Source organism: Mustelus asterias, chromosome 21 (assembly GCF_964213995.1).
Source record: "Mustelus asterias chromosome 21, sMusAst1.hap1.1, whole genome shotgun sequence".
Taxonomy (NCBI): Eukaryota; Metazoa; Chordata; class Chondrichthyes; order Carcharhiniformes; family Triakidae; genus Mustelus; species Mustelus asterias.
The window spans coordinates 39,859,172-39,931,260 of NC_135821.1; positions in this window are offsets into that span (position 1 = coordinate 39,859,172).

The window sequence follows — 72,089 nt, forward strand, 5'->3', positions numbered from 1 at the left end:
CATTCATCCAGACACCGTGAAACGGTGCGGTCTCCGAGTACAGACTGTCAGACAGACAATTTCTATGACGCGAGGTCCCAATCTGTTACCGTTCTTGGGAGCTGCGTGGTAAACCTAACGGTGCGGGGCACAGTTTATGAGAACTTCAGGCTCCTCGTGTTACCGCACCTTTGCGCTCCGGTACTCCTGGGGCTAGACTTTATAGTCCACCTGAGGAGTGTGACCCTGCAGTACGATGGGCCACTCCCTCCACTTTCAGTGGGAGAACAGCAGCCTCCAAATTGCCCAGCGCGCTCTACGTGCAGTCTCTCGACACTCAGAATCACCTCGCCGTCTTTATTTGAAAATCTCGTGCCAGGCTGCAAGCCCATCGCAACTAAGAGCAGGCGTTACAGCGCTGAGGATCGGATTGTTATTTGATCTGAGGTTCAGCGGCTCCTCAGGGAAGGGATCATTCAACCTAGCACTAGCCCATGGAGAGCACAAGTCGTGGTGGTTAAGACTGGAGACAAGCCCCGGATGGTCATAGACTATAGTCAGACCATTAATAGGTACACGCAGCTGGATGCGTACCCTCTCCCGCGCATATCTGACATGGTCAATCAGATTGCGCAGTACCGGGTGTTCTCCACCATCGACTTGAAGTCAGCCTATCACCAGCTCCCCATTCGCCCAGAGGACCGAAAATATACGGCCTTTGAGGCGGATGGTCATCTCTACCACTTCTTAAGGGTCCCCTTTGGCGTCACTAATGGGGTCTCGGTCTTCCAGCGTGCAATGGACCGAATGGTGGACCAAAACGGGCTACGGGCTACCTTCCTGTACCTGGACAACGTCACTATCTGCGGCCATGACCAGCAGGACCACGATGCCAACCTCCTAAAGTTTTTCTGCACTGCGTCTCACCTGAATCTGACCTATAACAGGGAGAAGTGTGTATTCAGCAAGCGCCGCCTAGCAATTCTCGGATACGTGGTGGAAGACGGGGTCCTCGGCCCTGATCCAGACCGTATGCGTCCCCTCCTTGAACTTCCCCTACCCACTAGCGTCAAAGCACTGAGAAGATGCTTAGGCTTCTTTTCGTATTACGCACAGTGGGTTCCCAATTATGCGGACAAAGCCCGTCCGCTCATAAAGTCTACCTCTTTTCCCCTGGCAGCAGAGGCTCGCTTAGCCTTTGATGGGATAAAAGCTGACATCGCGAAAGCCATGATGCATGCTGTCGATGAGTCCATCCCCTTCCAAGTGGAGAGTGATGCATCTGATTTCGCCCTGACGGCCACACTTAACCAGGCGGGCAGGCCCGTCGCCTTTTTCTCTCGCACATCCAAGGCCCTGAAATTCGGCACTCCGCTGTGGAAAAATGGCTCAGGCCATTGTGGAGGCTGTACGGCATTGGCGCCATTACTTGGCTGGAAAACGATTTACCCTGCTCACGGACCAGCGGTCCGTGGCATTCATGTTCAACAACACGTTAAGGGGTAAGATCAAAAATGATAAAATCTTGAGGTGGAGAATCAAACTCTCCACCTACAACTATGATATCATGTACCGTCCGGGGAAGCTCAATGAGCCCTCAGATGCCCTGTCGCGTGGAACATGTGCCAGTGTGCAGGAGGACTGGCTACAGGCCCTCCACAATGATCTCTGCCATCCGGGGATCACTCGGCTCTTCCATGTTGTAAAGGCCCGGAATCTGCCCTACTCCATAGAGGATGTCAGGTCGATAACTCGAAGCTGCCAGGTATGTGCTGAATGCAAGCCGCACTTCTACCGACCTGACAGGGCACACCTCATTAAGGCCACTCGCCCTTTTGAATGACTGAGTGTTGATTTCAAGAGCCCCCTTCCTTCGACAGATCGGAATGTGTACTTCCTCAACGTGGTTGACGAGTACTCCCGATTCCCTTTTGCCATTCCCTGTTCGGACATGTCTGCTGCCACGGTTATCAAAGCCTTGCGGGATCTTTTCACCCTGTTCGGTTACCCCAGTTATATCCACAGTGGTAGGGGTTCGTCGTTTATGAGCAACGACTTGAGGCAATTCCTACTCTCTAAAGGGATTGCCTCAAGTAGGACTACGAGTTACAACCCCAGGGGTAACGGGCAGGTCGAAAGGGAAAACGCTACAGTCTGGAAGGCTGTCTTACTGGCGTTGAGGTCTAGGGGTCTTCCAGTCTCCCGTTGGCAAGAGGTACTTTCTGATGCGCTCCATTCAATCCGGTCCCTCCTGTGTACGGCAACCAACGCTACCCCACATGAGCGGATGTTTACCTTCCCTAGGAAGTCTTCCTCTGGGACCTCACTGCCATCTTGGTTGACGTACTCAGGACCTGTCCTCCTGTGGCGGCATGTTAGGACCGGCAAGTCCGACCCTTTGGTTGAACAGGTCCATCTCCTCCACGCCAACCCTCAATATGCCTATGTATCATATCCTGACGGGCGAGAGGACACGGTCTCTATCCGAGGTCTGGTGCCTTCAGGGGACCTGGAAACCCCCGTCGCTCCTGCACCCCTGGTTAGGGACCCCTTGCCCTTTATCTCCCCTCCTGACACGGCGCGGGCAGTATCGGGACCACCACTTAATCCTCTTACTCCCGTGTACAGCTTGCCTGAGTCCAGGAGATTGTCGCCACCTCGGGGCTTGCCTGAGTCCAGGAGATTGTCGCCACCTCGAGGTCCACCCGTCCGTGAGGAACTGGAGGAGTCACTGGACACCGCCTTGGAGAGAGGGTCATCACGGTCACCAGAACCGGCGCTACCGCCAGTGTTGAGGTCGCAGAGACGGTGCGGCCCTCCGATACAACTGAACTTGTGAATATATGGACAGTTCGTACACTTTTTTTGCCCCACCGGCCTTTGTTTTTAAAGGAGGGGTGAATGTGGTGAACCATAGATGGTTACCACTATGGGTACTGAACCATAGATGGTTATCACTATGGGTACTTGTACATATGTTACTCTCGTCACTGTTGGGGTTAGGGTTGGGGTGTTCCACCTGTTGGTATTGTTCTGTGGTACACTCCGGTTGGCTCCGCCTTCCTATAGGAGTATAAAGGTCACTGCACTGCCTAGTGACCCTTTAGTCTGGGATTGTATTGTTAAGCAGTATGCTCCATTCTTATTGCTAATAAAAGCCTTTATTTCCCGGGTACGATCCAGCCTCCCGAGTGAATTAATCGCGCATCACAATTGCATTAATTGGTCAGTGGAAGTAAGACACTCCTGAGGACAGATGCTCCAATAGGTGACGAGGGGGGGAGGCTGGTGGCTGGTTAGGAGGGGTGTGACAGCAGTGATGTTAAGATGTCTACGTGGTTCTAATGAAAACAAATGACCTGCTTAAAATATACCCTATGATCAATATTCTGTTTCATAATTCTAGTTTTTCAGAGCCTGGGATTCAAACCACTGGGTCAAAACTAATTTTCTTTTTTGCACAGTTCAGGCAACAGAGTGAAACAAATCAGATAAGCAAGACCATTTTTTTGTTGCTGTGAATACTTGTCTTCAGGTAAACATGATGCAGCTTCACTAATGAAGTTGTGCTTGACTGTGTGGAAGCTAGAATCCGAGATTGAGAATAATAAGTTATAATACTCGGTTTCTCAAACTGTAAGCAGCAACGTGGCAGTTGGCTAAATTCCCTACGGATTCTTTTCAATCCTGGTTTCTATCCCTTGCCACTACTTTACGCCATCAGCATTCAGCAGGCAACCTGCCGAGATTTAATTTAAGTTTATTTATTAGTGTCACAAGTAGGCTTACATTAACACTGCAATGAAGGGGGATTGGCCATGCTAAATTGCCCCTTAGCGTCAGGGAGACTAGCTAGGGTGAATGCATGAGGTTGTGGGGATGGGGCCTGGGTGGGATTGTTGTCGGTGCAGACTCGATGGACTGAATGGCCTCCTTCTGCACTGTAGGATTCTGTGATTCTCCTGTGAAAATCCCCTAATCGCCACACTCCGGCGCTTGTTCGAGGACAAATTTAGCATGGCCAATGCATGTAACCATGTCTTTCAGACTGTGGGAGGAAACCAGAGCACCCGGAGGAAACCCACGCAGACACGGGGAGAACATGCAGACTCCACACAGACAGTGACCCAAGCCGGGAATCGAACCTGGGTCCCTGGCGCTGAGAGGCAGCAGTGCTAACCACTGTGCCGTCACGCCACCCTGCTGCCAGTGTCAGGCCTTTGAAAAAGCAATTGAATTAGTCCTGTTCCTCTGCTCTTTCTTCAGAACCCTGAATGTCACTCTTTTTCAAGTGTACATCCAGTTCCCTTTTGAAAATCATGGCTGAAGATGCATGCCTTCCTGTTTCAGGCAGTGCATTCAAGATTGTGGAGTTAATGGTTATGTTAATCAAACAATGGAGTAAATAAGGATGTGAGCGTGACATCAGAGGAAGACCAAGAGACTCCAAGAGAGCAAGACGCGGGAAAGTCTGTGCCCAGAGAACAATGCAATTTACCATGAGGTTTTGAATGAGTTCTAAATAAATAATTTCAAGAAAAACAAACTGCTGACTATCTCCAAATCACTCATAGGCCTGAATGTTACCACCATTAACGCCAACGGGATTTTTCCATCCCGCTGCACTGAATGGAGACTTGGCTGGGCACCAAACCCTCCAACCTCGCTGCAGTGGGAGTGAGGCGTGAACAGCCAGTAAGACCACTCGCGTAGATTAACTCAAACCTCATCAAATCATAACAGCTCGCTACTTAGAACATTTCTCATCTGCTCTCTGGTTCATTTGTCTATAATTTTGTCTTCTGGTGTTGACTCTCCTGCTCCTGGCAGCCATTTCTCCTGGTTTACTTTATCAAAACCCTTCACGATTTGGAACACATCTCTTAATCTTCTCTGCTTTAAAGAGAATAATCCGGGTTTCTCTCAGCCCTGGTACCATTTCAGTAAATCTCTGCTCCTTCTCCAAGGCCCGGAACTCCTTATTGCAATGTGCTGACCGCTCCAAGTCAGGCCTAATTTGGGAAGGTTTAGTTTAATGTCCTTGTTTTCTGCTCCACTGAGTATAGAAGATGAAGAGCTGATCTCATTGCTGATGGGCAGATAGAGTGAAATTATTTCTTCTGATGTGAGCCATAAATTTATGATTGGAGCCATCTTGATGTCAGGAAGCACTTCTTAACACAAAGGGGTAATAGAAATCTGGAAGTCTTGCCCCAAAGCTATTGAAGTCATGTCAATTGAAAATTTCAGAATTGGGTTTAATAGGCTTTTGTTCAACAATTCAGGTGTCAGAGATCCTTGGGTACCAGCAACCTTAAGCACACTTAGTCGACTCTTAATCCAAACAGCGCTGGACACCATGCATCCAATGCAAGGCCTTTAATTACTTGTGCACAAGGAGAACTCCCTTCCCTCTATAAAAATGGCCAGAGTGGTTCTGGCGTTACAGAGAAACAACTCAGCAGTTATAGTCAATTATAGCAAATCAGGAACAAGAGATTTTTCACATCTTTCACTGACATATTTGCCAGTTAAATCCTGGCTTTTCACCCTTTCCCATTTGATGAAAAATTGACTTCTGCTAATCATTCATTTGCATAGCGCATCCCCATATCTCGCCTTTGGTATTTGTTGCGGGAAAAAATCTGATCTTGTTCACCCTCTGGTTAAGATCAAAAAGCAGAATGTTATGTGGCCTAGTCTGAAGCAGACAGGCTCCCTTGAAGGTCCACAACTGATAACATTCTCATAAACTGTTACAGAGAAGACATCATTTTTTAAAAATCTGAGCATTTAACTTCCACAAGGGGACCAGGACAGATAGATGGAGTTAGGGTATAGATAGATCATCAGTAATCAAATTGAATGGTGAAATAGGCTTGAGAGGCTGAATGGACCACTCCTGGTTCTGTATTCCTTTACTTTGCCTTCATTTATAAAGCCAAGGACCCCCATATGCATTTTTTTCATTACAGCCACTTCAACAAGTTCCATTATCTCCAGAGATTTGTGTATCAAACTCCACAGTCTCTCTCTGTCTCTTCACTTCCTTGGCAGAGTGTTTCGAATTTTTATCCACGTTTATGAAAAATAAATTGCAGCCTAGACAGTGAAAACTGCTGTTTCTGTCCTTAATTGATGTGGAAGTGAAATTTTGTGTTAGTCAAAGTGAGGAATATTTGAGCTGGGGTGTTGAGTGAACCAGATGGCAAGAAACTCACAACACGTTAGTTTGCTGCAGTTTAACTTGTCCAGAGTCCACCTGAATATATGTTGGATGTTAATCCTGTGCCGCCTACTCTTTTACATATTACATGAGATTACATATACACATCAGGCAGGGCATCTCGACTGGATCAAGAAGGCAGTCCATCACCATCTTCTGCAGGGCAACTAGAATGGGCAATGACCTCTCCAGCGATGCCCACATCCCATCAAATGAACTTTAAAAATATATCATGGAATCCCTACAGTGCAGAAAGAGGCCATTCAGCCCATCGAGCCTGCAATGACAACAGTCCCACCCAGGCCCTATCCCCGTAACCCCACCTCTTTACCTTGCTAATCTCTCCTGACACTAAGGGGCAATTTAGCAGGCCAATCAACCTAACCCGCACATCTTTGGAGTGTGGGAGGAAACCGGAGCACCCGGAGGAAACTCATGCAGACACAGAGAGAATGTGAAAACTTCACATAGTCACCCAAGATCTGAATTGAACCAGTTCCCTGGCCCTGTGAGGCAGCGGTGCTAACCACTGGGCCCTATTCTCTTGAAGTAATCCACACCCTCCTCTATGTAATTAATTAATTGACCATATGAACAGTTGTTAACTTTTTCAGCCAATTATGGTACTCCAATGTCCTGTCAGGCATGTTGGCCCTCCACCAATGTCAGTAATGCAGACTATCTAGTTATTTATAGATTGGCTCTTTATGGGGCCTTGCAGTGTGCAAATAAGCTGCTGCGTTTGCCGGCATTACATCACATGACTCTGTCAGATTTACTGCCAAGCACTCTGAGACATCTGAAGGATGTAAAAGGAGATATTTAAATGTAATTTGATTCTTTCATGCACATGAAACTTTATTCAGATGCCAGAGGTTACCTAGGGGAATATTTCCTCAAATCATTCATGGAATTATGACACTATTCTTTCAGAATGCTTCTCCTATGTTGTTAAAAATAATAACTAAAGGAATGCCTTCTACTTGGGCCATTGAGTTTCATAGAATCATGGAATCCCTTCAGTGCAGAAGGAGGCCATTCAGCCCAATGAGTCTGCACTGACTCAGAGAATGCACCAACAGAGTATTTTACCCACATCAATTCCCCTGCCCTATTCCCGTAACCCCACATATTTACCATGGTTAATTATTCTAATCTCACATCTTGGAACACCAAGAGGCAATTTAGCATGGCCAACCTTTGGAGTGCGGGAGGAAACCGGAGCACCCGAAGGAAACCCATGCAGGCAAGGGGAGAACGTGCCAACTCCACACACAGTGACCCTAGGCTGGAATTGAACCCGGGACGCTGGCGTTGAGAGGCAACAGTGCCACGCTTTCCCTTGCTATTATCCGGAAACTAATAATCCAGTACAGCCAGATGTAAATGAGAAGTGACCTTTTAGTCATTCGAGCTATTATCAAAATTGAAGTGATAGCGTGCGTTTATGTATGTACAGAAAAGTAGCAGCAGTTTCTGAATCTCCCACTCCAGAGCCTCTTCCCCTTCACCCTGTCACCAGGAAGAAGTGCCGGAACAGCAAATGTAGGATTTGGAGGCTGTGATCCAGAATTGTGGCTGTCACCGGGTGGGTCAGAAGCCTCACCTCCCTCCCCATCCTGATCCCCGAAAACTGGGAGGCCGTGCCCAGGCAGCCCGACTCAGAAACTGCATGAACGGCTTCAGAATCCGCATAAGTTCCAATCAGCACTGTAAATGATGTCAGTGGTTTTCTGCGCGTGCATAGATAGGTATCTGTGGCCATCTTCCATGGCAGCCTTGAGTTGGCAGGAGACACTGTACCACTTTCTGCCTTCCTACAGTCTGAAAAACAACCATTCACCTCTGTGCTCTGGCAGGAACTTGGCCGCCATATCTTTTCAGATTGGTGGTTAGGAGCGTAGTGTTTGTGTTGAATCTTAAATCGTGTTCAGTTCGCAATACAATTGCACGGTATTTCTTGGTTTTGGCATTGTTCTGATTTGTTTCCTGGGCAACAAGTGATGTCTGAGAAAGTTTCTCTGCTTAATGGTAATTCATGGCATTGTTTTCACAGTACATATTAGCTTCAAACTGTGCTGCACAGCCTGTTGACTGATGATCTGTGTTGAAGAGTTCGGTTGTCTTCTCCGAGCATTAGCACAGGGTTTCCAGTGGTGCTGCTTGTGGTCTGTGGTCCTTGTCAAGACCTTGACGGTATCTTGGATGTTGGCCATGGATACTTCTTGCGATCACTGGACCTGTGGTGTGCACAATATAAAATATCTGGGGTAACCAGTGTTGTTGTGACACTTGAGAGGTTTGCAAAAGAGGAAGTGAAACTACTTCTACTCTCTTTAAAAAGATTCCGGATAGCCCTCATGCCCACCGGGAATCCCAATTTTCTGCCCATTCAGCGGGGCATCAGGATTGCCGCTGCCATTTGGTGAGACTGAAGAATTCCGCCCTTCATTTTGACCTAGCTGACTGTTTCCAAAATCTTTCCCACCACCGAGGTTAAACAGACTGGCCTGTAGTTGCTGAGTTTATCTTTACACCATATTACAGTCAATGATTTACTCTTGAAGTGGAGTCATTGTTGTAATGTAGGAAATGTCACAGGCATTAGTGGAAAGCAAGATCCCACAAACAGCAATGACAGAATGAGAAGATGATTTGTTTTGTTGGTTGAGGGATAAATGTTGGCCTGGACACTGGAGAAAACACCTATGCTCTTCTTAGAATAGTGCCATGTGATCTTTGATGTTGGAGGTCTTGTGGTGCAGTGGGTAGAGTCCCTGCCTCTGAGCCAGAAACACTGGGTCTGAGTTCCACACCAAGGTTTGATTACTTCAAAACGCGGACAAAGAAGTTGAGTGTGTCAACCTGCAAAATCCTTCCCAATACACCAATGGCTGGCAGTAAGCATGGGAGAGACTCCTGATCAGCCACGTTTTTTTTAAAGAAGATATAGAAGCAGAATTAGGCTATTTGGCCCATCAAGTCTGCTCTGCCATTCGATCATGGCTGATATGCTCCTCATCCCCATTTTCCTGCCTTCTCCCCATAACCCTCCAAACCATTACCAATTAAAAACCTGTCTAACTCCTCCTTAAATTTACTCACTGTCCCAGCATCCACCGCACTTTGGGGTAGCGAATTCTACAGATTCACAACCCTTTGGGAAAAGTAGTTTCTCCTCAACCCTGTTTTAAATTTGCTACCCCTTATCCTAAGGCTATTACCTCTCATCTTACAATGCCCCACAAGAGGAAGCATCCGCTCCACGTGTACTTTATCTGTACCTTTGTCATTTGTATACCTCAATTTGATCTCCCCTCATTCTTCTAAATTTCAGAGTATTGGCCTAAACTGTTCAATCTCTCTTCATACGACAAACCCCTCTGAACTGCCTCCAATGCCACTGCATCTTCCCTCAAATAAGGGGACCAAAACTGTGCACAATACTCTAGGTACGGCCTCACCAATGCCTTGTATAGTTGCAACAATACTTCTTTACCTTTATATTCTATTCCTTTAGCTGTACTTGATGTGGAATGGCACCCTTCAAGCTATAAGCACCTGGCGACAGACTAGTGACCTGTTCCAGGAATTACTAGCTATGGAAACAGATGAAAGTCTGCCTTAGTGTGCCACCAGGTGCGGAAGAAGAATTGGAATGTATCTTTTATATCTATCTGTGGAGGCAAACACCACTAGGTTTAATGGCTCATCCAAAAGATAGCCCTCAATGTCAGTTTAGGGGCGGGATTTTCCAGCCACGTGCGCCCCAGACCGGAAATTCCCGCTCAAAAGCCAACAGACCTTTAAATGTTCTGCCAAATTTTCTGTCCAACCTACTACAATTCTTGTGGTGGGCAGGACGGGAAAGATACCCGCCCTAGATATTATGATGAAGAAACTGAAGTGGAAGTTGAACCTACAATATTACTGCTCAGGTGAAAGGCAAGAAAATAAAAATCGTATTAGATTTGTGCATTTCTATCTACTTAACATCTTATAAGAAATCACACATATTTTTTCATATTGTGGTGGGTAGGAGGGTTCCAAGCTGCTAAAACTGGACAAAGGCAACATGGTTTTGCACTCAATCTAACTCATTTCTTCCAAAGTGAACATCGAGTGGCCTGCATGAGCCTTGTTATTATTCGTTGCAACATTCACCAACACTTGAATAAGTAGGATCCATCTTACTTCATCAGTCGGTCATTTTCATTTTTTAAGCCAGTTGCAAGAGGAAGATGTGATTGAAATGATAACAGGTCGACAGACCACTTCTGTAAGCTCATTATAACTAATGTAGATAATTATCTTTTAAACAGAAATGCTAAGGCGATAGCAGGCACTTCAGTAAGATGCATCGACTCACTGAGCAGTTGGAAGAATCAATGCAACACAGTTGAATGGCCTTTGAGAGTCAAAGGTAATGGAATACAGGAGGATCTATTGAACAAGGTGCATTTTTGCATTCCAATACCTGAGGGTGACAATCTCAGGGTTCCCTTGTTTCAGACACTGCAGAGCACTTTTTAATTACCCATCGTCATTTTGTAAACAGAACAATCTTTAAATTCTGAGTGGGAACCATCTGTCCTCCTAAGTTTAAGGTTAGCTTTGTGAACTTTCAGGCGTATTTGCTGCTGGCGGTAGATGAAGCAGTTCTATATTTATGCCATAAACAGTGAGCCTTGCATCAATATGCATGTTGTGCGAAGTCTCACAACTGCTCGCTATCCTCAGTGTCAACAGAGTCAGGCGAGCAGATGGGATGCGCGTGTGTCTTCCGAAGATGTAAGTCACTAAGCTGCTTCCGTGGCTGATGCATATCTTCAGCCTCTTGTTCCAATTAGGACACATCCGTGTGGGATAGCAGTGTTAGTCAGTCATGCTGGTGCACCAGGGACGTATGTGCTTAGACGCATTTAATTACAGACCCATTTCATTTACACCCATTCCCTCAAACAGAAGGAAGAAGTGGAAAGACTGAATAGTTACAAGATAAGGTTCCAACTGCATTTTAAGTAGGTGGTAGTTTGTCTCAGTTATGTGTCAGTAATGGAAGGTGTTCTGTGGTATGAGATATTTTATGTTGCATTGGAAACTAAAATACATGACCGTTACATGCCTAATTTATTTTTAATTTAAATAACCTCTCTATGTATTTAATTATCTCTCCCAATAGTTCATTGAATATATGTGACTCGATATACATATATCTTGCACATTCCCGACTTCCATCGTTCGACTGTTAGTGGCCATGTCCTCCGCTGTGAAATAAGATATTTCCTCCCTAAACCCCTCCTGCTCTCTCTCCTTTAAGTCGCTCCCTAAAACCAACTCTTTGACCAAGGTCACTTAGCATCATAGAATCCCTACAGTGCAGAAGGAAGCCATTCGGCCCATTGAGTCTACACTGACTCTCCACCAGAGCATCTTACCCAGGTTCACCTCCACCCTATCTCTCCAACCCCACATATTTACCTCACTAATCTCCCTAACCTACACATCTTGGGACACTAAGGGGCAATTTAGCATGGCCAACCCTCCTAACCTGCTCATCTTTAGATTGTAGGAGGAAACCCACGCAGACATGGGGGGAATGTGCAGATTCCACACGGACAGTCACCCAAGGCCGGAATTGAACCTGGGTTCCTGGCACTGAGAGTCAGCAGTGCCACTGGGGCTCACTGGTAGGTCTTTTTGGGGCTTATATTGTGTTAAATTTAGTCTGATAATGCTCTTGTGAAGTATGTTGAGGTATCTTATTGAATTTAAGCAAGTTATTTATGTTGCTGTTGGTTCTGAGGCATATGAACAAGAAACATCTCGTGTTCCATTGTGTGCTAAATTACTGCATTATCAAGGACCCCTGCTTTCCTAGGATAAGGAAGGGGCATATCCGCCAGGCTTCTTGCTCCAATGGCAGCACGGTGGCACAGTGGGGGCAGCATGGTGTCACAGGTGGTTAGCACTGCTGCCTCACAGCACCAGGGACCTGGATTCGATTCTCGGCTTGGGTCACTGTCTGTGTGGAGTTTGCACGTTCTCCCCGTGTCTGTGTGCGTTTCCTCCGGGTGCTCCGGTTTCCTCCCACAGTCCAAAGATGTGAGGGTTAGGTGGATTGGCCATGCTAAATTGCCCCTTAGTGTCAGGGGGACTAGCTAGGGTAAATGCATGGGGTTATGGGGATAGGGCCTGGGTGGGATTGTGGTCAGTGCAGACTCGATGGGCCAAATGGCCTCCTTCTGCACTGTAGGATTCTATGATTCTATGATTTCACAAAGCTTTATTAGACTCTGCAATGATAAAGCATCTACTTTATTGGGGCTGGATTTTACCAGTGGCCTGGAGATGGGCTAGGAAACAGGAGGCCTTGTAAAATGGTGGTGGAAGGCTTCATGAGTGCCAACTGTTGATGGGTGGAAATTTAAATCCCTGCAATGGCTGGATTGTTGATTGAGGAGCGATTGGGTCGGCTGGGCCTGTATTCACTGGAATTCAGGAGAATGAGAGGGGATCTCATTGAAATGTACAAAATTCTGACAGGGCTGGACAGACCAGATGCAGGGATGTTGTTTCCTCTGGCTGGGAGGTCTAGAACAATAGGTCACAGTCTCAGGATACAGAGTAGGCTATTTAGGATCGAGATGAAGAGAAGCTTTCTCACACAAGGGCTGGTGAACTTTTGCAATTCTCTACCACAGAAAGCTATGGAGGCCAAGTCACTGAATATATTTAAGAAGGAAATAGATTTCTAGACTCTAAAGGTGTCAAGGGGTAATGAGAGAACACGTGATTATAGTGTTGAGATAAAGGATCAGCCATGATCAAACTGAATGGCGGAGCTGTCTCAAAGGGCCAAATGGTCTACTCCTGCTTCTATTTTCTATGTTTTCTATGTGATTATATGTCCAATTATTGGCCATTTCTCCCCCTGTTGGCATTTTACTAGCATCAGGATGGGCCCCTACTGTGTGGGTGCGAGGCTGCCAAGTAAACAGTGGTATAATGTTTTGGATGCAGTCCAGAGACCCAGGATAATGCGGAGGACCTGGGTTCAAATCCCACCACGGCAGATGGTGAAATTTGAAATCAATAAAAATCTGAAAGTCTACTGATGACCATGAAACCATTGTTGATTATTGTAAAAATGCATCTGGTTCACTAATGTGCTTTAGGAAAGGAAATCTGCCGCCCTTCCCTGGTCTGGCCTACATGTGACTCCAGAGCCACAGCGATGTAGTTGACTTTCAAATGTCCTCTGAAATGGCCTAGCAAGCCATTCAGTTCAAGAGCAATTAGGGATGGGCAATAAATGTTGGCCAATGACACCAAAATCCCATGTAAGAATTTAAAGAAACAATAGCTGCCTGCCATGGGATGGGGACATTGAGGAGGCCTTCCTAATGGCTGATCCATGGTCAACAGAAGGGGAAACCATTTGCCTCCTGGCTCCAACACTGGCGAGGTGCTACCTGTCTGGCCCTAGCGCAGTAAAATGAAACTTACTGGCATACTAGGGCAGCTTAACATGGAGGCACCTTCTTTCCCCCGCTGGAACCCTCAGCTGTGACAACCTCTGCTGGTGGTGCTAATGAGGTTGCCAAGCTGCCAGCCCTCTGATTGGGCAGGAGCTGTGATAGGCGGGCCATCGCCCGTAGTTAAAATCTATCCGTCTATCCATAAGGTCTATCCGTGTTTTTAGTTCCAGCAGTCGGGCTTCCGAGTTCTGGTAAAACTCCAGCCATAATCTCAATGTCTAAGGCAAGGTAACATTTAAAGTGATATTGGTGGGTATAAATTTACATCATGCTCAAAAGACATTTCACTGTGCACTCACTGAAAAAGTGTGAAGAAAGTTGGGTGGGTTGGCCATATTAAATTGTCCCTTAGTGTCCCAAGATGGCTCAGTGGTTAGCCCTGCTGCCTCACAGCACCAGGGTCCCAGGTTTGATTCCTTGGGTCACAACCTATGCAGAGTCTGCACGTTCTCTTTGTGTCTGCATTGGTTTCCTCTGGGTGCCATGGTTTCCTCCCACAGTCCGAAAGACGTGCTGGTTAGGTGCATTGGCCATTTTAAATTCTCCCTCAGTGTACCCGAACAAGCACTGGAGTGTGGTGACTAGGGGATTTTCACAGTAACTTCATTGCAGTGTTAATGTAAGCCTCCTTGTGACTTTAAGATTAACTTTAAGATATGTAGGTTAGAGGGATTTGCAGAGTTAATGCGTGGCGTTGCAGAGATAGGGCCTGGGCATGATGCTCTGTTGGAGAGTGGGTGCAAACTTGATGGGCCAAATGGCCTCCTTCTGCACTGTAGGGATTCTGTGAGTCTTTATGTACCTAATATAAATGGTAATGACTGCCTGAAAATAATGGGTGAATGAATGTTTTAATCGATGGTCTGCTAATATCATCAAGAGTCACTTGAAGGTCCTACAACTTCTGCATTTTTTAAATCGCCCCTTCTGCCTTAGTTAGATGAAGTCGGGTGGGAAGAGGCTCACATAAACATCCGTTGGGCCGAAGGGCCTGTTTCTGTGCTGTAAATCTCAAATAAATCTATGGGCAGGATTTTTCACGTCTCTCCCACATGTTTCGCAGTGGTGGGGGCACTCTGCTGTTGGCCAATGGCAGGAGCTCCTGGTCCCACCACAGTCACCAGAGTTTCCTGTTTTATGCACCCCCCACCACCGGGAAATCTGGGGCGGAGGTCCGCCAGCGGGAACAGCTGGAAAACTCTGGCCTATGTCTTTCCTTAAGTGTTCTAAACCAAAAATAGAAGAAACTTTTCTTCCATTGACAATTTTCTTGCCTTGTTCTCCAACTCTTCGTTTTCCAAACAGTTGCTTTCGTGTTCATTTGGAAGAATTCTGTTTGTTCTGGTGTGAGGTTAAATGTGAAGCATCTCTCAGGTGATCTCTGGCACAGTAACCATGAAAATCTGTCACTAATTGAGTGTACAACCCTGGTAATTTGCTGTGTCAGCTGAAGACATCCTTTGGGGAATAGAGGATTCCAACTGCGCATTGTCCAACTATACAGTCGGAGACTGTTTAATCTGGCGACAGTCTTATTACATAAAGACAAGTGGGGTTTACTTATTTGAAGCTTAAATAGAACACGTTTTGCTGGGGAATGACAATGTCATGATTTCACAAAAGGAATGGGCACAGAGACGGACTTGAAATGAAAAACATCGTGTCTTGGTACAGGGCCTAGACCAATGTGGGGGACCCATACTGGCCGGTGACTTTGGGGCACCAATCAGAGCCTGAGAGCTCTGAATTTGCTGATAGGCTCAAGAAAAAGAAATGAACCTATCAGTAACCATGCAGAGCAACATTGGACTCTGATTGGTGGAGACCCCAAGGAGTCTAGGGAGGCCAGAGCAGCCTGAGCCAACAGCGAGTTTGCCTCAAGTGCAAGGGCTGAGGAGGAGGCGCTAATGGTCATTGAGGGGAGTACTGAGGCAACTCGACCAGGCCAGCAGAAGGCTGAGGGGGCTAGTGGGCAATGAACTGAGGGCAAAGGCAAGGCGAGGCGAGGTAAGGCCAGGCAGCAAGTGAGGCAACCAGTGAGTGAGCGAGCACATTTCCCGAGCTCGTCATTGAGCAGAGAAGTGTGAGGACCGAGAAGTTGTTGAGGGGAGCAGCGAGGCCACTCGACCAGGCCAGCAGCATAGTGGCACAATGGTTAGCACTGCTGTCTCACAGCGCCAGGGACCTGGGTTCGATTCCCGGCTTGGGTCACTGTCTGTGTGGAGTTTGCACGTTCTCCTCGTGTCTGCGTAGGTTTCCTCTGGGTGCTCCGGTTTCCTCCCACAGTCCAAAGACGTGAGGCTTAGGTGGATTGGCCATGCTAAATTGTCCCTTAGTGTCCAAAGATGTGTAGTTTAGATAGATTAGCCACAGGAAATGTGTGGAGTTACAGGGATTTGGATTGAGGAGAAGGCCTGGATAATATAATCTGTCAGAGAGTCAGTGCAGTGCACACTCGATGGACGGAATGATCACTTCTGCACTGTAGGGATTCTATTCTATGAAGACTAAGAGGGCTGGTGGGCAATAAACTGAGGGCAAAGGCAAGGCGAGGTGAGGTCAGACAGCAGGCAAGGGCAGCCATTGAGTGAGCCAGCACATTTCCCAAGGTTCTTGTCAAACAGAGGGCCAAGTTTAGCCAAAAGGCATTTGACAAAGTGCCACATAAGAGGCTGGTGCATAAAGTAAAAGCCCATGGAATTGGAAGAAGTGTGTTCGCATGGATTGAAAACTGACTGTCACATAGAAAACAGAGAGTTGGAATAAATGGGTCTTTTCCAGAGTGGAAATATAACTAGTGGCATTGCGCAGGGATCAGTTCTTGACCTGCAATTGTTCACTATTTACATTAATGACCTGGAGGAAGATTAACAGAATGTAAAGTTTCCAAATTTGCCGATGATCCGAAGATAGGTGGAAGGGCAGATTATGATGAGGATTTGGGATCCTGCAATGGGATATAGATAGATTGGGTGACTGGGTGAAAACCTGGCAAATGGAATTTAATGTGGGGAAGTGTGAGGTCGGCTGGGAGGAATCAAAAGGAAGATTATTAGCTAAATGAAGAGAGATTGCAGGTGAGTGAAGTACAGAGGGATCTAGGTGTTCTAGTGCACGAATCACAAAAAGCTAGCAGGTAGGTTCAACAAGTAGTCAAGAAGGCTAAGGGTCTTTTAGCCTTTATTGCAAAGGGTTGGAGTTTAAAAATAGGGAGTTTTTGTTGCAATTGTACAGGGTTTTGGTGAGACCTCAGGTGAAATGCTGCATACAGCTGTGATCCCCTTACCTTAAAAAGGATATAGTAACATCCGGGGAGAGGCAATGGCTTAGTGATATTATCGCTAGACTATTAATCCAGAAACTCAGCTAATGTTCTGGGAATACGGGTTTGAATCCCGCCACAGCAGACGGTGGAATTTGAATTCAATAAGAAAAAAATCTGGAATATAGAATCTGCTGATGACCGTGAAGCCATTGCCAATTGTCAGAAAAATACCCATCTGGTTCACTAATGCCCTTTAGGGAAGGAAATCTGCTGTCCTTACCTGGTCTGGCCTACATGTGACTCCAGAGCCACAGCAATGTGATGGGCAATAAATGCTGGCCAGCCAGCGACACCCATGTCCCACAAATGAATATAAAAAAAACATTGGAGGCAGTGCAAAGGAGATTCACCAGGCTAATTCCTGGGATGAAAGTGTTGTCCAATCAAGAAAGATTAAATAGTCTGGATCTGTATTCCTTGGAGTTTAGAAGAGTGTCCTTATTCAAGCATATAAGATCCTGATGGGGCTCGACAAGGTAGATGGTGAGATGTTTCACTAGTGGGAGAGTCTCGAACAAGGGGACATAGCCACAAGATGAGGTTCATGGAAATTTATTCTTACAGAAGATGGTGAATCTCTGGATTTCTCTGCCCAAAGGGTGGTGGAGGCTGGATCATTAAAAGTATTCAAAGTGGGGGTGGATAAATATTTGGTAGATTGACGAATAGAGGGTTATGGGGAAATGGCACAGAAAAGGAGTTGAGGCTGGTGTAGATCAGCCATGATCTTACTGAATGGTGGGGAAGGCTTGAAGGGCCTGGCAACCAACTCCTGCTTCTATTTCTTCTGTTCTTCTGTGTTCCTGTGAGGAGGCGCGGTGGTCATCCAGGGGAGCAGATAGGTGACTCGATGAAGCCAGCAGGGCAGAGCAGAGCTGGTCAATGGGCAGAGGGAGAGGTGAGGAGGCCAGATAGCCAGACAGGCTCATTGCTTATCAGCCAGTTCCATGTTTATTCATCTCAAGATGCATAGATCGCAATACTGACCATCTCTACTGTCACGCTGACAACATATAGGCTTGGATTTCAATTGATCAATTACAGGCTTGTTTTCATGAGTTAAAAAGCTCTGAAGCAGTGATTTGTGTATTTTTTTGTGTTTTTGCAGCTTGGCATCGTGGAATTGAATTAATCAGTTACAGACTTGTTTTCATCAGTTGCAAAGCAGTGAGTAATGATTTGTGTACCTACACCTTTTTGGGTTCCTATGGTTTGCATTATGGAATTGAATTTATCAATTGAATCATCCCAGCATCATATCATGGGGGGGCCCGGCACAAAGGCAGATCGCGAGGCCCCCAAAATTATAAGTCCATCCCTGAATGGGCACAATATTTAACAGGGTAATTAATATGGCAGGGATTATTTTGGGTAGTAAATTGTTAACATGATGTAACAAAAGTCAAGCTGTATAGCCTTCTAATGGCACAAGTTGTTATCTGGTGGGAATGTTTAAAGGTCCATAGAATCCCTACAGTGCAGAAGGAGGCCATTTGGACCATCGAGTCGGCACAAACCACAATCCCACCCAGGCCCTATTCCCGTAAACTCATATATTTACCCTACTGATCCCCTAACACTAAGGGGCAATTTAGCATGGCCAATCAATCTAACCCACACATCTTTGGATTGTGGGAGGAAACCAGAGCACCTGGAGGAAACCCATGCAGATACAGGGAGAATGTGCAAACTCCATACAAATAATGACCCGAGGCCGGAATTGAACCCGGGTCCCAGCACTGTGAGGCAGCAGTGCTAACCACTCTGCCACCGTGCCGATCTGAAGATTAAGAGCTGTTCCTCAACCAAGCGTGACTGATAGAAGTGTTGAAATCCCTGATCGAAAAGAAACTCAGATCTGCAATATCAACTTCCACACAATCTTACACAGCAACTTAAAAAGCAAACATTTAATCACTAAATCAGAAATAATATAATGTGATGCAAGTGTACAAATTATATATATTTAGTCGTTTTTTGTGATTTGGGAGAATGTTTTAAAGTTCAGCTTTTTTCTACAAGTGGTTAGTGTATCTGGAGAAATGCAGCTTGGATGCTGAGCGAGCAGAATAATTATTCATTTCAACCTTGAAAGTGGCTGGTTATGTTAAGTAGAGTCAACTTTTGTTTACTTATGTTCCCTTGGGATTTTAGGCTCGGTTGATGGACAGGGTCATGTGATAGTCCTGAATTTGTACAGAGAAAGAAACTGGCTTTTGTAAGGAGATGAGTTGGAGTTTGGCTGTTCTGCTTGAATTTTGCAGCCTTCTCAAAGCTCTATGTCTCTCTGAATACTCCAAAGCAAGTATAACTGTGATTGCTAACTTTATTTTAAGTGGGTTTTAAGTCTCTGAGAATAATTTTGCTTATTTGGAACTGAAATCATGATAAGTTAGAAATTAGAATTGTTTCTTTTCATGTCTAAAGATTGTTCAACTGTTAGGAGTTAAACTGTTTCATTTTGTTAGAGTTACACTTAAACTGTGTTATTAAATAACATTTGTTTTGATCGAAGATTCCCTAATTGGTCAGTGGAAATATTCTTGGAGCCAAGCATCCTTTCCTCACATTCATGCCAAAATAGAAAAATTGGTCGGGTCTAGTCTGGCTTCATAATATGCCTTGGGGATCTGATCTGGGAACTGAACATTAACCAGAGGTCTATCAGCTATTGTGCCATAGTTTGCTCTTTGAAAGAACTTGTCAAATTATCCACCGGAGCCCCCTCTTTCCCCATAGTCCTATAAAATGTTCCTTTTTGAGTATAAATACTGTTTTCCCCATTTACCCTCACCATTTCAGACAGTGCAACCTGGATCCTAAATCTCACTGGTCTACATAGAAACAATCCTGATCAAAAAATAATCTTCACCTTGTCCCCTGTATTTCTTCACCCTGCTGTATTTTCTGCCAATTATCTTCCATCTGTGTATTTTGGTGACTAACCCCCTGCCATTGGGAACAGTTTCTCACTATTTGTTTGTTAATTTTCTCAGATTCTTCAGTCCATGTTAAATATCTGGGCTGTGGGGTACAGCTCCGATCCTCTTGAGCATCCTCAGAGGAACGCCACAATGACCAGCGACCTCAACGGCTGGGGTTATTCGTGAACCTTCTCAACCTTGCCCTCACCTGAGGTGTGGTCACCCTCAGGTTAAATCATCACCAGTCAGCTCTCTCTCGCTCAAAATGTGGGGAGCGCAGCCTATGCATCTCTGAGACTATGGCGACTTTCCCTGCGCACAGAGTAGCTAGCTGCAAGTATCAAAGAGGGCAATGTCAGAGATGGCTGAGGACGTCATGGCAGTCAAAGAACAATAAAGAACAAAGAACAGTAGAGCACAGGAACAGGCCCTTCAGCCCTCCAAGCCTGCGCCGATCACGTTGTCCTGTATTCCTCTACAGCCTGCCTGTTCATGTGTCTATTCAAATAAGTCTTAAATGTTGTTAACGTGTCTGCCTCAACCATCTCACTTGGCAGTGCATTCCAGGCCCCCACCACTCTCTGGAGAAAATTTCCCCTGCACATCTCTACTGAACCTTATCTTGAACTTGTGCCCCCTTGTAATTGTGATTTCTGCCCTGGGAAAAAGCTTCCAACTGTTCACCCTATCTATACCCCTCATAATTTTATAAATTTCTATGAGGTCGCCCCTCAGTCTTTGTCTTTCCAGGGAGAACAATCCCAGTTTATTCAATCTCTCTTCATAGTTAATACCCTCCATACCAGGCAACATCCTGGTAAACCTTTTCTGTACTCCCTCCAAAGCCTCCATATCAGTCACTGATCAATGTCAGCTCCTGTAGTATGACGCATGGTCCTGTGGAATGGGTGGCAATCTTATCCCAGTAACTTCAGAGGTCACTGTCACTTGGATTTCTACACCACTGAGTCATTCCAGGCTCACTTGGGACACTTGTGGCATCTCCCAGTCAGCCACACGCACATGCATACTGGAGTTTATCGATGTCCTGTTCAAAGGGGCTGATGATTCACCCCAGACCCTGAGAGCCAGGCAGCCAGAGCTGTCTGATTCGACTCCATGTTGGATTCTGCCAAGTGCGAACTGCAATTGTTTGCATACATATGGCACTGAAATCTCCCTGGGGACAGCCAATAGCCAACAAACCAAAAGGGATTTTTTTCTCCGTCGATATGCAGCTGGCTTGTGATCATTGAAAACAAATCCTACAGCTGTGTGCTTGCTTCCTGGGGAGCTGGCATGACTCGTTCATCCTCACTAACTCCCACGTGCTCCTCCTGTGCAACTGCAGGAATGGCTCCGTGGTGACAGGGGCTATCCACATGAGACCTGGCCCGTGACACCTGTGCTAAACCCACAAACTGGCAGAGGAGTGATACAATGCCTCCAATGTTGACAAACCTAGAAACCATCAGATGCCAAGAAGCTCAGATCTGCCACTGTCTCTCAGGTGCAAAAGATGGTGCGTGCATAACTCTCAAATCCGATATCATCGAGTTTGTGAGGAGCCAAACCCTTAAAAACCACGATCTGGATTCAAAAGCCTCATCATTCAACACATGTGAATAGAATGCTCAAAACTATGGGCGGGATTTTACGGCAGGACTGGAAATCCCGCCCAAGGTCAACAGAGATTTCCATTGTCAGACCCTCACCCGTGCCAATTCCGTGGCGGGCAAGGTGGAAGAGTTCCGGCCTATTATTTACACATAAACTTATTCGCCAGATTTCTACAGCCCCACCCACCACGGAATCGGAGCGGGTGAGGGGCGCAGAATGGAAATGTCCATTGACCTCGGGCAGGGTTTTCCAGTCCCGGGTCGAGCGAGGCTATAAAATCCCATCCATAATGTCATAGAAAAATTGGACACCTGTGCTATCTTTGTGCCTTTAGAAGGTTTTGAGCTTATGTTTTCTATCATTGTGCCACTATGATACCTGTAGCTGAGATGGAGGTAGCCTGCTGAGTGCTGTGCCCTTTTGCCGGAGATACCCCTGGTTGCCACCCTCTAGTAAGTCTCTAGCAAGGCTTACAGGGCTCTGGCCTGCTGAGAATCCCCTGCACAGGTACGGTGTACCCTCTTCCTAATCAGCTGCTGGAGGCAAAGGGGACTCTAGCGGAGAGGAGAAGCAGTGGTCATAAGTGCCAATGTTCCTCCTCCTCCTTGTCAGCACATAATGGCCCCTTCCAGATTTGAGGAGGAGAAGGTGCACTGGGTAGAAGGATGAAGTGCTTCATCACCCTCCCCTTCAGTCACTGTCAGTGACATTGGTTGTCACATCCTCCATTAGCTGTGACGATGTGTGTGATAGAGGGCTCACCAGATAGTGACCGCAAGAGCAATAGGGAATGCGTTTCCACCAAGGTGACAGTCTCTGTGCTACTGGTGGTGCCGGGGAATGGCGTGACGGTGCATTCTTTGAGTGTTTTGTGTCAGCATCCACAGGTGTGAAGTTCAGGTTTGAGTTATAAGGAGAGGCTGGATAGACTGGGACTTTTTTCTCTGGAGCGTAGAAGGCTGAGGGTTGATCTTATAGAGTCATATAAAATAATGAGGGGCATAGATCAGCTTGATAGTCAATATCTTTTCCCAAAGGTAGGGGAGTCTCAAACTAGAGGGCATAGGTTTAAGGTGAGAGGGGAGAGATACAAAAGTGTCCAGAGGGGCACTTTTTTCACACAGAGGGTGGTGAGTGTCTGGAACGAGCTGCCAGAGGTAGTAGTAGGGGCGGGTACAACTGTCTTTTAAAAAGCACTTAGAGAGTTACATGGGTAAGATGGGTATAGAGGGATATGGGCCAAACGTGGGCAATTGGGACTAGCTTAGGGGTTTAAAAAAAAGGGCAGCATGGACAAGTTGGGCCGAAGGGCCTGTTTCCATGCTGTAAATGTCTATGACTCAAGGTCTGCTACTGACTGTGGACGATGTGTCCCCTGACTGACCCTTACAGCTTGTTACCATTGTTCACGCTACAGCAGGTCCAATGTTATCATTGGTTACATTCTAACAAGGAGAGACATCGTTTCCCCCCAGACAGACATCAAGCCAAGAGGGTGCAAGGCAGAGTGGTTTGGGAAGCAGTGACAGTGGCAATCAGTGCAAGGTCACTGACATGGACGACAGGCCGTCAGTGCTGCAAAAATCAGTGACCTCATAAGGGCAGCAAGGGTGAGTGCACATCCTGTTCTGGCATCGTCCCCCTATGTGGGTCACATAGCCAATGCTGTGTGCATCCCCCCGACACCCTGCATGCTTCCCACCGTCAGGACGTACAATGTCAATATTCCTGGGAGAGTCAAAGACACAATAGTGCAAAAACAATGTGGAGAATTTTAAAGTCAAGGTGGTGCTTATCTGGAGCCAGTGTAGATCAATGAGCACAGGAGTGATAGTTAAATGGGGCTTAATGCTTATTAGGACCTGGTCAGCAAACCTGTGGTTGACTTCAAATTTACAAAGATGGCCAATAAAGCATCAAGTCTAGAGGCAACAATGGCATGGATGTTTAAGTTTTTAAAGTTTATTTATTAGTGTCACAAGTAGGCTTACCTTAACACTGCAATGAAGTCACTGTGAAAGTCCCCTAGTCGCCACACTCTGGCATCTGTTCATTGAGGGAGAATTTTTACCTGTGCGCCTAACCAGCACATGATGTGGAGGTGCCCGCATTGGACTGGCACAACAGGCCGCCACTCGGAGTTTACTCGCCTGATGAAGGAGCAGCGCTCCGAAAGCTCGTGATTCCAAATAAACCTGTTGGACTTTAACCCGGTGTTGTGAGACTTCTTACTGTACCTAACCAGCCCATCATTTGGACTGTGGGAGGAAAACCAGAGCATCTGGAGGAAACCCATGCAGTCATGAGGAGAACGTGCAAACTCCAGACAGTGACCCAAGCCGGGAATTGAACCCGGGTCCCTGGCGCTGAGGCAGCAGTGCTAACTACTGTGCCACCACTGTGATGAAGGTTCCAGCAGCAAATGGGTGAAGACAGGGGCAGAGCCACATGATGTTGTCGAGGTGGAAGAAAGTGGTCTCAATGGTGGCACAGATATGTAATTGGAAGCTGACCATGAAGTCAAATCTGACGCCAAAGTTGCAGACTGCCTGGTTTACCCTCAGCCAGTAGCCAGGGAGAGGGGTGGAATCTGAAATAAAAGCAGAAAATATGGAAACATTTATCAGCAGGCCTGACAGCATCTGTGGGATGAGATGTAGAATCCACTTTATCTGCAATGGAAGCTGTTAGGAGTAACAGAAATAAAAATGACTCAAACAGACTGATTTAACTTTGCCGTTTGATATTGCGACTCAACTTTTTCTCATCAGATTGTCAAGAATTTGTTTATATTGGATTGTAAATGTGTGACTTGAATGCTGGTAGAACTTGGTAATATCTTGCTATGCTTACTTGATTCAAGTCAATGAAGGAGAGAAAAATCCTCTGATTAAGACCTAAGATTGATGGAAGGGGTGAGGGGTGGCTGCTGGGACAGCTGAATAGATTTTTCTTCTAAAATCTAATCGAAAACATAATTGAAAAAATAATGACCTCCTTCAGCCATTGGAGAGAAGCAGTGAAGTAATGTGAAAAAACCCAAAACGTTTGTTATTGTTTAAGATCTTGGCTGGAATTTTTGCCAGCGAGATTCTCCGGTCCCGCTGCAGGAATTCTGGCCCTTCATTGAATCTTACAGAACAGGAGGAGGCCATTCAGCCCATCGTGCTGAAGCAGCTTGGGGAAAGAGCTATCTAATGGACTCCACCCCCGTGCTTTTCCCCGTAGCACTTTTCAAACATATATCATTGATGTGAACTTGAGCAGCTGGTTTGCAGCGTCATTGCTTTGGTTCACAAAATAACGAGTTCGTCGTGCTGCCACATCTCAATACCAAAATCGATGGATTGATTTGTTTCTGGATTTTTTGGTACTTATGAAGCAAAGTAGTGTGAACTATTCTTATATCAACCTCGTAACCGATAGCCGTGAAACTCTGGGGACTGGAGAGTGTGAATCTCACCGAGGACATGAGGAATTTGAAGGAGAATCTGGTCAAGCTGGTTTCCACCCCTGTTTGTGCTGACCCTATAAATTGTGGATTGGCAACTCTTACCATAGAACAATAGAATTCCCACAGTGCAGAAGGAGGCCATTCGGCCCCTCCAATCTGAACCGACTCACTGACAGAGTTTCTTATCCATCCCCACACCCCACCCATTCTGTGCATTTACCGTGGCCAATCTATCTAACCTGCTCTTGTCTCACCTACCTGCTGCCCCACTCCTCCCCTCTAACACCTGCTGCCCCACTCCTCCCCTCTAACACTGACTGCCCCGCTCCTCCCCTCTAACACCTGCTGCCCCATTCCTCCCCTCTAACACCTGCTGCCCCGCTCCTCCCCTCTAACAGAATCTATGGACGGGATTTTCCGGCTGCGCTCAGCCCAAAACCGGTAAATCCCGCCTAAGGTCAATGGACCTTTGCATGGTCCGCTCCCCGCCTGCCATGTAGCACTGCGATTCCCATGGTGGGCGGGGCAGGAAAATCCCCCCATGTCTGCTTGGAAGACAATGAACAAAGAAGAAGAGGATTTATTTTGTGTTCATATCACGGAAGGTCACAAAATGCTTGATAGCCAATTAATTACTTTTCTGAAGTTTAGTCACTGTGGTGATGTCAGGAATGTAGCGATGACTGTGTGCACAGCAAGATCCCTCAAGGAGCAATATGATAATGAACAGGTAACATGGCCAGGATTTTCTGGCCCCTTTTAAGATTGAGATTAGGATTAGTATCCATTTACGGTTAGGCGGGGGAGCCGGGGTGGTGGTGGGGCGGGGTTACTGAAATGTTGTGTGGGATGGAATGGCACGGATCTCTGATATCCTCACATCGCATCCCAACTTTTGAAGTGGCTGGGAGCTAGTTAAGTATGGACAGTGTTGCTTTTGGCAAAACAGCAGTTGTGAGTTAAAGTTAGTATCATAGAAGCATAGAAGATAGGAGCAGGTGGAGGCCATTTGACCCTTCGAGCCTGCTCCGCCATTCATCACGATCATGGTTGATTGTCCAACTCAATAATCCTGCTTTCTCCCCATGATCCCATTCACCCCAAGTGCTATATCTAGCCGCCTCTTGAATACATTCAATGTTTTGTCATCAACTACTTCCTGTGGTAATGAATTCCACAGGCTCACCACCCTTTGGGTGAAGAAATGCCTCCTTATCTCCGTTTGAAATGGTCCACCCCGAATCTTCGGACTGTGACCCTGGTTCTGGGAACATCCATCCTGCATTGTAGCTGAGCAGGATTTTATGGACCTGTTTGAATTTCGCAGCAGGTGCACAGGGTGTATTGGGCACACAGGCTGTAAGTGCCCCAGCAGATATATGAGGCAACGAGGTGTCAGCGAGTTAAGTGCTGCATTCAACAGCTATCGGGGGAGGTAGTGTGTCTTCAGAGAAACACGGTGGCACAGTGGATAGCACTGCTGCCTCACAGTGCCAGGGACCTGGGTTCGATTCCTGGCTTGAGTCACTGTCTGTGTGGACTCTGCACATCCTCCCTGTGCCTGCGTGGGTTTCCTCCAGGTGCTCCGGTGTCCTCCCACAGTCTGAAAGATGTGCTGGTTAGGTGTGTTGACCCAAACACAATTTATTATTGTGACTAATAAATAACCTTCAACTTTGAGCACAGGATTTAGGTGCGGGTGTTGGCCATTCCGACCTTTGAACCTGTTCGGCATTCAATAAGATCATGGCTGATCTGGTTGTGGTCTGCACTCCACTTTCCTGTTGATCTCCCCATAACCCATGACTCCCTTCCTATCAATGACCCAACCTCCACTGCTCCCTGGCAAAAGTGTATTCCACATACTATCAAGCCCTCGCGAGAAAAATAAAATTCTAAGCTCAGGTTAAAATGAAACCTTTCATTTATAAATTGCATCTCCAAGTTCTAGTCTCTCCCACATTGATATTGAACCTATCAAGTCCCCTCAGGATCGCAGGAAGGCTAGTGCAGCGAGGTGGGACCATTTTGCAGTGAAGAGCGAGAGCTGGATACTGGGACTTTGGGAATGCGTCTCTATTGTGCCATCTTGCTGTTGGCACTTGGGTGCCTTGAAAGGGGGCTGAGACGGCGTGAGTTGTTTGGAGGAATCGTTCAGCAGGGTGGTCCTTCAGACTAGCAGTAGCTACTTGCCGCGAACATAGTTCACACCGCAGGAGGGTTCTCTCATGAGGCGGAGGACCTAAGAGGGCTGGAGCTGCAACCACAGGGCTTCTGAGAGCAGCAATCTCATCATCACCTCCAGGAGCTACCTTGGGAAGAGGAAGTGGCGGAACGCTGCAGAGAAATGACACCAGCGCGTAGAGGCAGGTACCAGGGCAGCTACCTCCAAAAGTTGGAGCAACAGTGCGACTGGAGACTATATCTCTTCCGAGAGACCATCACAGTCTTTGTGAGATGATGATGGATATGCTGAGCTCCATTGGGGTCATCCAATACCAATGCTGATGAGCATCATCGTGGCTCTTAATTTTTGCCCCTTACATTAAATCCTGGATTCACTGAAGACATGGTGTCACTGAAGACATCAGTGGCATATCATTGCATCAAGGTGCTGAGCAATGCCCTCTTCACGAAGACCAACCAGAGTAAAGGTGAAATCATCATACTCCCAGGTGACTAGAGACTGCTGTCCCCTCAAGGGGTGATAACTGACCGGTGGTGATTTTAACCTGAGGATCACCAGACCTCAGGCAAGGTTGAGAAGGCAGGGTCTTCATGAATAACCTCAGTGGGTACGGGAATTGAACCCATGCTGTTGGTGTCACTCTGTATCACGAACCAGCTGTCCAGCCAGCTGAGCTAAACCTACCCCAGTGTATCCATCACTGTGCTGATCCTGTTGCAATCTCTAAGGGGAAGTGTAAATGGGAAAGAATCGAATTTACTGAATAATCCCCAAATGAAGAAATAACAAGATTTCACTGTTTGATATATTTACCAAATCTGCTTGAACACAAATCAGCACCAACATAAATTAAACATGAATTAACAGGCAAATGGTTCTTCAAATCTTACACAACTACAAACATCGGTATCTCTCCCCGCAGACATGTAGAATTACATAGCTACACAGTTCCACAATATGCTGTTCTTTATTCATACAGAATAGGTAGGGAGTCCCATCTGACAACTGATTTCGCCCTTGAGTTTCACCAGTACATTGATCATTAGTAAGGCACACTCCTACAAACCCTCTCTCCCTTGTACCTGCTCATGAGATGATTCACTCTCTTGCAATGTAAGTCTCCGATAAGACCATAGGTCTGCTCTGTCAATTAGATCATGACTGATCTGATGTGATTATCCTTAATCCACTTTTCCTGCCTTATCCCCATAATCCTTGATTCCCTTACTGACAAAATTAAGTCCATCTCAGCCTTGAACATACTTAATGACCCAGCCTCTACAGCCCTCTGCGGTAAAGAATTCCACAGATTCATCATTCCCTGAGAGAAGTTTTAAGTTTAAAGTTCATTTATTAGTATCACAAATAGGCTTACATTAACACTGCATTGAAGTTACTGTGCCCTAGTCGCCACACTCCGGCACAACTTCAGGTACAGAGGGAGAATTTGGCATGGCCAGTGCACCTCACCAACACATCTTTTGGACTGTGGAAGGAAACCAGAGCACCTGAAGGAAACCCATGCAGACACGGGGAGAATGTGCAGACTCCACAAAGACAGTGACGCAACTGGGAATTGAACCCTAGTCCCTGGTGCTGTGAGGCAGCAGTGTTAACCACTGTGCCACCCCAAGAAGTTTCTCCTCATCTCTGTCTTAAATGGGTAACTCTTACTCTCAGATTATGCCCTCTAGTCCTAGACTCTCCCACAAGGGGATACAACCTCTCAGTATCTACCCTGTCAAGCCCCCTGAAAATCCCAATTAGGTAATCTCCCATTCTTCTAACCTCCAATGAGTACAGACCCAACACACTCAACCTCTCCTCATAAGAAAATCCTTCCATACCCAGGATCAACGTAGTGAACCTTCTCTGGACCACCTTCAATGCCAATAAATCTTTCCTTAGACAAGACGATCAAAACTCATTCATTGGCATTAAGATGGCGCAAATTGGAGCCCCACTGCCACTCTGGGCCCTTTCCTTGGTATTGTGAGTCCTCTTCTCCTGCTAGAACAAAGGGGAGGAACATCAGTTCCCCACAGGGCAGACACAGTACCTCAGTAGCTGGCAGCTGACTTTGGGGCATGTGTGTGGCATTGGGTCACACTGAAGCAACCTTGCCAGGGTCGTCACTACCAGACCCTAAGTTGCATCCTTTTTTCATACATTCATGAGATGGGGGTGTCGCTGGTTGGATCAGCGTTTATTATCCATCCCTGGGTCAACCACATTTCTGTGGGGCTGGAGTCACATGCAGGACAGGTCAGGTAATGACGGCAGGTTTCCTTCCCAAAAGAACATTAGAGAATGAGATGGGTTTTTACGACAATCGGCAATGGTTTCATGGTCATCAGTAGATTCTAAATTCCAGATTTTTATTGAATTAAAATTTCACATCTGCCATGGTGGGATTTGAACCTGGGTCTCCAGAGCATTACTCTGGGTCTCTGGATTACTAATCCAGCAAGAATATCACTATGCCACTGCCTCCCTATTGCCACTTCCATGATGGGCTCTCCTTCCCCAGCAACTCTACCCATGCAGTTATTCACTAACAACCTTAAGGGAACTGTGGAATTGGGTATTCACACTTCTGGAGCAGCGAAGATCATTGTGGTTCTCTGGATGGCCCCATGGTTGCTGACATCTTCTGCAGCCTCTCTCCAGCCTTTCATGGCTGGGCAGGATGGGTCTCCTCATTGGATCCATAGGGTAGAGAACCACCTGCTTTTCCCATGTAGCCTGGTGGAGAATCTGCACAGAGTCACTACTGAACCACTGAGCCACCCAAGGTCTTCTATTTGCCTCTTCCTTCACTACGCCTACTGGCCTCTTGGCCTTCTCCTACTGGCCTCTTGGTCTTCTCCTACTGGCCTCTTGACCTTCTCCTACTGGCCTCTTGGCCTTCTCCTATTGGCCTCTTGGCCTTCTCCTACTGGCCTCTTGGCCTTCTCCTACTGGCCTCTTGGCCTTCTCCTACTGGCCTCTTGGCCTTCTCCTACTGGCCTCTTGGCCTTTTCCTACTGGCCTCTTGGCCTTTTCCTACTGGCCTCTTGGCCTTCTCCTACTGGCCTCTTGGCATAGTGACTGAAGGTTATGAGAGAGTGGCTGAAGCAGATCTGAAGGAGGCCTTCAGTTGCGTTTCGACACTGGTAGATTTTAAAGATGGTGCCGGCACATCTATTGGCGTTAACTGAATTTGTGGCCAGTCCTTCTGACCCATTTCCAATAGCTAAACAGTTAACCCCCACCATCTGCTGACTGTTAATTGACTGGCTGCTGCAAGATCTCAGCGAGATCGGGAAACAGCACGGGGCGCCTCAGTTCCACTCTCTTCTGGCCCCATCTCACAGCCGATTAATGCATTATCCTTGCCTGTGCTTTTAGTGATCTTGGTTGAGGGGTAGCCGCTGGTTGGGACAACAAGGGGAATGGTTCTGCTGTACTTCAAAAAAGCTACTGTTGGATCTTCTATGGCCTTCTGAGAGAGGAGATAGAACCTTGGTTTAACGTGTGATCTGAAAGATGGCATTCCCTCAGCACTAAAGTGTCAATTCCAAAGATGTGCGGGTTAGGTTGATTGGCCATGCTAAATTGACCCTAGTGTCAAGGGGATTAGCAGGGTAAATGTGTGGGGTTGTGGGAATAAGGCCTGGGTGGGATTGTGGTCGGTGCAGACTCGAAGGGCCGAATGACCTCCTTCTGAACTGTAGGGATTCTGTGATTCTACGAACTGAAATTTGTTTTGTTTGAGTGAGACATGGTCTTAATCTGATGGTATGATTTCGGGTACAGATAGCTGTAAACAATGCGGGTGGGTGCTCGAATCCACTGATGGTGATTCAGCTAATTCACACGTTGCGTTTGCTCCCTCCTCCAAAATAAATCCAGGGATGATCTCATCCACACTCACTCGGCCTGTGCCACAGGCTCTGTGACTGGAGTTACCTGGCTGCTGCGGACTGTTCATCATTATTTTCCGCTTGAGCCTTTCACCCATTGTATCGTTGTCTTGTCAACTCAGTTCCAAAATACTGTTCAGTTCTGACATTTGATGATCCCTCCTACACATGGGGAGCCAGGAATCCTTAATTAAACCAGATACCAGAGAGCAATTAAATGAACAATTCATTCCAAAGACTGCAAATGGATGATTTGGAGTATCACAAATATTTCTCCCGTTGGACGTTTTCCTTTATCAACTCCTTTGGTACAGATGAAGAACAGAGCGAGTGTTTAGCAGTTGTTCTTTCAGGATTTTAAGACTCTCATCAAAGAACCTGGTGTACACTTCCTGATGGCTCAGCACACCTCTCGATGTGGCACTGATCTATGCAGACAAAGCATAATTCGCTGGGGAGAACTGAGCTCAGCAAGGGTAAAGGTTTGGATCTCTGATGGAAGGTACAGGAGGGAAATATCAGCCAGAGTGGTTGCATGTTCTCCAAGATACTAAGTGTGGATGGTTGCTGGGTGTGGGTTGGCTGCTGGGGTGGAAATGATGCCCCATTTATTACGAGCGGCAGGTTCAATGGACCAACTGGTCTTTTCCTGCCTGTTGTTCTCATACGTTGAGTGAAGATAGGTGAGGCGCAAGTGGGTACTTGCCACAGTCAGATAATCTGCCATATTCACTGTCTATACTCATCCATCCAAAATGGCTACTTGAGTGACATTGCAAAGGAGTATTGGCACACATTGAAAACATCAAAGAATTCCTACAGTGCAGAAGGGGGCCATTTGGCCCATTGAGTCTGCACTTGTTCTCCAACAGAGCATCCCATCCAGATCCTATCCCCATCATCCCACACATTTACCCCACTAATTCACACATCCTAGGACACTAAGGAACAATTTAGCATCGCAATCAATCTAACCTGCATATTTTTGGACTGTGGGAGGAAACCGGAGCACCCGGAGGAAACCCACGCAGACATGGGGAGAACGTGCAAAAACCACATGCAGTGACCCGAGGCTGGAATTGAACCCGGGTCCCTGGCGCTGTGAGGCAGCAGTGCTAACCACTGTGCCACCGTGCCAGCCCAATCAATGGTCCATGTTTCCCATAGAGGAGAACGAGTGGGGGGTGGGTGTGCAGTGGGTAGGGGGGGTGGGGTGGCGTGGGGGATAAACAGCCATTCACATAATGGCTTTCAAATGGAAATTTGATAAATATGTCAAAAGGCAACATTTGCAGGGCTGTTGCAAAAGATCAGGAAAGTGGAACAAATTGGATTGCTTGTTCTTCCAAAAGGTCAGGATGGATGCAATGGGTTCAATGCCACCTCTTCCCCTTGGCCCACTGCTCCACCCAGCCACCTCCCTGTCACGCTGAATTATTCTATAATTCTCAAGAAGAGAAAAAGGATAATCCAATGAAGAAAAGATCAGGTGTCTGATGTGACTGAGCTTCCCATTGTAACAAGTAAATATGCTGCATCTTTTGGACTTCCAACTGGCAATGTTCACATCTTGGGACTGATCGCACTCTCTACTGTGCCGTGTACACTGTTACTGTGCAGAGATTCATGGCCACATTAAGAGTTCAAGTCATGATATAGCACATCCATGTTAAACTTTTCGATGCAAACCTTTGCTGATTGGAAATTCTCTTCAGGAGCATTCATTTTCAGGTGGTTAATCATGTCACTTGATTCAGTGGGCAGAGTTTTGTGGAGTTAATCAGAGTCTTGGCGATTGGCTGGAGAGCTGGTGAGACTCCCTCACTGCCGTTTTGTGAGAGGGTCTGCCACACAAAATTGATTGAATTTTTTGAAGGGCTAACCAAGAAAGTAGATGAGGGCAGTGCAGTTAATGTTATCTACATGAACTTTAGCAAGGCCTTTGACAAGGTAGATTGTTGTGTAAGGTTAAATTTGACGGGATCCAGGGTGAGGTAGCCAAATGGATACAAAATTGGCTTGATGACAGAAGCCAGAGTGTGGTTGTAGAGGGTTGTTTTTCAAACTGGAGGCCTGTGACCAGCGATGTGCCTCAGGGATCGGTGCTGGGCCCACTGTTATTTGTCATTCATATTAATGATTTGAATGAGAATATAGGAGGCATGGTTAGTAAGTTTGCAGATGACACCAAGATTGGTGGCATAGTGGACAGTGAAGAAGGTTACTCGGATTGCAATGGGATCTTGATCAATTGGGCCAGTAGGCTGACGAATGGCAGATGGAATTTAATTTAGATAAATGCGAGGTGATGCATTTTGGTAGATTGAACCAGGACAGGACTTACTCAGTTAATGGTAGGGCGTTGGGAAGAGTTACAGAACAGAGAGATCTAGGGATACATGTCCATAGCTCCTTGAAAGTGGAGTCACAGGCGGACAGAGTGGTGAAGAAGGCATTCAGCATGCTTGGTTTCATTGGTCAGAACATTGAATACAGGACTTGGGACGTCTTGAAGTTATACAAGACATCGGTAAGGCCACACTTGGAATACTGTGTACAGTTCTGGTCACCCTATTATGGAAAGGATATTATTAAACTAGAAAGATTGCAGAAAAGATTTACTAGGATGCTACCAGGACTTGATGATTTGACTTATAAGGAGAGGCTGGATAGACTGGGACTTTTTTCTCTGGAGCGTAGGAGGCTGAGGGGTGATTTTATAGAGGTCTATAAAATAATGAGGGGCATAGATCAGCTAGATAGTCAATATCTTTCCCAAAGGTAGGGGAGTCTAGAGCTAGAGGGCATAAATTTAAGGTGAGAGGGGAGAGATACAAAAGAGTCCAGAAGGGCAATGTTTTCACACAGAGGGTGGTGAGTGTCTGGAACAAGCTGCCAGAGGTCGTAGTAGAGGCGGGTACAATTTTATCTTTTAAAAAGCATTTAGATAGTTACATGGGTAAGATGGGTATAGAGGGATGCGGGCAATTGGGGTTAGCTTAGGGGTTTAAAAAGAAAAGGGCTGCATGGACATGTTGGGCCGAAGGGCCTGTTTCCATGCTGTAAAACTCTATGACTCTATCATGTGCTAATCAGGACAGTGAGCTTTCCCTCAGGAAGGTGGAGCCTTCCCTCTGCCCAGCAGTGGCACCAAGGTTGGTGGGTGGCAGGGAGGTGGCTGCTGCCAGTGTTACACTCGCCTGAGCCCTCAGATTGAGGAGGGACCCAAGTACAAGTGAGTAATGGTGGGAAGGGGATAGCAGGGTGGGGGATCAGAGGCAGTGGAGGTTTAAGGCAGCTCAGCAAGAAGGTCAGCAGTGTGGCTCTCATTACCCCTCCCCCCCGCCCCCCCGTCACCCCTCGCCAACTCCCTCACCCCTCCCCAACTCCCAAACACTAAATCCATTCATCAGATACTGTTCCTTTGAATGAGAGTCACTTCTGGGAGCATGCAAGTCTACCCGCCAGATGTTACTTGGCGCACTCCCCATATGGCCCGCTGCTGAGTTAACACCAATGCGATGAGCATCTGAAATGAGCATAATTTGCAAACTCAAGGGCCTCATTTGGCAGCGGGACAGGAAGGCTGCCCACAGGCCATCCCACCACTGATTTAATCAAAGCTAGGAATGTGGCGCGGTTCCCACTCACCACCTTCTGCCCCAATGCTCCCCCCCAACCCCCTCAAAAACCCACCAAACCTACCACAGAGGTGATTCCACCCAGTGTGTTTATCTCCAGTTTGCAGAGACAATTGTTTGGTCAGCTATCTAAATGTTTAATGCATTTGTGCTAGATCACACCATAGTTAGAACGTGCTGCTATACGTCATGAACTTTGCAACAGTTGCCAACAGGTTAGTCACTGTCCACCAATCTCACACAAATGTTGTACATTTCAAAGATTATGAACTGGATTCCACCCCCTCCCCGGATATGTAACTATATTGCTATATAGATATCCTCATGGCTATTCTTATTCATCGGCCCCCATTTAGTATTCTCTCTGTCCTTCCCTCCCCTTAAAGACATCTTATCACCTTTGCTTCAATTTTGAGACTGGTGGATGGAGGTCAGGTGTCGTTTAACGGAAAGCCTGGCGGAGAATCATACTCGGGCTTTAGACAGGAAAGGGTGGGGGGAGCGTCTCCTTCATGGATCCCTTCCCCAATCGGAGGGCCCTGTCAAACGTTTGCACTCCCAGCTAACCCTCACCCCCCACAACCCAGTCTTTCCAACACAACCTCATCCCCTTCTCTACCAATCACAAAACCCCCAGAGTTACCTTTGTACTTGGCTCCTGGCCCTAAGAATCTGGGGTCCACCTGTAGCTCCAGCAATGATCACACATCATTCCTGGTGACACTTCTTGAACGACAGCAGCTCTGAAGTGGGACTTCTTCCTGAATGAGGAGCAGAACTCCTGTCTCTGCCCAATTAACCTTCAACAGAGTGCTAAATGGACATGGAACTGCCAATGTTGGAGAGATGCATTCCACAACGGTATTTTCTGTGGCAGGGTGGGAAACTCCGGCATCCAATAAAAACCTGCTCCAGGATTATTTGAGGCATCATCCATTTCAACCTTCCCAATATTTAGTTGAAGGAAATTTCTGCTCATCCAGTACTGAATATCAAACAAGTAGTGTGATAAAACAGAGACAATAGAGGGGTCAAGAAAGATGGCAGGTGAAAATGGCCATAATGTTACCATCGTTCACGCCGGTGGGATTGGCTGGGCACCAAATTTTCCAACCTCGCTGCAGCGGGAGTCTGACATGAACAGCTGATAAGATTGCGCCCAATGTGTTTTCTGATGTTGGAAGGGAGAAGGCTTGTAAGGAACAGAAAGAACAGAATGGAAGTATTGGCCTGAATGGCCTGTGTGAACCATGCTACATAACACCTCGGGAGTGCTGCTGTTATCTAGAACATAGAACATAGAAAAAATACAGCACAAACAGGCCCTTCAGCTCACAAGTTGCGCCGGTCATGTCCCTACCTACCTAGGCTTATATATAGGCTTACCTATAGCCCTCAATCCTATTAAGTCCCATGTACTCATCCAGAAGTCTCTTAAAAGACCCTATCGAATTTGCCTCCACCACCACTGACAGCAGCCGATTCCACTCACCCACCACCCTCAGTGAAAAACATACCCCTGACATCTCCTCTGTACCTACTCCCCAGCACCTTAAACCTGTGTCCTCTCGTAGCAGCCATTTCAGCCCTGGGAAAAAGCCTCCGAGAATCCACCCGATCTATACCTCTCAACATCTTGTACACCTCTATCAGGTCACCTCTCATCCTTCGTCTCCGAGCTCCCTCAGCCTATCCTCATAAGGCATGCCAACCAATCCAGGCAACATCCTTGTAAATCTTCTCTGCACCCTTTCAATCATTTCCACATCCCTCCTGTAATGAGGCGACCAGAACTGAGCACAGTTCTGTGTTAGTTGTTTATATCCTGATGTGGAGATGCCAGTGTTGGACTGGGGTAGGCAGGGTAAGATTTGATTTGATTTGATTTATTATTGTCACATGTATTAACATACAGTGAAAAGTTTTGTTTCTTGGGCACTATACAGACAAAACATACCATTCATAGAGAAGGAAATGAGAGAGTGCAGAATGCAGTGTTACAGTCATAGCTAGGGTGTAGAGAAAGATCAACTTAATGCAAGGTAAGTCCATTCAAAAGTCTGACGGCAGCAGGGAAGAAGCTGTTCTTGAGTCGGTTGGTATGTGACCTCAGACTTTTGTATCTTCTTCCTGACGGAAGAAGGTGAAAGAGAGAATGTCCGGGGTGCATGGGGTCCTTAATTATGCTGACTGCGTTGCTGAGGCAGCAGGAAGTGTGGACAGGGTCAATGGATGGGAGGCTGGTTTGCGTGATGGATTGGGTACATTCATGACCTTTTGTAGTTCCTTGCAGTCTTGGGCAGAGCAGGAGCCAAACCAAGCTGTGATACAACCAGAAAGAATGCTTTCTAAGGTGCATCTGTAAAAGTTGGTGAGAGTCGTAGCTGACATGCCAAATTTCCTTAGTCTTCTGAGAAAGTAGAGGTGTTGGTGGGCTTTCTTAACTATAGTGTCAGCATGGGGAGACAGGTTATTGGTGATCTGGACACCTAAAACTTGAAGCTCTCGACCTTTTCTACTTTGTCCCCGTTGATGTAGACAGGGGCATGTTCTCCTTTACGCTTCCTGAAGTCGATGACAATCTCCTTCATTTTGCTGACATTGAGGGAGAGATTATTGTTGCCGCACCAGTTCACCAAGTTCTCTATCTCATTCCTGTACTCTGTCTCATCATTGTTTGAGATCCGACCCATTACGGTGGTGTCGTCAGCAAACTTGAAATCAAATTGGAGGTGAATTTGGCCACACAGTCATAGGTGTATAAGGAGTATAGTAGGGGGCTGAGAACACAGCCTTGTGGAGCACCGGTCTTGAGGATGATCGTGGAGGAGAGGTTGTTGCCTATCCCTATCCTTACTGATTGTGGTCTGTGAGTTAGGAAGTTCAGGATCCAGTCGCAGAGGGAGGTGCTGAGGCCCAGGCCACGGAGTTTGGAGATGAGTTTCATGGGAATAATAGTGTTGAAGGCTGAGTTATAGTCAATAAATAGGAGTCTGACATAGGTGTCCTTGTTACCTAGGTTTTCCAGGGTCAGGGAGATGGCGTCTGCTGTGGACCTGTTGCGGGGGTAGGCAAACTGTAGTGGATCCAGGTAGCCCAGGAGGCTGGAATTGATTCGTGCCATGACTAACCTTTCGAAGCACTTCATAATGATGGATGTCAGAGCCACTGGCTGATAGTCATTAAGGCACGCTGCTTGGTTTTTCTTGGGTACCAGGATGATGGTCGTCTGCTTGTAGCAGATGGGGACCTCAAATTGTTGTAAAGAGTGGTTGAAGATGTCTGTGAATAGAGAAATGAACTGACAAGTCTCATAACATCAGGTTAAAGTCCAACAAGTTTATTTAGAATCATGAGCTTTCGGAGTGCTGCTCCTTCATTGTTTATATCCTGATACAAGATAAATGGCGTTTCGAGAAGGGGTTCTGCCACCGGTGGTGTGTTTTTGATGTCTGCGATGATTGGAGAAACATTTCTTATCGATCTCAATGAAGAAATCTACCTCTCCTCTCTCCCAGCGCTGAATTTGAAGCCAAAGTTGACAGGAACTGACTGAGACTATAATTCATAACCAGCTGTGGGTGTCCCAAATGACCTTGGACTGAGGTTCGATCCGCAGTTAGTTCATATTACACCCAATTAACACTTCCGTAGAACTGAAACCTGAAAGCGGCCACAAAAGAAAAGTCTTAAGCTGAGTACTTTCAATTGTAAAACTTATCACTTAGACACTTCAGAATGCCTCTCAATTTGTTCCACAAACCTATAACAGACCGTTGAATATTTTATAGGATTTTTGGGTCAGAGAAGAAATAATAATTTTGCAGCAAAGAGAATAAAAGATGAAGAAGGATTTAAAGAATAAGAAAACAACTGCCAGTGTCATAAATTTTGGATGAACTTGCCAGCAGCAACCTAGATGGAAAAAAAAGTATGTTTACAATCTTCTGGAGAGATCAGTTCACGGGAGTTTGACTAAGAGTTTTGCAAACTTGGGAAGATTGTAGTTTCGGAAAAAGACATTAAAATTAAAACAAAATGAAAAGAAACATACTGAGATAAATCAGCTGAATCCTTGCCTTTCCCTCACAATATATATAAAGTTGCCGCAGTGTGACCTGTTCTCGTGTTTGTTCTCTGTGCATCGCTTGACTCTGTTCAGCCTCACTAACCTTAACAACACCTCTGCTGGAGGTTGTGAACATTCTACAACATGATCGCTCAGGGCTGGTAGCGACAAGGCTAACTGAGAGTTGAGAGGTGCATTCAACCCATCTCAACAACAACTTGCATCTTGCACCACCTTTTAACATCAAATGTCCCAAAGCACTTTTTAAAAATTCATTTGTGGGACATGGGCGTCGCTGGCTGGCCAGCATTTATTGCCCATCCCTAGTTGCCCTTGGAGGGCAGTTGAGAGTCAACCGCATTGCTGTGGTTCTGGAGTCACATGTAGGCCAGGCCAGGTAAGGACGGCAGATTTCCTTCCCTAAAGGACATTAGTGAACCAGATGGGTTTTTCCGACAATCGACAATGGTTTCATGGTCATCAGTAAATTCTTAATTCCAGATATTATTTTTATTATTAAATTCAAATTCCACTAGCTGCGAACGGTATCAATAGAAATGTTGACACTGAGCTACAAATTCAAATTCCAGCAGCTGCAAACGGTATCAATAGAAATGTTGACACTGAGCTACAGGAGATATCAGGACAGATGACCACAAGGTTCATCACTGAGATAGATCTTTAAAGGAGGAGAGAGTGGTAGAGTGGAGGAGCTTAAGGAGGAAGTTTCAAAGCTCTCAGTTGACAGTGGTGAAGTGACTGAAATCAGGACTGCACAAGATGCCAGAACTGGAGGAGCACAAAGATCATAGAACCATAGAACCATTGAAAATTACAGCTCAGAAACAGGCCTTTTGGCCCTTCTTGTCTGTGCCGAATCATTTTTTGCCTTGTCCCACTGACCTGCACTTGGACCATATCCCTCCACACCCCTCTCATCCATGAACCCGTCCTAGTTTTTCTTAAATGTTACCACTTTATCCGGCAGCTCCTTCCACACTCCCTAATATTCCCTTTAAACTTTTCTCCTTTCACCCTTAACCCATGCCCTCTGGTTTTTTTCTCCCCTAGCCTCAGCGGAAAAAGCCTGCTTGCATTCACTCTATCTATACCCATCAAAATCTTATACACCTCTATCAAATCTCCCCTCGCAAAGGCTTTTGGGATGGAAGAGGATACAGAGATGGGGGAAGATGGCCATGGATGGATTTGAAAAGAAGAAAGAATGGAAACTCTGGAATAGGGGCAGGGAAGGCTCACAGAATGGAATTCTCCATTGGCCTTGGGTCGGATTTTTACGAGTCTCGCCCGAGCGAGGTCGTAAAATACCGGCCAACGTTTCAAGTCCAGATAACCCTTTGTCAGCTCTGATGAAGGGTCATCTAGACTCAAAATGTTGGCTCTATTCTCTCCCCACAGATGCTGAGATTTTCCAGTGTTTTTTTGATTTTGTAAGCCATAGAAATTTTGAGGGGAGTGGACAATCAGCAAAGGGTCCAAGTTGAGTTTGTTGGGATAGAAGGGATTGAGAACTCCTTGGTAGTTTTAATGCAATCTTGACGTGGGAGTAATTGCCACTTGGTGCAAGAAGTAGAACAATAATCCAGTCTTCAACACTGATATTCTTCACGGTGATGAGCACACTAACACACTAAAAAAAGACAATAAACTACAAACATAGGTAACGGGCTGAGTTAGCATATGCAAGACATGGTTGCTGCCAACAGCTTTGTCATATTGATTTGAGAAGCCTATTACATGTAATTTATATAATTACACAGTCGCCGCTGTTAATCCGGTGATCTTCCATCTCTGTGCAGTAACCTGGGATACAAGTTAATGGCAGACCTCTCAAAGTTTCATTTTGAGTGGGACAGAAGTCAGTGATTATAAATCAACATTTATCTTCCCACGGACCTAACACCTGATTGAATTTCTTCTACACTTTCGACGTGAGATACTGCAGCTGTTATCAGCCTTAGCTCGGGTGTGTTAGAAACGGAGCTAAAGCATCCAAAACTCATTTCACTTGCACTCAATCACTATGCAAGGAAAGCAGGATTTGTATTTTCACCAGACTGGACTGTTTACAAACTTATCAGAGGCAAAGTGTTAGCCGCTCTGTATTTTGCCAAGTGATTATTTGGGTTGCTGGCCAATTTTGGAAGGTGGGGCGAGATTCTCTGGCCTCCCTGTGGTGTGTTTCATGGAGGCGGGAGGCGGCCTGCCATTGATTGGTGGCAGGATCATCTGGTCCCACCGCTGTCAGTGGGATTTCCCAGCGAATCTACCCCACTCCGCCGGGAAATCCGTGGCAGGGCTGCACTGTAGGCAGGACCAAAAAATCCCACCCATGACCTAATTTTGCATTTTATTGGCATTCCAATTCCAGACCCATTCGCAACTCCATTGATAATGAAACCACCCATGTCAGCAAGACCTGGACAACATTTAGACTTGAGCTCACTTGGGAGGTAAAATACATGCCACATAGGTAATGGCCAATAATGGCCAACTCATCTCCAACAAGAGAAAACCTAATCATCTTCCTTTGACATTCAATGGCCGTACCTTTGCTGAAGCCCCCCCATGCCAGAGGTTACGCTTGATCAGAATCTTAACTGGGCCAGCCATATAAATACTATGACTACAATATCAGTAAGAAGTTTAACAACACCAGGTTAAAGTACAACAGGTTTATTTGGGAGCAAAAGCCACTTTTGCTTTTGCTACGTGGCTTTTGCTACCAAATAAACCTGTTGGACTTTAACCTGGTGTTGTTAAACTTCTTACTGTGTTTACCCCAGTCCAACGCCGGCATCTCCACATCATGACTATAATATCAGGTCAGAGGTTGAGAATTCTGTGGTAAGTAACTCACTTCCTGACTCCCCCCCCGCCCCCCCCCCCCCCATCCCAAAGACGGTCCATCATTATCAAGGCACAAGTCAGGAGTGTGATGGAATACCTGAGTGCAGCTCCAACAACACTCAAGAATCGCAACACAATCTAGCTAGTGTCGCTAGCTAACACAATTCAATACACATTTCACCATTCTTGCTTCCCATCGTGTGGGTTGCAGCAGTTTGAGAAGGCAGCTCACCATCATCTTCTCGAAGTAAATTAGGGATGGGCAATAAATGCTGCCAACCAGTGATGCCAACGTCCCATAAATGATGCAAAAAACAGATAGGGGAGAAAGGTTGGGAGGGGAAATAGTTTCTCGTTATTCCTCTAGTTTTCTCTCCTTTTTTCCTCTAGGCTCGAATACCTGATCAGACCAGCCACTCCTCCACCTGACCATGGTAGAACCCATTATGTATCTGTGAGCCTCGGCGCAGTGAGAGGATTGGAAAATCCTGTCTCTTCATACACATGCTACCTGCTAATTAGCACTGCTTCAACGATTGTATCACACGTTAACTTGGATCACTTCCTGTGATGGCACATCAAGTTTTAAATAAGCAACAGGCAAATTCATCTTCAGAAGCCCCAAGAAGCTCAGGAGAGGTCAATCGCAGGGGGGGAAGTAAAAGTACATGGAAAAGTGACAATGTTGAGCCTCCAATCACAGGCAGTTTCTTTCACGTATTTGCTATTGATAAGCTGACAATTAAGCCTATCAGCAGCAAACATAGAAGAGAACCAGTCTGTGATTGGAGGAGCAGTAAGCAATGGGAGAGTAAATGGCAGTCTGAGCACCAGGGTGTTCGTGATGAGAGAGGTCTGGTGGGGAAGAGAGGCTGTGAGATAAGGAGAAGTTGTGGTGGAGAGAGGCTGTGAGGAGGAGAGGCTGCATAGAGGCCTAGGCTGTGGGGGCCTGCGAGGGGCAGTGAGGGGGGTGGGCTTTGAGGAAGAAAGGGGCTATGTGGATGAGAGGTGCTGCGAAGGAAGAGAGGGGCTGGGCAAAGGAGAGAGACTATGAGGAGGCGAGGGGCTGGGCCAAGGAGAGAGACTATGAGGAGGAGAGGGGCTGGGCCAAGGAGAGAGACTATGAGGAGGAGAGGGGCTGGGCCAAGGAGAGAGACTATGAGGAGGAGAGGGGCTGGGCGAAGGAGAGAGACTATGAGGAGGAGAGGGACTGGGCGAAGGAGAGGGGTTATGAGGAAGAGAGAGGCCGCTAAGGAGAGAAGGGTTGTCAGGGGAAAGGCTATGAGGAGGAAAGTGGCTGTGAAGAGTAGAGGGGTTGCGAGGGAAAGACTGCGGAGGACAGGGGCTATGAAAGGGAGAGGGAAGGCTGTGAGTGGGAGAGGTGTTGCGAAGGGGAGCTGGGTTATGTGAGGATAGGTTGTAAGTGCAGTGAGGCTGTGAGGAAGGAAAGGAGCTGTGAAGAGAGGGGTTGCAAGGGGGGGAGAGGGGGTGAGGGGTTGCGAAGGCTAAGATGGACGGCAAGGCTGAGGGAACAGATTCAATGTTGTCAACAAAGGAATACTCAGCTAACTCAGACCCAGGAAAGCTTGAAGTCTCTGAGGTAATGAATTCCTTGCGAAAGACAGTTCAGGAGCCACTATATGAGGGAAATGCTGACATATTGAACATTATGTTGATTGGATAATTTAAGACTGAGCAGTTTTATTTCCAAAAAAAGATTTGCATTTTTGTGTTCTCACATCTCAAAGTGTTTCACACACTGTGAATTACTTAAGGTGCAGTGACAGTGCTGGAGACATTTTGCATATACAAAGATCCTAAAAGTAATGAACATCTTGAATTTTCATGGAACTTTTTATGACTACAGGAGATCCCAAAGTGTTTTGCACTCAATGGAGTGCTTTGGGAGTATAGTCACTCCTGTAATCATTGGGAAATAGAGATTGGCAAAGTAAGTGACCTGGAAGAAAACGCCAGTTCACAGAAACTGTTGGAACGTGCATGACATGAAAAGGGATAGAGAGAAAGTCCCAAATTAAAGAGGAGGTCGTAAAATCCAGGGAGAAACAAGGAAAAGTCCCAAGAAAACAGCTACGTCAAAGAACAAGGACAAGGATCATGAACAGATCTTGTTCAGACATTAAGAATGAGGAGCAGAGAAAAAGGGCTCCAAGGTAAAAGACAAAGTTGCAGGAAGCAGAGGCAAAGCAATATATGCTTGGAAGAAACCAGAGATCTGAGGAGACAGCCAAAGGTCTGTAATTCCTTAAACAGGCCTGTGAAGCTGTGGTGTTCTGTCTGCATGGCTTGGTATCTGAGAGGGTGTGTGAAAGACAAAGCTTGAATGCATATGGCAATCCAGGGTAGAGGATCCTCAGAAGGAGAGATCAAAACCCTGAAGGTGGATCTTCAGTGAAAGATCCAAGGGGATGCATAATTTGAGACAAGGTTTCAAGGCATATTCTTCAAGAGTGGAGATTGGTAACCCTTATGTAAAAGACTGAGTTCCAGTGAGACCAGTTGCCTTACAGCGTGACAAGTGTCTGGGGGGAATTAATGAAAAATGCATAGGAGGTGATTTGGATGGCATCTGTCACTCAGTTTCAGAGTGAGGGGTGTCTGTCCACAGTTTGTCTAATGGTCTACATGGACTGGATACTTACTGTGAACATTCGAGTACAAGATAGGTTTGCAATGTGATGATATTGTGTCTTTAAGAAATGTATTTGTATCATGTTTCTTGTGAAAGGTATATTTAAATTTCAGCTCTGGTTTACCTGGTGCCAATCTGTTTATGAAACTAGCAGCTCCATGCTGTGGATGTAGGAGAATAATTGATCCTAGATATTGGGGTGTTTCCTTTAATCTGAACTAATGCATTTTTGTTTATTTTGGGGTTTTGCCACTGGGTTTCAGAATAGGGTTTGATTAGGTTGATTGAGAAGAGGCAGAGTCATGTGAAGTGAGGAGCTAAACTTGCAGGGAAAACTAGGCAGCTTCTGCTTGGGTCTGCAATGAGCAAGTGGTGTCTTTCTCTCTCTCTCGCTCTCTCTCTCTCTCTGGAGGCTGCTGTTTGAGTTTCAGAAGACAGGTGTCTCTTTGCATCTCTCTCCAAAAGTGTTGAAAGGCTATTGGACTGTTAACAAGTAAAAGTATGTAAGCATGTGCTGTTTTCTAATTGATTTTGAAAAGGGGTTTAAGACTATGGGGAATGTTGTTTAAATTGGAACTGAGAGACAGGTTAGCAGTTAAGACTTGTATCTTGTCATGTTTAAGTATTTCAATTGATAACGTTAAGCTAATTCATTTGTTATATTTAAACTGTATTGTTAAAATAAAGTTTGTTTTGATGAAAACTTCCTAGTGCGTCAGTAGAATCACCCCTGGAGTGAAACAACTTATCCTCACACCAATGCCAAAATAAAAAAAAATAGTTGGGATCTAATGTAACTTCAGAATATATCTTGATGTTTCTATTTGGTCCCTAACAGTAACTTGTGCTATCCTTACGGATCTGTATATATCTGTAAAGGTAATGTTGGGGTGAAGGAGACGTGCACTGAAGTTCATCATCTAATAAATGTTTTGGTCCATCATTAAAAGATTGTCAGCAGACTCCTGTGACTCTGTTCAGTAGTTGCCCTCCACATTTCTAAACAAATAATAACAGTTAGGATTTATCAAGCCAGGTTCCACCCTGACCTATCAAGTAGTAACATCAGCTGGGATCATAACACAATGAAGAAAATATAATTTAATTTAAGGATCTAGGACTAGGGTGACAAGATGGCAAGTGGTTAGCACTGTTGTCTCACAGCGCCAGGGACCTGGGTTCGATTCCCGGCTTGGGTCACTACCTGTGTGGAATCTGCACATTCTCCGCATGTCTACGTGGGTTTCCTCCAGTTTCCTCCCACAGTCCAAAGATGTGCGGGTTAGGTGCATTGGCCATGCTAAATTGCCCCTTAGTGTCCTGGGATGCATAGGATTGAGGGGTTAATGGGGTAAATATATGGGGTTACAGGGATAGGGCTGGGTAGGATTGTTGTCAGTGCAGACTGTAGGGATTCTATGATTTTACGATAATTCTAAAGTTAGAACAATATTGTTCAGGAGTAGAATTTGGAAACAATTCAATGCACAAAGGGTGGTGGAAGTTTGGAACTCTCTCTTGTTCAAACAGCAATTGATGCTGGATCAGTATCAATGCTAGCTGAATAATTAAATTTAAATCTGACATTGAGATCCTAGATGCAGTAAAAAAGGTTACCTACATGGTTAAGATCTTCCAGCTTTGTGCATATGCAATGGAAACACATTATCTGTGACCTCACTAATCCGGGAATGGCATATTTAGGGTGGTGGCTGTGTGTAGAGGTGTAATTTTGAAACAAAAAACTTTTGTTGCTAACTTCTACCTGTTGTTTTTTTGTGTCAATTTAAATACCATGGTGTCTGGGAAATGAATGTTTTCCTTGTGTGATATGCCTTTAAGTTTAATGGAGGAGTGATGATTATTGGTTGTACTGAGGAATTTGACAAAATCTGCTGCTGTGAGAGTCCAAAAACCCCAAATGTCAACACAGGTGTAGAAGGTGAGCTTACTCCCGTATCACATTATATGGGAATCAGTGAGAATGGAAAAGGAGCCCCTGGAAACCAAAGAGTAGCCCCCTGAATATCGAAATGTCACCCTCAAGAAAAAGGGTGGCACGGTGGCACAATGGTTAATACTGCTGCCTCACAGCGCCAGGGACCCGGGTTCGATTCCTGGCTTGGGTCACTGTATGGAGTCTGCACATCTCCCCGTGTCTGCGTGGGTTTCCTCCGGGTGCTCCGGTTTCCTCCCACAGTGCGAAAGACATGCTGGTTAGGTGCATTGGCCATGCTAAATTCTCCTCCAGTGTACCCGAACAGGCGCCGGAGTGTGGCGACTGGGGGATTTTCAGAGTAACCTCATTGCGGTGTTAATGTAAGCCTACTTCTGACAATAATAAAAAATAAATAAAATCTTAGCAAGAGCCCACAAATTAAAATGTTTTGACTCCTGGGATGTAACCAAACTATTTACATATACAGCAGTGTATTAATCAGTGTGTTCGACTAAATTCCCTTAATATCGCAACAGCTTGTACCTTTGTACTTCACAAGCCAGCAGCTTATAGTCTGACAGCACCTCTTGCAATGAGAGCTGAAGCAGTCACTATGAGTTTCAGACAACGTCCCGACTGGGGCGGCACGGTGGTTAGCACTGCTGCCTCACAGTGCCAGGGACCCAGGTTCAATTCCCAGCTTGGGTCACTGTCTGTGTGGAATTTGCACGTTCTCCCCGTGTCTGCGTGGGTTTCCTCCGGGTGCTCCGGTTTCCTCCCACAGTCTGAAAGTCATGCTGCTAAGGTGTATTGACCCGAAACAGGTGTCGGAATGTGGCGACTAGGGGAATTTCACAGTAACTTCATTGCAGTGTTAATGTAAGCCTTACTTGTGACTAAGAAATAAACTTTAACTTTTCGCTGTGCACTTCAGAACTCAAGGCATTCAAATCTCCTGTTTAAGGGCTAAGGCAGGCAGTTGGGTCATCCAACTCTACAAATGGCTTGTAAGCTTGCGTCCCTGCTGATGTTTTCCACATAGAAAGGTGGGTCTGCGGCTTACAGCACTGTTTTTAAAAGCCAAGTGCCCACTGCTAACCCGGGTGCGTGCAGCCATCTTCTTTAAAAATAGGAAAAATTATTTATTTATTATTATTGTCACAAGTAGGCTTACATTGACACTGCAATGAAGATACTGTGGAAATCCCTGAGTCACCACACTCCGGCGCCTGTTGAGGTACACAGAGGGAGAATTTAGCATGGCCAATGCACCTAACCAGCACGTCTTTCGGACTGTGGGAGGAAACCGGAGCACCCGGAAGACACTCATGCAGTCACTGGGAGAATGTGCTGACTCTGCACAGACAGTGACCCAAACTGGGAATCTAACCCAGGTCCCTGGCGCTGTGAGGTCACAGCGCTAACCACTGTGCCACCGTACCGCCCAATCCAATTGGATGTGTGATTGTGAAGGTGCTTTGAATAATGAAGGATGTAACCAAAGTCCAACAGTTTACACGATTCATTGACGCTTTGTGCACTGGCAATGTTTGTGCATTCTTCAATCTGTGCAAGTTCCAACAAGGGTTATTGGATGGATGGATGTTGCTAGTATTTCAAACTGTTGGCCAATGCTTTTGGTCTGCTGTTAAGAGGGCACAGATTTAAGATTCAATGTGATTTGCAAAAGAAGCACATATGATGTGAAACAAAAAACCTTTTCACACAGCGACTGGTTGGGATCTGGAATGCACTGCCTGGAAGCATGGTGGAGGTAGGTTAAATCAAAGCATTCCAGAGGGCATTGGATGATTACTTGAATAGCTACACTGTGCACGGGAAAAAGGCAGGGAAATGCTACTAGATCATAATGCTCATTTGGAGAGCCGCTCCTTCTGCATAGGAAAGAGATTATGCAGATTTAGTAGTCCAAGAGGAACACTGAGAGATATTGGGCAGAATAATCATAAAGAGAGAGGAAGTAATTGAAGGGTTGGAATCCTTGAAAGTTGATAAGTTGCCAGGGCCAGATGGACTGTTTCTGAGGCTGCTGAAGGAGGTCAGGGAGGAAATAGCAGATGTTCTGAGGATGATTTTCCAATCCTCATTAGATACAGGGGAGGTACTGGAGGACTGGAGAACTGCATATGTAGTTACATTATTTAAAGGATTGAAGGAACTGTAAAACAATTATAGGCCAGTTAGTCTTACATCAGTGATGGGTAAATTAGTAGAATCAATCCTGAGAGAAAGGATTAACTGTCACACGGAAAGGCATGGACCTGTGAGGGATGGTCAGCATGGATTTGTTAGAGGAAGGTCTTGCCTCACAAATTTGATTGAATTCTTTGAGGAAGTGACAAGAAGGGTTGATGAAGGTAGTGCAGTGGATGTTGTGTACATGGATTTTAGCAAGATGTTTGACAAGGTCCCACATGGCATTGGCCAAAATAGTAAAAGCCTACGGGACATAGGGTAATTTGGCAAACTGGATCAAAAATTGGCTTAGTAACAGGAAACAAAAGGTGATGCTTGATGGATGTCCTTGCGAATGGAATGTTGTTTAAAGTGGTGTTCCACAGGGACCCTCGCTGTTTGTGTTATCTATTAACGACTTGGACTTGAAAGTTGGGGGCACGATTGGGAAATTTGCAGACGACACAAAGATTGGCCAAGTGGTGGAGATTCTAGAGGATAGCTATAATCTCCAAGATGATATAGATGGGTTGGTGGAGCGGGAAGTAAAATGGCAGATGGATGTTAACATCGAGTAGTGTGAGGCAATGCATTTGGGGAAGTCAAACAGTTCTAGGGAATACACAATAAATTGAAGTATACTAAGAGGAGTAGATGAAGTGAGAGATCTTGGCATGCAAGTACACACATCCCTAAAGGCAGCAGTTCAAGTAGACCAGGTTGTAAAGAAGGTGTATGGAGTGCTCTCCTTCAATGGCACAGATATAGAATATAAAAGGATATAATGTTGGAATTGTATAAAACACTGCTGAGGCCACAACTGGAGTACTGAGTGCAGTTCTGGTTATCATATTACAGGAAGGACGTAACTGCTCAGGAGAGAGTTCAGAGGAGCTTTACAAGAATGTTGCCAGGGCTGGAAAAGTAGCTGTGAGGAGAGATTGGATAGGTTGGGGTTATTTTCCTTGGAACAAAGAAGGCTGAGGGATGATTTGGTAGAGCTGTACAAAATTATAGGGGAAGAGATAGAGTGGACAGGATAAAATTGTTTCACCTGGTAGAGAATTCTAGAACCCAGGGACATAGATTCAAGATAAGTGGCAGTAGCTGTTGGGGGCATATGAGGAAGAACCCTTTTACGCAAAGGATGGTGGGTGTCTGGAATTCACTGCCCGAGTTGGTGGCGGAGGCAGAGACCCTAAACTCTTAAAAAGTCCCTAGATCTGCACCTTAAGTGCTGTAAGCTGCAGGGCTATGGGCCAGGTGCAGGAAGATGGGATTAGAGAGGGCACCTGGGTGTCCTCGGACTGGCATGGACAAGATGGGCCAAATGGCCTCATTTTGTGCTGTAATTGTTCTGTTGCTCTATGGATGGGCCAAATGGCTTTCTCTGTACCATTGCAATTGTGTAATTCTGTGATGGGCAAGGCTAAAAATAACTAGCTTGATAAATAAGATGTATCAGAAATGCTATGCAATTGGATATGGTTCAACAAAACTATGCTTTGACTTGGTACGAAGAGTATTTTGAAAACCAATCGAATGTTGGCCTTCCTAAGTAATTGAGTACCACTTTATAATACTGCTGCTCAAGGTTCAATCCACCATCCTCTGGGTTATCTGATTGCTCTAGCGGTATGGGAACACATCCTCTTGCAAGGTGTTCTGTGGAAAACAGCAACTAAAAGCACAAGCTAATGGCATCAGCTGTCATATTGCTAATGAGGGAGGAAGATGTTCAGCCTCTGACGCACAGTGAAATGTTATCGTTGTGGCTGGCCTTCCATATCTGGTTCAAACTCAGCATTCTGCCCTCTCCCAGCCAGCATGCTGAAAGCGAGTAAGCACTGAAAACTTGCAGGTGGCATTTTTCACAGCTACCAATGTTGTTCCGAGGAATGCCATCGTGATTAAACTAGGAACCTTGTTCTTGAGATATGTGAATATGGAGTCAGTTATTCGATCTCTGAAGTGTAAAGAGGTATGAAGTAAGTAGACATCCTGGGTTTCATTCTGGTTGACTCATGATCCCATTCTGTTCTCCTGTTTTAGGGGATTTGCACTTCTGCACTCACAATATCCAAGGAGGAGTGATTTCCCCCAGTCCCATATTTATCCACATGGATCATGTAAACTGCTGGACTTTGGTTACATCCTTCCATTATAAAAGTACTTTCATAGTCACACGCCCAATTGGATTGGGCGGCACGGTAGCACAGTGGTCAGCGCTGCTGCCTCACAGCGCCAGGGACCCGGGTTCAAATCCGGCCTTGAGTCATGTCTATGTGGAGTCTGCACGTTCTCCCCGTGTCTGCGTGGGTTTCCTCCGGGTGCTGCAGTTTCCTCCCACAGTCCGAAAGATGTGCTGTTTAGGTGTATTGGCCATGCTAAATTCTCCCTCAGTGTACCCAAACAGGTGCAGGAGTGTGATGACGAGGACATTTTCACAGTAACTTCATTGCAGTGTTAATGTAAGCCTACTTGTGACACTAATAAATAAACTTGAAATCTCTAAGTGAAGAAACCTCTTCTCATCTCAGTGCTAAATGGCCTACCATATAACTTGAGATAGCGAGATGGAGAGAAGGCCAATTAAGGGTCAATTAAACACCTGAGTTCATCGCCATTGATATTCTAGGTTGGGACCAGGGGGTAAGGGGAGCGTTTCAGCACCTGGGAAGGATACTCAATAAAAGCCAAAGCCCCCATTCTGTGCTGCAGAGATGGGGGTGGGGGTGGGTGTTGGGTGGCCTCCTGATCAGTTATATTAAACATGGAGGGCTGGCCTGGTGGCAATCGCTATCCCCATTTAAAGACCCCTACCTTCCCCCTCCACAACCTGGATGCCCCCAGAAAGTCCAATATTCCAGGCCCTCCTCCATCCTCACAGTTTGGGGGTAGTTGCAATCCCAGCAATGTTCAGTAGCACTGCTGGGGTTGAAGAGCTGTCAGCCCTATTGACTTGTGCCTTGTAGATGATGAACAGGGTTAGGGGAAGTGAGATCACCATAGAATTTGCAGCCTCTGACATGTACTTGTAGTCACTTTATTAAGGTGGTCGTTCCAGTTACGTTTCTTTCAATGGGTGGCACGGTGGCACAGTGGTTAGCACTGCTGCTTCACTGCTCCAGGGACTTGGGTTCAATTCCCAGTTTGGGTCACTGTCTATGTGGAGTTTGCACGTCCTCCCCATGTCATAGAACATAGAACATAGAACATTACAGCGCAGTACAGGCCCTTCGGCCCTCAATGTTGCGCCGACCAGTGAAACCAATCTAAAGCCCCTCTCATCTACACTATTCCAATATCATCCATATGTTTATCCAATAACCATTTGAATGCTCTTAATGTTGACGAGTCCACTACTGCTGTAGGCAGGGCATTCCACGCCCTTACTACTCTCTGAGTGAAGAACCTACCTCTAACATCTGTCCTATATCTCTCACCCCTCAATTTAAAGCTATGTCCCCTCGTGTTAGCCATCACCATCCGAGGAAAAAGGCTCTCACTATCCACCCTATCTAATCCTCTGTTCATCTTGTATGCCTCTATTAAGTCACCTCTTAACCTTCTTCTCTCTAATGAAAACAACCTCAAGTCCCTCAGTCTTTCCTCATACGAGCTTCCCACCATACCAGGCAACATCCTAGTAAATCTCCTCTGCACCCTTTCCAACGCTTCCACATTTTTCCTATAATGCGGCGACCAGAACTGTACGCAATACTCCAAGTGCGGTCGCACCAGAGTTTTGTACAGTTGCAGCATGACCTCATGGCTCCGAAACTCAATCCCTCGACCAATAAAAGCTAACACACCGTACGCCTTCTTAACAACCCTATCAACCTGGGTGCCAACTTTCAGGGATCTATGCACATGGACACCCAGATCCCTCTGTTCATCCACACTACCAAGTATCTTTCCATTAGCCCAGTACTCTGTATTCCTGTTACTCCTTCCAAAGTGAATCACCTCACACTTTTCTGCATTAAACTCCATTTGCCACCCCTCAGCCCAGCTCTGCAGCTTATCTATGTCCCTCTGCGTGGGTTTCCTCCGGGTGCTCTGGTTTCCTCCGACAGTCCAAAGATGTGTGGGTTAGGTGCATTGGCCATGCTAAATGCCCCTTCCAGTCCCGGGATGCATAAATTAGAGGGATTAGTGGATTAAATATGTGGGGTTACGGGAATAGGGCCTGTGTGGGATTGTTGCCGGCGTAGACCCGATGGGCCGAATGGCCTCCTTCTGCACTGTCGCACTTCTGTGATTCAATGATTCGAATTCCAATGGTGAATCCCAGGATGTTGATGGTTGGATATCTGACCATACTATTGCCATTGAACATCAAGGGGACATGGGTGGTTCATGTACAGTTTGGGGGAATGCTGTGAGGTTACCATAACTCTGTGGGTCACTGGGATAATGAGGTCTGCTTAAAGCCTTAAACAAAGGAGCTAAACTCCAGGAAATACATAGAGTTAAAATTCAAAATATCAACCCTAGAAACAGAAAATGTTGGAAATACTCAGCAGGTCAGGCAGCATCTGTGGAGAGAGAAACAGAATCAATGTTTCCCACCCCCCACCACCCCCCCACTGCCAATATAACCAGGGGATACAACTCTAGGGTGATTGCTAAAATGAGGAAAAATGTTTTGCAATGAGTGGTTAGGATTTGGAATGCATTGCCCAAGAGGATGCGCTGCATGTAGATTCAACAGTATCATTTAAAAGGAAATTGGATAAATACTTGAAGGGGAAAATATTGCAAGGAAATGGGGAAGGAGTTTTTCTAACTGGGTTCTGCTTTACGTGTAGAATCACTTGGCCGAATAGCTTCCTTCAGCACCATTCTGTGTCCACAATTTCCCACGAAGGGGGTCTTGGATTGTGGAGTCAGGTCTCGATTATAAATTCCAAAATCAATCTGGCTGGAAATAAAACATCCCCAGTAATTCATTGAAAGCCATTACTAATGATTAATAAAATAGTGTTGATTAAAGAAAGTGTGACTTTTAATCCCATTTTATTACTTAGCATCAATCCATTTTCACTCATTTGTAAGCCTACAGTAAAGTCTGGTAAAGCATATTGAGTACATAATTCCTCCTTTCAATTATTTTAATATATTTCCTGATAATTGAGGACACTTCAAAGCTAACTGTGGTTCAGACTGCTGCCCATCTGCATCTGTAGGCGTGTGAAGAATATCTGTAATACCTTAGTTATGTAGTCAGTCATCGTAGTAAGCCTGTCGGTTATATTTAACGGTGTTAGTGCAGTAACAGCAAGAGCCAAATGCACATTTTTGGTGAATTTTAACCAGTCGTAGAATCTTCAGTGCAGAAGGAGGCCATTTGGCCCATCGAGTCTGCACTGACCCCAATCCCACCCAGGCATTATCCCCATAATCCCAAGCATTTTACCCTAGCTAGTCCCCGTGACACTAAGGGGCAATCTAGCAAGGCCAATCCACCTAACCCTGTACATCTTTGCAGTCGTTGTATCATTTTAATTGACAGTCAAAGTTTACTTGTGTCAGTCAGTCTTCCAGCTGGTCCACAAGGTCACGCTGGATCTGAAAGACTACGGCCAGAATGTTACAGCCGTTCATGCCGGCGGGATTTTCCAATCCCGCTGCAGTAAATGGAGATTTGGCTGGGTGCCAGATTCTCTGACTTCGCTGCAGTGAGAGCAGGTAAGATTGAATGGCCGGTAAGATTGCACCCGTCTGCATTTTGATATTGTTAGTTCAACAAATAAAGAATATAACATAATGAGAGAGGGAGAAAAACTACCCATTGTAGCATTGCAGGTACCTCGATGGTAAATGATTGAGGCATCGTAGAATGACTTCATGATTAGCTAGGACATCACAGCCTTATCTCATGATTGGCTTACCGTGGATGACCAGCCATGACTAATAGAAAAATGGCGTAGTTTTGTTTTGTTTTAATTTGGCATTGATTCTTTTATTTCAGTGATGGCACACAGGGGGTTAACACAAATTGGGCGGGACTTTTCTGCTGCTCTCACCCCAGGATCGGAAATTCCCACCGAGGTCAATGGACGTTTGCATGACCCGCTGGATTTTCTGTCCCGCCCGCTACGCTCCCCGGGCAGGTGGGACAGGAAAATTCCACCTATTGTGTCTGATGCAGGACCATTTTGTCAACTCGTTCCTTTCAAAGTCTTTGGGCGGGTTTGTCTCCTCCCCCTCCACCCTCCCTCCCATCCCCAACACGGTGTGTTTTCTGCAGTGGAGGCTGGCTGGTTGTAAAATCTTCAAGTCCTGCCAATGTCTGTGGGGTTTTTCCTGGCTCACACCCTCAGCTGCCGGGGAACTGCTGTCAGTGGTGGGGGGGAGGGGGGGGGGGTGGGGTCACCATTGGCAGGACTGCGAGATCTTGCTAACAAGAAGCCCAGAAAATTCTGGTTTCTGAGTTCACCTGAGACTCTTGTATGGGCAACCGGCTTTCACCAATATGTATAACATTGAGGAATAGCAGAGATAAAGATCAGGATTTACCTGCTTGTCATGGTGTAACCCACTGCAGGAGATTTGACACCCAGCCAAAAATCCATTGACTTCTGGCAGGGGCAGTTGATCCCAGCAGCTGCAAGGCCGCAGAATCCCGCCTCATGGTTTTGCCCCTGTTAGTCTGTTTGTCTGTAAACACTATCGCCAGAATTCTACTGCCTCACCCGACAAGGAATCAGAGCAGGCGAGGGGCTGACAATGGAAATGTTAGTTGACCTCGAGTGAGGCTGTAAAATCCCATCCCATATTTCAAAAATTAATGGAAAAATTTTAATAAAACTTTGCTTTAAAATAGGGTATGATCCAAGGAAGAAGTGCTTAATTTTTGATGAATCCGGATCCATGATCTTTAGGTGCAACAAGCAAAACGGATAATGGGGGTCCTGTAGATGTAGTGTATCTGGACATCTAGAAGGCATTTGATAAGGTGCCGCACAAAAGATTAATACACATGGTAAGATCCCATTGGGTTGGGGGTAATATATTAGCTTAGTTAGAGGATTGGCTAATGAACAGAAAGCAGAGTGGGGATAAATGGGTCTTTTTCGGGTTGGCAAACTGTAGCTAGTGGTGTGCCACATGGTTCGGTTCTTGGCCCCAACTATTTACAATTTTGTGGTGATTGTCCCTTTAAGGAACAATCTGCAGAGCAAGGGGCACATGACCTAGGGAACCAATCAGGGAGCAGGGTGGGGATCACTCTGATAAATGTGGCTTTCTGTCATAGAGTCTTACAGCATGGAAACAGGCCCTTCAGCCCAATTTGTCCATGCCGCCCTTTTTTTTAAAAAAAACCCTAAATTAATCCCAATTGCCCACATTTGGCCCATATCCCTCTATACCGATCATACCCATGTAACTATCTGAATGCTTTTTAAAAAATAAAATTGTACCTGCCTCTACTACTACCTCTGGCAGCTTGTTCCAGACACTCACCACCCTCTGTGTGAAAAAATTGCCCAACTGGACACTGGAAGTGCTGTTGCAACTGTATAGAGCATGGTGAGACTGTGTCTGGAGTACTGCACATTGTTTTGTACGTAAATGTATCAGAGACATTTCAGAGGAGGTTCACTTGATTCCAAGGAGGGAGGACTAGTCTTATGAAGAGAGATTGAGCAGCTTAGGCCTATACTTGCTGGAGTTTAGAAGAGTAAGATGAGATCTAACTGGGGTATATAAGATGCTAAAAGGGATTGACAGCAAATGTTTCCCCTTGTTGGACATTCTAGAATGAGAGGCCATCATTTTAGGCTAAGGGGTGACAGATTTAAAACAGAATTGAGGAGGAATTTATTCACTCAAAAGGTCCTGAATCTATGGAATTCTCTACCTCAGAATGCAATGGACGCTGGAACGCTAAACAACTTTAAGGAGGTGATAGGTAGGTATTTAATTAACAGCAGGATGAAGGGTTATGGGAGGAGGCAGGAAGTGGAGATGAGGCCAACATGAGATCAGCCATGATTGTATTAAATGGCAGAGCAGACTAGCAGGGCTGAACTTTCTTCTCCTGATCCTAGTTCTTTTGATCTTATGTTCACATTAACCTCAGGAAGTAGGATGAATTGATTTTATTTTTTTGAATGTCGCACGTTACTTCATTTAGAATGCTGTTGATTGTTTTAGAATCGTACGGATTATCTCAACTGCTCTGATACAATTTGTCACAATGTGAGCAGAGTTCTCGGAGCAGGTTGTTGAATATGGACTGGCCTGAAGCCTCCTTCGTGAGATGGAAGCTCTTAATAAAAAATACTTTTTTTCAGTTTTGTAGTTACAAGGCAACAAGCAGGCAGGGAAAAGCTTCAAGGAAGAGCTGAGTTTGAGTTAATGTGGTGTGGTAGAGGTATGTAATCTGCTGAGTGCTCCTTCACTTCTTCAGAAGGTTTCTGATTGAGACTCTTGAGATATTAACTGGCCAAGTACTCCTGTCTGTGATAGAAATATAGCCGTATAGCATTGATTATAATATATTGTTTTATATAAAAGTAAAGAACCATTTTTTATTTTACAGAGGTTAGGATTCAATATTACTGTTACTTATTCACTTGTTCGTTTACTATTTATTAAGTTTGTTTGGCGAATAAAATTTAAAACAAAAATCAATACTCTATCATTCTACTGTTTCTCAGAAACCAAGAGGATTCATTGGAGATGCAGGATAGAACCAGGAGCAATCTATATAAATTTTTAAGCTTACTGTCATTATCTTGGGGGTGCTATCAAATTTATTAAAGTACCTCGGCAAGTGTCAACACTGGATGGGAATGATCTTAATCTGCATTGAGGCACTAAAAGCTTATATCATCGAAAATGTGTCAAAAGTTTAGCAAGGACCGAGGCTTCCTAGTTATGAAATCAGGAGTTTCAAAATTATTATCCATGGACCATGTGCAGTCACAGGCTGTTGAAATCTGTGGTATCATAGAATCCCTACAATGCAGAAGGAGGCCATTCGGCCCACAAGGAGATCTATCCACAATCCCCCGTGTCCTTTTTGGCCATCATAGAATCATAGAATCCTACAGTGCAGAAGGAAGCCATTCAGCCCATCGAGTCTGCCCCAACCACAATCCCACCCAGGCCCTATTCCTGTAACCTATCGTATTTACCTTGCTAATCCCCCTGACACTAGGGTTAATTTACCATGGCCAATTAACCTAACCTGCACATCTTTGGACTGTGGGAGGAAACCGGAGCACCCAGAGGAAACCTACGCAGACACGGGGAGACCACTTCAATTCTCTTACTGCTTATCAATGGATTTCATGGACAACCTAAAATGAGAGGGTAAGTGTGTGCCAATTTGTAAATAGCAGCTGACCGATTGTACGGGTTATGATTGTACTGGGTAGGTGGATTAGCGATGTTAAATTGCCCCTTGGTGTCAGGTGAACTAGCTAGAGTAAATGCATGGGGTTACAGGGGTAGGGCCTGGGTGGGATTGTTGTCGGTGCAGACTCGATGGGCCGAATGGCCTCCTTCTGCACTGTAGAATTCTATGACGGCCAAGAAGGGCACGGGGGATTGAGGATAGATCTCCTCATGGGCTTCATGGAGTACAAACACTCTTACTGAGTGAGCGAAGGTTCACCCATTGGGAAATGAGCAGTGGGAGGTTAAAACATGTTGCTGTAACCAGGACCATTGTTGTAGGTCCCCGGGGACTTGCTTGCTGTAAGCTGTGGGAGCGGCTGTTCCTTTGGTTTCCAATAAAGGGTTTCTGGTGATGGGAAACTGGTCTTGTCCGAATTACTATATTTAAGCTCCCCATTAGAACCATAGAACTATAGAAACACAGAATCTCTACAGTGCAGGAGGAGGCCATTCAGCCCATGGAGCCAGCACCAACAACAATCCCACCCAGGCCCGATCCCCATAACGCCACATATTTACCCTACTAATCCCCCTGACACTAATGGGCAACTTTGCCATGGCCAATCCACCTAACCCGCACATCTTTGGACTGTGGGAGGAAACTGGAGCACCCGGAGGAAATCCATGCAGACATGAGGAGAACGTGCAAACTCCACACAGACAGTTACCCAAGGCTAGAATTGAACCTGGGTCCCTGGCGCTGTGCGGCAGCAGTGCTAACTCAATTGTCGCAGTGAGGAAGTGCCTCGCCTCCATGATAGGAAGACTTACCTTTATGTGGCATCTTTAAGAGCTTTAGAACATCCCCAAGCACTTAACAGCCAGGGAAGTGTTTTTTGAAATGTAGTCCTGTTGTTATATACTTTCACTGATACCCTGACCTAAGTGGAGGAGTGGTATGTGCAACTTTGAGCCCTAACATGCACACTTCCAATCTCTGATGCAAAGGGTTGGATTTTCCAAGCATGTTACCGCTTTGGAAAGGGTTAATACAGAGAGGTATAATTCACTCAATGATTTAATAATTCACAGAAACTGAACATTAAACATTTGAATAAAAGTTATGTCGGGTCTGACCTTTTCCAAAACAATTCCAAAGATATGCAGGTTGGGTGGATTGGCCATGTTAAATGGACCCTCGTGTCAGGGTAAATAAGTACGTGGGGTTATGGGGATAGGGCCTGGGTGGGATTGTGGTCAGTGCAGGCTCGAAGGGCCGAATGGCCTCCTTCTGCATTGTGGGATTCTATGTGTCGCAAACTTCCATTCAACACATATTGGAGCAAGCCCGTCTCTGTAATTTTACACAATTATCACATATTACAAAGCTGCACAATCTAATATAGTCCAATTGTATTTGCAGCCCAGCTCCTCTTTACCCCAAGCCCTTGGCAAACCTATTCCTCTCACCTTCCATTTTTTGCTGTTTCCTGTTGATATAGTTTGGATTCTGGTGTGTTGATGTCTTTGTAAGAAATCAAAAAGTCATTAAAATGCCGACATGAACCAGAAACTGTGCAGGAAACAACTACAATATCCAATTCACACGTGTGTTCTACACAAAGGGCTGCATTGTTATCCATTGCATGTTGCCAATGGAATCCCATGCACAAGGAGTGGCTGCCAACTGTTGCAGCCACCACAGAAAGGGGACTTTTATTCCAGTAGTCTGGGTTGCATTCAAGTCTGGTCTACTAAGGTGTGATGGCCCATAGCACCACCTAGTGCTCTCTTTGATCCCAACTTGCCGCACTTTCAGAAAACCATAATAATAGTGACATTAAATAGAGTTCAGCTGAGGAGAAATTTAGAATGGTGAACAGAAAGGATAGGGCAAGGTGGTAATAACCAGTGTGTTACAGGAGAGGACGGTGCATGTTAACTTCAGAGTGCGTTATAGTCATTGTAAAGAAAAAGGCAAAACAAAATCCAATAATAATTCTTTTTATCTGAATGTATGTAATATTTGTATTGAGATAGGTGGGGTGCAAATAGAAATGAAGGGTATGTTCTGACAGCCATTACAGAGATGTGGTTGCAAGGTGAACATGATTGGGAACTGAATATTCAGGGGAACTTGATACTTTGGAAGGACAGAAAGAAAGAAGAAGGAAGCAGAGAAACCCTTTTAAGAAAGTGTGAGGTTAATACAATGGTGAGAAATGATCTTGGATCAGAAGATCAAAATATAGAATATATTTGAGGGGAGTTAAGATATAAATATGGAGATAACTCACTGCTGGTAGCAATCTGTAGGTCCCCTAACAATAAGTATAAAGTAGGATAGAGTATGAATCAGGAAATAGTGGGACCTTGTAAGAAAGTTACTGCAATAATTTTTTAAAATTCATTTGTGGGACATGGGCGTCGCTGGCTGGCCAGCATTTATTGCCCATCCCTAGTTGCCCTTGAGAAGGTGGTAGTGAGCTGCCTCCTTGAATCGCTGCAGTCTATTGTCTGTGGGTTGACCCACAATCAAATCACAGTCCAAAGATGTGCGGGTTAGGTTGTTTGGCCATGCTAAAAATTGCCCCTTAGTGTCCTGAGATGCGTAGGTTAGAGGGATTAGCGGGTAAAATATGTAGGGTCTGGGTGGGATTGTGGTCGGTGCAGACTCGATGGGCCCAATGGCCTCTTTCTGCACTGTAGGGTTTCTATGATTTCTATGACAATGCCATTAGGGAGGGAATTCCAGGATTTTGACCCAATGACTGCAAAGGAAAGGCGATATATGTTGGGTGGCTTGGAGGAGAACTTGCAGGTGGTGGTGTTCCCGTGTATCTGCTGCCCTTGTCCTTCTAGATGGAAGTGGTTGTGGTTTGGAAGGTGCTGTCCAAGGGCCTTTGATGAATCGCTGCAGTGCATCTTGTAGATAGTACACACTGCTGCTACTGAGCATCGGTGGTGGAGGGATTGAATGTTTGTAGATGTGGTGCCAATCAAGCGGACTGCTTTGTCCCAGATGGTGTCAAGCTTCTTGAATGTTGTTAGAGCTGCAGCCATCCAGGCAAGTGGGGAGTATTCCATCACACTCCTGACTTGTAGATGGCGATAGACTTTGGGGAGTCAGGAGGTGAGTTACTCGCCGCAGTATTCCTAGCCTCTGACCTACTCTTGGAGCCACTGTGTTTATGTGGTGAGTCCAGTTCAGTTTCTGGTCAATGGTAACCCCAAGGATGTTGACAGTGGGGAATTCAGTGATGGTTACACCATTGAATGTCAAGGGGCGGTGGTTAGAGTGTCTCTTATTGGTAATTGTCATTGCCTGGCATTTGTGTGGGCACGAATGTTACTTGCCACTTGTCAGCCCCAGCCTGGATATTGTCCAGATCTTGTTGCATTTGGACATAGACTGCTTCAGTATCTGAGGAGTTGCGAATGGTGCTGAACATTGTGCAATCATCGGTGAACATCCCCACTTCTGACCTTATGATGGAGGGAAGGTCATTGATGAAGCAGCTGAAGATTGTTGGGTCTAGGACACTACCCTGAGGGACTCCTGCAGAGATGTCCTGGAGCTGAGATGACTGACCCTCCACAACCACAACCATCTTCCTATGTACCAGGTATGACTTCAACCAGCGGAGAATTTGCCCCCAATACCCAGTGATTCCAGTTTTGCTAGGGCTCCTTAATGCCACACTCGGTCAAATGTGGCCTTGATGTCAAGGACTGTCACTCTCACCTCACCTCTGGAATTCAGCTCTTTTGTCCATGTTTGAACCAAGGCTGTAATAAGGTCAGGAGCTGAGTGACCCTGGCAATACCCAAACTGGGCATCACTGAGCAGGTTATTGCTGAGCAGGTACTGCTTGAGTGCACTGTTTATGACCCCTTCCATCACATTACTGATGATTGAGAGAAGACTGGGCGGTAATTGGCCGGGTTGGATTTGTCCTGCTTTTTGTGTACAGGACATACCTGTTCAATTTTCCACATTGTTGGGTAGATGCCAGTGTTGTAACTGTACTGGGAGAACTTTGCTAGAGGAGTGGCAATTTCTGGAGCACAAGTCTTCAGTACTATTGCCGGAATGTCCATTGCCTTTGCCGTATCCAGTGTCTCCAACCATTTCTTGATATCATGTGGAGTGAATCGAATTGGCTGGAGACTGGCATCTGAGATGCTGGGAACCACTGGAGGAGGCCGAGATGGAACATCCACTTGGCACTTCTGACTGAAGATTGTTGTGAATACTTCAGCCTTATCTTTTGCACTGATGTACTGGGCTCCTCCATCATTGAGGATGGGGATATTTGTGGAGCCGCCTCCTCCAGTGAATTGTTTAATTGTCCACCACCATTCTTGACTGGGTGTGGAAGGACTGCAGAGCTTAGATCTGATCCGTTGGTTGTGGGATCACTTAGCTCTGTCTATCACTTGCTGTTTTTGCCATTTGGCATGCACATAGTCCTGTTTGGTAGCTTCTCCAGGTTGACACCTCATTTTTAGGTTTGCCTGGTGCTGATCCTGGCATGCCCTCTTGCACTCTCCATTGAACCAGGGTTGATCCCCCTGGTTAATGGTAATGGTTGAGTGGGGGATATGCCGGGCCGTGAGGTTGCAGATTATGCTGGAGTACAATTCTGCTGCTGTTGATGGCCAACAGCGCCTCGTGTGCCCAGTCTTGAGTTGCTAGATCTGTTCAAAGTTTGTCCCATTTAGCACGGTGATGGTGCTACACAACACAATGGAGATTATTCTCAATGTGAAGGCAGGTCTTCATCTCCACAAGGACTGTGCAGTGATCACTTTCACCGATACCGTCATGGACAGATGCATCTTGTTGGTTCCTTCACCACCTGCTGCAGACCCAGTCTAGCAGTTATATCCTTTAGGACCTGACCAGCTCGATCAGTAGTGCTGCCGCCGAGCCACTCTAGGTGATGGACATTGAAATCCCCCATCCAGAGTACATTTTGTGCCCTTGCCACCCTCAGTGCTTCCTCCAAATGTTGTTCAACATGGAGGAATACTGATTCATCAGCCGAAGGAGGACGGTACGTGGTAACCAGTAAGAGGGTTCCTTGCCCATGTTTAACCTGAAGCCATGTGACTTCATGGGGTCCAGAGTCGATGTTAAGGACTCCCAGGGCAACTCCCTCCCAACTGTATACCACTGTGCCACCACCTCTGCTGGGTCTGTCCTGCCGGTGGGACAGGACATATCCAGGGATGGTACTGGTGATGTCTGGGGTGTTATCTGTAAGGTATGATTCCGTGAGAATGACTATGTCAGGCTGTTGCTTGACTAGTCTGTGAGACAGCTCTCCCAATTTTAGCACTAGCCCCCAGATGTTAGTAAGGAGGACTTTGCAGGGTCGACAGGGCTTTTTGTTTTGCCGTTGTCTTTTCTGGTACCTAGGTCAATGCCAGGTGATCCGTCGGTTTCATTTCTTTGTTGAGACTTTGCAGCGATTGTCACAACTGAGTGGCTTGCTCGGCCATTTCAGAAGGCAGTTGAGAGTCAACCACATTGCTGTGGCTCTGGAGTTACATGTAGGCCAGACCAGGTAAGGACGGCAGGTTTCCTTCCCTAAAGGACATTAGTGAACCAGATGGGTTTTTACAACAATCCACAATGGTTTCATGGTCATCAGTAGACTCTTAATTCCAGATATTTTTTATCGAATTCAAATTCCACCATCTGCCATGGCAGGATTCGAACCCAGGACCCCAGAACATTATGTGGGTTTCTGGATTAATAGTCAAGTGATAATACCACTCGGTCATCACCTCCCCCGCAATTGTGGGTGATTTTAATCTTCATATAGATTGGGTGAATCAAATTGGCAAAGGCAGACTCAAGATTAGTTCATGGAATGTAACTGGAACAGTTTCTTAGAACACAAAATTTTGGAACCAAACAGGAAACATGTTACATTGGACTTGGCAATAAATAATGAGAGGGGATTAATTAATGGTTCATAGTAAAGGATCCTCTAGGCAAGAGTAATCATAATATGATTAAATTGTGCATTCAATTTGAAGATCAGGAACTTGGGTTTCAAACGAGAGGCTTAAACTTAAATAAAGTCAATTATAAACACGAGGACAAAATTGGCTAAAGTGGAATGGAAAAACTGATTATGAGGTATAATGGTAGATAAAAGTAGCAGACATTTACAGATATATTTCAGAACTCGTAACAAGAAAAATCAACTTAAAAAAGAAAGCCTCCACAATAAAGGTGAATCATCTGTTGCTAATTCAATAAGGTAAAATGGCATAAAATTGAGAGAAAAGACAAACAATGTGTTGAAGGTTAGTGGTAGGCCAGAAGATTGGGAACATTTTAGAGACCAGCAAAGGATGACCAAAAAGAAAAGAAGCAAAATAGATTATATGAGTAAATTAGCAAGAAATATAAAACAGTCAGTAAGATTGTCTACAGGTATATAAAAAGGACGAGAGAAGCGAAGACAAATTTAACCCTTAGAAGATTCTGGAGCCTTAAAAGAAGTGGCTGTAAAGATAATGGATTAATTAGTTCTTTCCTTCCAAAATTCCCTCAATTCCGGAAATTGTAATGCCCCTATTTGGGAAAGGAGAGAGACAAGGGGTGGGATTTTCTGGCTGTGCTCGCCCCGAAACCGAAAAATCCCGCCCAAGCTCAATAGGCCTTTCCATGATCCACCCCTCGCCCTCTATGATTCCCGGGGTGGGCGAGACGGGAAAATCCACCCCAAAAATTCAGTTATCCTATCATGTGTTAGTGGGAAAATGTTGGAATCCTTTATTAAGGAAATAGCAGGATAATTAGAACATCAATGGCTGGAATCTTACCACCGTTCACACCGACGGGATTTTCCTATTCCGCTGCACTGAATGAAAATTTTTTGACCACCAAATTCTCCAACCTCGCTGCAGCGGGAGAGTGGCGTGAACATCAGGTAAGATCACACCCAATATATTTAAGTAGGGTCAACATGGTGTTATGGAAAGGAAATCACTTTTGACAAACAGTTTGATCTACAGATTCAACACAATCAAGCAGAATTCTTTGAGGATATAACAGGCAGTGCGGATAAAGGAAAGCCAGTAAATGCAGTATATTTAGACATCCCAAAGTCATTCAATAAGGTCTCACATAAAAAGGTTACCACAAAGAAAAGAGCCCAGGGTGTTGGGGTTAGATATTAGCAATTTGCTGATATGGTGTCCTAAAACTCTGTGGACAGCAGAATTAGATAACAAACAAAAATCAGAACCAAGACAAATGGGTCATTTTAGGGTTGGCAAACTGTAATGAGTGGGATGCCGCAGTGTTTGGTGTTGCAGCCTCAACTCTTTACAATCTCTCTGAATGACTTGGATAAAGAGGCTGAGTGCATTGTAACCAATCTTACTGATGATACAAAGAGAAGGCGTGTTGTGAGGAATTGCTTAGAGCATCCGCAAAGGGCTAAATATAGGTTAAGCGAGTGAGCAAGAAATTGGCAGATGGAGTAAAATGTGAAAAAATGTGAAGTTATTGACTGTGGTAGGAAGAATAGAAAAGCAGAATATTATTTATTTTGAGAAGATTTACAGACTACTGCAGGACAATGTGATCTGGTTGTGATCATACATGAAACACAAAATGGTAGCATGAAGTTATAGCAAATATTAAGAAGGCAAGTAGAATTTTGACCTGTATTGTGAGGGGTTAGAGTATTGCAGAAATGTTACAGGGCTTTGGAACTGCATTTAAGATGGATCTGAGGAAAAATTCCTTCCCTCAAAGAGTGGTGAATCTATGGAATTCTTTACCCCAGGAAGCTATGGAGGCCAAGTCTTTGAACATTTTCAAGGTTGAGATCGATAGGCTTTTAGGGGAATTAAACGTTATGGAGATAAAGCAGGAAAGTGGACTTAGATCAGCCATGATCTTATTAAATGGTAGAGCAGGCTCGAAGGGCTGAATACAGGGGAGGATATAAGTACCATCATTATCACTAGAGAAGTAGTATTACACAACTAATGGGACTAAAGGCAGATATGTCCCGTGGCCCTGATGGCTTACATCCTAGAATCCTAAAAGAAGTAGCTGCACAGATAATGGATGCATTAGTTATAATTTTCCCAAAGTCCGTGGACTCTGGAGAAATACCGGAGGATTGGTAAACCATCAATGTAACACCGCTATTCAAAAAGGGAGATTGGCAAAAAATGAGTAATTATAGGCAGATTAACACATCTTTTGTTGGAAAAATGTTGCAATCAATTATTAAGGAAGTAATAGCAGTATATTTACAAAATCATAATCTAATCAAGGAGAGTCAGCATGGCTTCATGAAAGGGAAATTGTGTCTGACTAATTTATTAGAGTTTTTCAAGGAAGTTTCAATAGCGAGTGGAGATAAGCGGTTCTTTTCCAGGTTGGCGACCTGTAATTGGTGGGGTTCCACAGGGATCAGTGTTTCCTCTCATGAGAGAGTCTAGAACCAGAGGGCATTGTCTCAGAATAAAGAGGTGGCAATTTAAGACTGAGATGAGGAAGGATTTCTTCTCTCAGAGGTTGTGAGTTTTTGGAACTTCTTGCCACAGGGAGCTGTGGGGGCAGAGCCATGGAATCATAGAAATCCTATGGTGCAGAAGGAGGCCATTCGGCCCATCGGGTCTGCACCGACAACAATCCCACCCAGGCCCTATCCCTGTAACCCCATACATTTACCCGCTGATCCCTCTATACTACACATCCCAGGAAACTAAAGAGCAACTTAGCATGGCCAATCAACCTAACCTGCACATCTTTGGACTGTGGGAGGAAACCGGAGAACCCGGAGGAAACCCACGCAGACACGGAGAGAATGTGCAAACTCCACACAGACAGTGACCCAAGCCGGGAATCGAGCCCAGATCGCTGAAGCTGTGAAGCAGCAGTGCTAACCACTGCGCCACCATGTCGCCCATGTATTGTATGTATTTAAGTCCTGAGGTTTTAGGTTCGCAAGGGAATCAAGGGTTACAGGGAAAGAGCAAGAAAGTGGACATGAGGAATGTCAGAGCAGCCATGATCCCATTGAATGGTGGAGCAGGCTCAAGGGGCTGAAATGCCTACTCCTGTTCCTATTTCTTATGATCTTATGATATATCCACATATTACATTGTTTATGTAACATAGATCACCTTATGCAAGTCTGATGCATGAGATGTATATTTAGTTTCCATGTATCTCAAACATACTTAGGATAGCTTGAAATTAATCAGACACAACTAAAGATGTCACCAAGCTGTCACTGAATTCAGTGCTAGATATTTCATAATGATCTCATCTATCACAACAATTATACTTGTAACTGAAGGTTAGGCAGATTGTAGCTTTCAGATGTCTGAATTAAGCACCATCTGTAACTCATCTCAGGATCTCTTTAAATGAATCAGAGACATCTGCAAATGGCAACTTGTCTAAGCTGGTAAGAAGAAATGACATTTAGAGATGTGTGTAATTCATTTCTAGATACCTATAAATTGTTCCTATGTCTCTCGAAATGAACCTCGCATTTCTTCGAATGCTTTCAGATGTAGAGATCTCCCAAATGCCACTTTTCTTCCCAGGTGGGCAGGTTGTCATTTAAACCTGTTTCCAATTCACTTTGAGCTGTGAAATGCAATGCACAGCCATTGAATTAGACAAGAGATCGCAACAGTTTAATGTTACAAAACAAAATTCAAGATATCGAATTACAATGTGACGGATTTCTGAAATTTCTCAAGAAAATGACTTAAAATGAGTTGGAAAGTCAAGTTGTTTGATCGTTAGTGGTCCGATTGTAAGGACAGTAAGAAATTTAACAACACCAGGTTAAAGTCCAACAGGTTTATTTGGTAGCAAAAGACACACAAGCTTTCGGAGCTCCAAGCCCCTCCTTCAGGTGAGTGGGAATTCTGTTCACAAACAGGACATATAAAGACACAAACTCAATTTACATGAATAATGGTTGGAATGCGAATACTTACAACTAATCAAGTCTTTAAGATACAAAACGATATGAGTGGAGAGAGCATCAAGACAGGCTAAAGAGATGTGTATTGTCTCCAGACAAGACAGCCCGTGAAACTCTGCAGGTCCAGGCAACTGTGGGGGTTACAAATAGTGTGACATGAACCCAATATCCCGGTTGAGACCGTCCTCGTGTGTGCGGAACTTGGCTATCAGTTTCTGCTCAGCGACTCTGCGCCGTCGTGTGTCATGAAGGCCGCCTTGGAGAATGCTTATCCGAATATCAGAGGCCGAATGCCCATGACCGCTGAAGTGCTCCCCAACGGGAAGAGAACAGTCTTGCCTGGTGATTGTCGAGCGGTGTTCATTCATCCGTTGTCACAGCGTCTGCATAGTTTCCCCAATGTACCATGCCTTGGGACATCCTTTCCTGCAGCGTATCAGGTAGACAACGTTGACCGAGTTGCAAGAGTATGTACCGTGTACCTGGTGGATGGTGTTCTCATGTGAGATGATAGCATCTGTGTCGATTGTAAGGCACAGCCAGCAGTTGAGGTGATGTAAACGGTGTCCACTTACACTGCTCTCAAATCAGCATCATTAGAGCTCTAAGTACTTAATTGAAGTCCGTTCATCAACTTCCAACTGCTAAAGAACTACTGTTAAGCTGTGTCTAGAAGGAAAAAGGTGACAGCACCATCATCCTCGCCTCCATCCCCCTCCTCCCTCAGCCCATCACCCGGCTCTCCCCCCCCCCCCCCCCCCGCTATATCCCACCAAATATTTTTACAACTTCCAAAGTTGGGCAGCATGGTGGCACGATGGTCAGCATTGCTGCCTCACAGCGCCAGGGATCTGGGTTCATTTCCAGCCTTGGGTCACTGTGTGGAGTTTGCATGTTCTCCCCGTGTCTGTGTGGGTTTCCTCCGGGTGCTCCGGTTTCCTCCCACAGTCCAACAGGTGTGCAGGTTAGGTGGATTTGCCGTGCTAAATTGCCCCTTTGTTTCCTAAGACGTGTATATTAGAGGGATTTGCAAGGATGCTCTTTTGAAGGGTTGGTGCAGACTTGATGGGCCGAATGGCCTCTTTCTGCACTGTAGGGATTCTGTGATTCTATGAAAGTTTTTTTAGGATTTCTACTGAATCAGCTATAGCCTCACACAAGTTGCAGCTAGCCCTAAGTATGGGAACTGTGAGGCCACCTCTGCTGGGTGGCCTAATTATAGAATAATTGAATCAATACAGTGCAGAAGAGGCCACTTGGCCCATCGAGCCTGCACTGACTCTCCTCCGTGTTCTCACATTTACTGTGGCACTGGTAGTACTGATAGCAAAATGTCAATGGCAATTTGGTAATGTTTTGCTGTTCATCTTGTATCAGACAAAGGTGTGCATTGCCCACATGTACAAGCATAAATTTATAGAGCTCCCTTGCCCCCCCCCCCCCTCACCCACCCCGACCCCTCCAAGCCCCCTCCAAAGCATCCACACATCAGCTAGAGTTTAAAGTTAGCAAAGAGCGAGTGAGTTCTTTGGCTTTTGGCCACAACACTTTGGAACAAATTTTAAATAAAAATGTCATCATTCTCATTACAGTCATAGAATCATAGAATCCCACAGTAGCAGAAGAGGGCCATTCAGCCCATCGAGTCTGCACGACCACAGTCCCACCCAGGCCCTATGCATTTACCCTAGCTAGTCTCCTTGACAAGGGGCCAATTTAGCATGGCCAATTCACCTAACCCGCACATCTTTGTACTGTGGGAGGAAACCGGACACCCAGAGGAAACCCACGCAGACACAGGGAGAATGTGCAAACTCCACACAGTGACCCGAGGCCGGAATCAAACCCGGGGTCCCTGGCGCTGAGGCAGCAATGCTAACCGCTGTCCCACCGTGCCCGCCCCCAATTAAAACAGACACTGCCGCCACGTTGTCATGGAACTTGGCAGCATTACAAGGTTCTGCTGTAATTCTGATAATACATAAGTAACATGACTTTGGGATGTGATGGAACTGCACTTCCTACTGCTAATTTACTCCTGGGTCAAAGCATGTTCCTGTAAAGATGACTAATAATTAAAGAGGAAGCGTCTCTATTAACAAGTGCTAGATCCAAATACAACATACTGAAAGCTTTCACTAACACTTCAATGTTTTAGGAATGTCAACACCTCAATGTAGATTATCTATGGCAGCTGCATGGTACGAATTCTTTCAGCTCCAGCTCCTTTGCAGGTTGTCGAGACATTTTTAAAGTTCATTCTCTGACCTCATAGAATCATAGAAACCCTACAGTGTAGAAAGAGGCCATTCGGCCCATCGAGTCTACACCGACCACAATCCCACCCAGGCCCTACCCCCATATCCCTACATATTTACCCGCTAATCCCTCTAACCTACCCATCTCAAGACACTGAGGGGCAATTTTAGCACCGCCAATCAACCTAACCCGCACATCTTTGGACTGTGGGAGGAAACCAGAGCACCTGGAGGAAACCCACACAGACAAGAGGAGAATGTGCAAACTCCACACAGACAGTGACCCAAGTCGGGAATCGAACCCAGGTCCCTGGAGCTGTGAAGCAGCAGTGCTAACCACTGACCTGCCGCTTCACCATAGGGAAAATCTTGGTAAGAGTAGTCAATTTCCTGATGGGAGGAGAATGAGGCCATCCAACCTTTTGAGCTGGTTCCGCCATGTCTTATCTGTTAATTTCTTACCTAATAAAAATCTATCCAACTCGATCTCAGTTTCCAACTGACGTCCAGTCTTCACAGCTTTCCACAATAAGCCTTTTGGTGGAGTTACGCTTTCTGACTGAACTCTGTATGGTCTCGCTCTAATTTGAAGATTATGTCCATTGTTTTGGACTCTCCACACAGAGGAAATAGTTTCTCTCTACCATATCAAATCTTTCAAATCATGTTAAATGTCTCAGTTAGAACAGCATTTAATCTTTTAACCTTTCCATGCAAATGCAGGAGCGGCATGTGTGTGTGTGCGCGTACATGTGTGTGTATGTGTGTGTGTGTGTGTGCGTATGTCTTTGTTGATGTGATTTAGTGCCCCTCAGGCTATAACCCCCGGTGACCGACTAGCGAACTGTTCCATGAATAATTAGCAACAGAAACAGACAAAAGTTTCACCTATGCAACATCAGGGGTGGAAAAGTTCAGAGAGAGAGAGATGTAAAGCTTAAATGCTACTCTCAGGTGAAATAGTGCATAGTAAATTCCAAGGCAACTCGCTGCGGCTTCAAGCAATAATTGATTTATTAACCACAATATTTATTTATATATGTAAAAAAACAAGGGTTTAACAGAACTGTAATGCACATGAGGTGGCATGGTGGCACAGTGGTTAGCACTACTGTCTCATAGCTCCAGGGACCTGGGTTCGATTCCCGCTTGGGTCACTGTCTGTATGGAGTTTGCACATTCTCCCCGTGTCTGCGTGGGTTTCCTCTGGGTACTCCAGTTTCCTCCCACAGTCCAAAGATGAGCGGATTAGGCTGATTGGCCATGTAAATTGCCCCTTAGTGCCCCGGGATGCGTAGGTTAGAGGGATTAGCAAGGTGAAAGTGGAGTTACGGGGTTAGGGCCTGGATAGGATTGTTGTCGGTGCAGATTCGATGTGCTGAATTACCTCCTCCTGCACTGTAGGGTTTCTACTCTCTTCTCCTCCCTGGCTTCGACTGAGGTTCCTCCCCAACCCAGGACTCTCACCCTTGTTCCTGATTGGCTCAGCTTCCCATGTGGCCTCTCCATAGGTTCCGGCCTGATAACATGGCCTTCAAGGATCACCCCCTTAAAGGGGCCACATTACTGCACAATGATTTCCTTGTGCTTTGTTTAATTTAGTATCCTGTATCCACTGCTCACAGTGCAGCCCGCTCCCCATTGCAGCGACCAAAAACCTGTCATTTTAATTCTGCATCTTGTTCCCACTTTGACCTCTGCAGTGGTTATCCTGCAGTGTCCCAAACAAGCTCCACATAAGCGCAGGAACAACACACAATCTGTGGATCAGACAATTCCGAGTTGAACATTGAGTTCGATAATTCCATTCTGTTTTTTCTTTTCTTTGCCGGTTTCCATTTTACCTGCAATTGTTTTGTTCTTGTTTTTGCTTTTGCACAGTGGCTGTTCTTTATTCTGTCATTCACATCTCCTCTGGACACATCTTTATGTTTCTTTACTTGTCTCATTACCA